General features: G+C 32.4%; 2 protein-coding genes and 1 long non-coding RNA gene across 7 annotated transcripts; all 3 read right to left on the reverse strand.

Annotated features, from left to right (window-relative positions):
* Nucleotides 1–39,237: 39,237 nt before the first annotated feature.
* LOC115874746 lies at nucleotides 39,238–39,980 on the reverse strand. The gene is made up of 3 exons (XR_004048885.1): nucleotides 39,780–39,980; nucleotides 39,580–39,726; nucleotides 39,238–39,441 (listed from the first exon to the last, which is right to left on the reverse strand). It is a non-coding gene; the product is annotated as an uncharacterized LOC115874746 (long non-coding RNA).
* A 494-nt stretch (nucleotides 39,981–40,474) lies between these two features.
* LOC115874745 lies at nucleotides 40,475–45,482 on the reverse strand. The gene is made up of 11 exons (XM_030890020.1): nucleotides 45,195–45,482; nucleotides 44,585–44,924; nucleotides 44,268–44,465; nucleotides 43,596–43,736; nucleotides 42,891–43,083; nucleotides 41,830–42,453; nucleotides 41,480–41,697; nucleotides 41,267–41,414; nucleotides 40,914–41,131; nucleotides 40,702–40,848; nucleotides 40,475–40,566 (listed from the first exon to the last, which is right to left on the reverse strand). The coding sequence occupies exons 1-7, from the start codon at nucleotides 45,395–45,397 to the stop codon at nucleotides 41,480–41,482; spliced, it is 1,917 nt and encodes a 638-aa protein (XP_030745880.1). The 5' UTR covers nucleotides 45,398–45,482; the 3' UTR covers nucleotides 40,475–40,566; nucleotides 40,702–40,848; nucleotides 40,914–41,131; nucleotides 41,267–41,414.
* A 19,120-nt stretch (nucleotides 45,483–64,602) lies between these two features.
* On the reverse strand, nucleotides 64,603–70,406 carry LOC115874747 (extensin-like). 5 transcript variants are annotated; one of them, XM_030890023.1, is made up of 17 exons: nucleotides 67,291–67,429; nucleotides 67,153–67,227; nucleotides 67,016–67,090; nucleotides 66,878–66,952; nucleotides 66,741–66,815; nucleotides 66,604–66,678; nucleotides 66,468–66,542; nucleotides 66,331–66,405; nucleotides 66,191–66,268; nucleotides 66,050–66,127; nucleotides 65,912–65,986; nucleotides 65,772–65,849; nucleotides 65,634–65,708; nucleotides 65,497–65,571; nucleotides 65,357–65,434; nucleotides 65,219–65,293; nucleotides 64,604–65,156 (listed from the first exon to the last, which is right to left on the reverse strand). In XM_030890023.1, the coding sequence occupies exons 1-17, from the start codon at nucleotides 67,330–67,332 to the stop codon at nucleotides 65,109–65,111; spliced, it is 1,227 nt and encodes a 408-aa protein (XP_030745883.1). In that variant the 5' UTR covers nucleotides 67,333–67,429; the 3' UTR covers nucleotides 64,604–65,108. The 5 variants fall into 5 exon arrangements, with proteins under 5 accessions (XP_030745884.1, XP_030745885.1, XP_030745883.1 ...); XM_030890024.1 differs by lacking the exon at nucleotides 67,153–67,227 and having other exon boundaries at nucleotides 64,603–65,156; XM_030890025.1 differs by lacking the exon at nucleotides 65,497–65,571 and having other exon boundaries at nucleotides 64,603–65,156.
* Between the last annotated feature and the right edge of the window lie 1,683 nt (nucleotides 70,407–72,089).

Consider the following 72,089-nt stretch of genomic DNA (forward strand, 5'->3'; position numbering starts at 1 on the left):
TCGAGAATACGTTCTTTATAAATTATTTTATTTACCAAGATACATAATATACAGCTTTATTTAACTTCTATACAGGGTGAGTTTCCTACGATGTTCTCTATGGGCATCTCGGAAACTACTGGATATAGAGTCGGTTAAATGGGGAAAGAATTGCAGTTTTGTGGGGTCATAAAAATGCGCTTGTCTGATTTTTGAAAAAGTTCATGGCTTACTAGATATTTAAAAAAAAACAAATTTTGGCTATTTTAGAAATTGTCCCTAATCCCATTATAATCTATTTTAGACAAAAAGTGTTCAGATAAAAGTTGTAGATAATCACATTCCTAATGAGTTGTGACAAAGCCTGTCATTTTTGACTTATGACACAAACATATGTTTTTTTTAAATGGAAACCATAGTTGGCCATGACTTCATAAAAAGCGCCATTTTTTAAGCTTTTCAGCGATATAAGCTATAATATGTTTCTTTCACAAAATTACTGAGTTATAACCAATTATTATCTTTCTTGATTAATTTCACTTAGTTATCCATGGAAACAAGTTGAATAGTCGTTGCTCTCAGAAATGTGAAATTGTCACATCCGATCTTTGTAAATTATAATAAACAAAAGTTGTAAATAAAAAATTGATTCAAATTTTCTTGGCTATACAGTTTCGAGGATACGTTAACCGGTGAAAGTTTTTTAGAGAACGGTTTTCAATAGCGTTCTAATTTTGTTTTGATTAATAACTTATAAAAAGACAAAATATATTATTAAACGGCTCTTTACAATTTGCATTACACAAACTAAAACTTAAAAAAATAATATCACTATAAATTATTTTAGAAAATTTTCAAAAAATCCGCAATTGTTTTGAGTACATAAATGCATCTTTTTAAAACTGAATTTCGAGCTATTCTCACAGAACGACCGGTCGACTTAATTAAACTTCTCCTGTTTCGCCTCTTCGAGTGCTTCTCTCAATTCATAAGTTCTTTTGTAAACTTTGTTGTTAACCATACCGCATAAAAAAAATCTAAAATGGATAGGTCAAGTGACCGAGGAGACCGATGCAATTGGCCCACCTCTTTCTATCCTTGAGTCTGCATAATTATGATATAAATAATTTTTAACATTTCTTTCCTTGTGTGTGGGGGGTTAGTGAGTCATAATGAAAGTCATGTTGGAACCACTCTATTAATGCGCGAGTGTCTAAATTTAACTTTTCTAACATGTCTTGAAAACCGTTCTCTAGAAAACGTAAGTAACGTTCACCGGTAACGGCCAACGTATCTTCGAAACTGTATGGCCAAGAAAAGTTGAACCAATAAGCCTACACGCTTTTCTTCATTTGAAAACTTTTATTTACAATTTTTGTTTATTTTAATTTACAAAGATTGGATGTGACAATTACATATTTCTGAGAGCAATGACGATTGAACTTGTTTCCATGGCTATATAACTAAGTGAAATTAGTCAAGAAAGATAAGAATTGGCTATAACTCAGTAATTTTGCGAAAGAAACATATTATAGCTTATATCGCTGAAAAGCTTAAAAATGGCGCTTTTTATGAAGTCATGGCGAACTATGGTTTCCATTTAAAAAAACATATGTTTGTGTCATATGTCAAAAATGACAGGCTTTAGAAAAAGTCGGAGAACACAATCTCATTAGGCATGTGACAACTTTTATCTGAAAACTTTTTGTCTAAAATAGATTATAATGGAATTAGGGACAATTTTTAAAATAGCCAAAATTTGTTTTTTTCGAAATATCTAGTAAGCCATGAACTTTTTCAAAAATCTAAAAGGCGCATACTTATGACCCCACAAAACTGCAATTCTTTCCCCATTTAACCGACTCTCTATCTCCAGTAGTTTCCGAGATACCCATAGAGAACATCGTAGGAAACTCACCCTGTATATAATTATTTTATTTTTTTGGAAGATTTTCTTTCCCACTAGTCAGTCGATACTACTGTCTGCTTACAATTATTTTCTATATAATGTACTTGTACCGAACCAAACCAAATAACTATTTTATTTTGTCGGACAGATGGTAAAATAGAAGCGAAGTAAAATCAAGAGACTATAAAACAATATATCAATAATAAAGTACCTCGGGATAAAAGTAAGTACCTCTTTTTAAGCGATTCATATTTCTAATTCCCCATAAATATAACAGACCTTAATATGATCTCAGCCCCGACTGTTTCTAAAGAAAATCCGAACCCTTTGGAGCCGAGAAATTTCCCGGAGAGTCTTAGGCACGGAAAACCATCTCGCAGCTGTCAGAGATCGGCTTTTGAATGGCTAAACATTCGGTCGAAGGGGTAATTTGTTGCTGCGGAAAGTTTCCTTGGCGTCGGGCCAGACTGTGACGGGATATGAGAGACGGTGACCGGCACTTATTCCGCGTCTTATTGAACGTAAATTCCCTTTTTTATCGGCGCAGGAACGACCAGCGATTAGTCGTGGCTTAGTAGGTTAATGACGACAAAGATTTAATTAGATGGGGTAGGAACCATGACGTCTTTTGTGTCTCTATTTCCAGGAAATTTGTCTTTGTTAAAGTTTTCTTTATTTATAGCTAGTAGACTGCAAAATACAACACTACTCTGCCACAATATACCAAAATACTTAGCTTTAAATTCGCGTTTCGCTAATAATGTTAGAGTTCTATAATAGAAAATAATTTCTATACCTTTGCCTACCAATTAAATTTTAGTTACGTAATTCAGGGCGCAATTTTTAAATTCATTGTTGCCAACCATGGACATATTCGGCGTTGAGTTGACTAACTGGAATTTAAATTTCCCGTTGGGGATTCAGGTGGTAATCATCAAGTTAAATGTCAATTCTGAAAAAAAATTATGTTTTAAACGTGTATCTTTTTATTACCGTTGAGTATTTTACTGTACATTCTTTAATTTTTGTTAAATTAACAAAATGTATATCACAGCCACCTAGATTTTTTTAAAATAATGAATGTCTACTGACGCAAAATCATAAAAATTTAAATATCTAGGAAAATCTTTGTCTGAGGAATAGGCAACCTTAATAATATTTTGAAGATATATAAATTCCCCATTGAACACCGGAGTAATATACTGGGTGTTCCATTTAAAATAAAGGAGTAACTTGCTTTTAAAAGTGACTAATTTTCCATATTAATTTTGTCTCACCCTGTATAACTTTTCGGGTCAAATTTCAGTTTGGTTTAACATACAATGGTTACTGTAATTAAATATCAGCCTGTACAAGATCAGTTAAAATTTAGTTAATAATTGTTAACGAAATTTAAAATTTACTCTTCATTTTCACAAAATGTGAAAGTATATATGTCAAAATACTTAGATTTTAGGTTGTGCTTCTTTAATTAAACTCACCTTTATTTTTTTCCTAGAATCCGAAATTCAATTAATATATAGAGTGTTCCATTACAATAAACACAACTTTGATATGTAACTTTTTTTGGGGACATCCTGCATAATTCTATATATTTTTATAAAATGCTTTCAGTTAACCTACATATATGCTGCCAAAATTTCATTTCGACATAAACTACCGTTCTCCTTGGAGCTTCCGCGGCGTATGAGAAGCGCCACCCTGTACATCTAACGACGTTCTTCTTAAAAAAATACTAAAAATAATTGCTATATTATAAACATAAACCATTGACGTTGTCAAAATGACATTATATGAAATCCTTAAAAACTTCAAATTAACGATTACCTGATAACAGTTATTTAATGACGTAAAACCAAAAAGGTTCAAACCTTTGGTTCAAACTAGCAGTATATGATTATTTCTTATTATGTTAAGTTATATAGGTTCGGTTAGACTCTCGGTTCACATTTATTAATGCCTAACAAAAAAAATTATTGAGTATTTTATAGTATACTTCCATTATATTAACATACAGACCACAAGTTGCACATTCTCTCCACCCTATACTAAAATCGACTTCCTCTTAACAACGAAATGCTACTGTAGGGTTGTTAACCTCTGGTACCATTTTTAGACCTGAATAGACCTGATGGTACACACCAGCTGGTAGTTTGTCGACTCCAGGTGTGGAAGTCAGAGATGCCTCCCCTCATAAACAAGTGATCTTAGAGTTTAAGTAGTTAATATCTTTGTTGCACAACAACAGATTATGAAAATTGGGCGGTATTTTGATAGCTATTGTTTAATGTATTTTATAGTGTGGCGCCGTTCAAACGATACGGAATCTAAAACGAAAACGATATTTTTTATCGAAATAGGCTTTTGGAACATATATTATTATTTGGATTATTTGGATTATATTATATTTAAATGGAATTGGTTCCCAACTAGCATTTATAGTGGCAGATACGTAACTGCTACTATCAAAGCCACTACAAAGTGGGCGGTGACCATCGGCGTCTATACGTCGTATATTCGTAGCTGCTAAGTAACTGCGGCCAAAATGGGGAAAGATTTTGAGTAGCCGGGTAGTTTTTGCAGTAGCCTACTGGTGAATGCGACTTATCTGTTACGAAGCTGGCTAGTCGCGGGTTCGTGGCAGCCAAGTGTTATCCATCGACATTTGGAACTTTCGTTAAACTGTTAAACTTATTTATTCGCAGCGACCTCTTTGTGCAATTTCACATTTCATAAAAATAAATGTTATGATGGAAAATAATTATGGAAGCCATTATTATTTTTCGTCATTAACCGTGCGATTTTAACGCCTTTTTTAGGTAAATTCCTGAACGCAATCGACTTTACCGAATAAAATAGCGCCTCATAAAACTGGGGTTAAACTTTAAAATATTAGTCCACCCTCAGAAATAACAAAATAACTAATGATAAAAGCTTTAATCTAGGCATATTTAGCTTGAAAACGTATAATGTTTGAGCCATTTGGCTGTTCGTCTATAAAGTCATGAAAAAAATATGGTCGTTTAATCCGAAAAATACTTTATAGTTCTATATGCTACCAAAAAGTACCGGGAACAATAACATATTAGGCCAACCATACCCTTTTGGACCTTTAAAATTTTAGGATTGATAAAGTGACAATTGTAGCTACCCAAAGGCGACTTTATAGAAACAATAACTTTTTTGGAATTATATGGTCAACGATTCTTTAGAACCATAAAGTGACTTTTTCCAAGAACGTTTCCTGTGCTACCAAATTGCCACTTAATTAGAGTGTATATTCCTATTTGGTGACGCGAAGACGCAAATATGCCAATTCAATACAGGATAAGACGGCATTAAATGTTTAAAAATCTTTTTATTGTTTATTTTTATTTTAGCTTAGGCATTTTACAAAATTTTAATAAAGCTTAAAAGCAAATAAAAGAAAACACTAAAACAGAGCAGCACACGATGTAATCCGAGATAATTACATTTATTAGGGTATATTAAGTTATGGTTACTATAAAGTAGCCGTTTTTGATCCCCGTGATTTTTTAGTGGCAATGGATAGTGAACTAGGCTACACTACTTTATAGTGAACTAGGAAGGTAGCAGTAACCACACATTTTGTGACTTTCAAAGCTACTATAAATTATTAGAAGTAACTATATGTCGTTGCCCCGTAACTTAAATTATTACTATAAAGTAACAAAACTTAATGGAGGCATTATGGTAGCACTTGTTAGTAACCCGTACTTTGAAAAGTTACTATAAAGTTTTTGGTCTTTTATGGTATCATGTTCGAAGATTCGAGTAGTTCCAGCCACTTCTTTAAATTACATGTTTGCGACTTGCAATCGGGGTGTTTATTTTCCAATTTTATGGTAGGTAGGCACTAACCGGTCACTCTCGAAATATACTTCAACGTGAATATTCCTTATAGAGTAACATTTTAAGTGGCAAAGTGGGACCTAGGAACTATACTTTAGGGGCAGTGACATTTTAAAAAGGACTGGGAACTATATTTGCTAGTTAGGTCAGGACATGTGGCTAGAATGTAGAATATTTAGGAGGGGAGTTAATCACCGCGACCTTACAGATCTATAGTGTGTTTCCCTTTCTTGAGTTATAACGAGATATAAGTCATCATACAGTTTCAAGGCTTTAACAAAAGCAATTATCTGAGACGGCTCCACAGAGGCCAGTTCGCCATCCTCGACATCAGCCGTACCAAAGTTGGTCGTCATCTTGGCGCACTCAGTGATGCTAGGATAACACATGTGGCTAGGATAACAGATGGACGGTGGATCAAGAGACTTGTAGAATGGAGACCAAGACACGATGCCTATAGCAGAATACGACCTCCTAGTCGACGGACAGGTGATATTAAGTGAGTGGCTGGAAACTGGATTCAAGTGGTACAAAATAGAAAGTAATGACTGGAGTTAAGGGAGGCTTTGGTTCAGCAGTGGACGGAATAAGCTAAATGATGATGATAATGATATTATATTTAAAAATGCTTGCGTATTATCTAATTAAAAGGTATAATGCAAAATAAAATGTTAACACTTTTATTCGAAGTTACATTTGTGCCAGTGCGAAAGGAAAATAAAATAATTTCGCCCGAGATAAAATAATAATTTGCTTCGAAGATCTTTTCGTAACAACATCGCAGAGAGAAAAAAAGAACGAAAAAGACTTCAAACAGTTGGAAAAGCCAAAAACTCGCTGGATTCCCGACGAGAAGTTATGAATAAAAAATGGAGGAAAAAAGAGAAATCGTCGGAGCATCGCGATGCGCGCTGCGGCGCTCCATTTTCCGATAACTCCGATTTTTATGAGCTTGTTCTAGTTAGAAATTTATTCTCTCTATTTAGCTTTAGGTTCCGACACCTTGGACTACTTTTCGTTTCGTTAATAATTTAAAAACTTGAAGGTTAGTAATTTTTGTTAATTCCTCCTATTATTAAGTGATTACTTTAAATTTTATCTTTTATATTGTATTTTAATTTCCAATGTCTTCATTATATAAACTATGTATGTATTGTAGATTATAAAGGAGGGGGGGGAGTTAATCTCTCTTCTCTCTCTCTGCGATCTTATAGATCTATTGTGTCCCCTTTTCTTGAGTTATAACTCATCATAGAGTCTCAGGGCTTTGATAAAAGCTAGTATCTGAGACGGTTTTACAGAGGCTAGTTCTCCATTTCCTATATCAGTCGTGCCATAGTTTATGAAGCGAATGGTTCTCGTATAGACCCACTCGGTGATGAGATGGTGTTCTGGTGATCCCCCATTTTCTATCTATCCCCTATCAACTATCTAAATAGATTTACTCATATCTTAGGATTATGTAATGTGATTTGAAAGGAAGCCAAAAATGCAATAATATACAGGGTGTTCCGTTTAAAAAAAATCATCCAGATGCACTCACACTTTTTGAGCCACCTTATAAAAGTTAAAATAATTTCCGGAAATACATCCTGGTACATACTTTAGGTTTGCACTTAAACAAAATTCTCAAGTTTTCTATTCTAGGAGCTACAGATGCCCTACGCACTATTGCCGGACCCTGTATAAAACTTCAAAACACATGAACATTTTCGTGCCGATAAATGTATATTAATTATCAAATTGTTTCCATGTAGGTATACCAATATTATTAATAGTAATATTTTAAGAACGAAAAAATATCTCGCTTACAATAATTAAGAAACATTGCATAAGTAAATATTATAAAAATATAGGTATAATGGTAGGTTTAGCTCTTCTTGTTTATGTAATCAAAACTATAATATCGCAGTGCGGACTTGAAACTTCAATTCCATCCGGCCGAAACCCATCATCATCCCCTATATTTGGCGCCCTTAACCTGTCGCGCGCGCGCCTCCAAAACCCGCTTCTTGGCTTCCTCTCTCTCCCCTTTCTTCTGCAGTTGCAGTGTTGTCAACTGTTTAACCAATTTTACCTCTACGGCAAAATGATAGTTCATCTAAAGCTACACAGTAGAGAAAGCGACCCACCAATTCTGATGGACGTTGATTTGGATTGAGTTGTGTCTCTACAGACGATTTTATCCAATTAATTTCATTCACTTTTTTAATAAAAGGTCTCACTATACGAACAATCCACTATTGCTTCATGATCTTCATTCACTTTTTTAATAAAAGGTCTCACTATACGAACAATCCACTATTGCTTCATGAGCTCTATTGTGAGTCAGTAACACCAGTTAAATTTCACCAATACTTTGCATTTTGCACTGTGTTGCTTTAAAGAGTATACCATAAAGTTTGTAGTATAAGAAAAAGGTACAATCATCTGAAGTGTCTTTACCATATTTCAATACTTTTAAACTTACCAACATTTCTTCTTCTTGGAGTGCCATGATCTGTATAGAGCTTCTCGCATGCATTTGCCACATATAAGCTATACCAATTAAACTTTTAGTTACGTAATCGAGGGCACGATCTTTAAATTCATTGTTGCCAACGGTGGACATTTTCGGCGCCGTGCTGACTAACTGGAATTTAAATTTCGCGCTGGGAATTCAGGTGGTAGCTCTGGTGTAAAAAATGTCAAGTTGTTTATTTGTATTATTTATCTATTTGTTTCCTGACATTGTCATTTGTTTTGGTAGTAATTCAGGTGATAGCTCTGCTGTAAAAATGGTCAAGTTGCCACATTTATTTATTTATTTCCTGACATTGTCATTCGTTGTTACACATTAGTTTTGTATTACGAGTTTTTGATTTAAATGAATTGTGTTGCGATACTTTAACCTTAAACACATTTACTAGCGGAACTTGCAGTCGAACATTGTTTTTTAGAACCTCTTTTAGTGCGAAGTGTACAAGATAACTAATACCTAGTCGTTCCAAAAAAACTCATCGCAACCTTATTAGAATATTTTGAACGGGAGAGCGGTAATAATGGCCCTTTATGTCCCTTAAGTGCTGTTAAGGAGGTGAGTTTTGTTGATGTAAATAATAACTGTTTAGATATAAATCATTTATTTTTGTTTTCTAAAATATTTTCATTAAAACAAAATATGTAAAAGTGTTAGTAGCACACCTATATTGGCTCAACATTGATTCTATATTGGTATAATATTGTATATGGGCGCAATATTGGCAATTTCTAGCCAATATTGGTAATATATATGAGTGGCACCTTTTACCTATATTTTATAAAATATTTATCCAATATTGTTCCAACAAGCGCAAAGCATATTTAGCAGTAACTGATATTTATATTTATATGTAATATTTACGCAATATTGGTAATATACAGGGTGGCCCATCGAAAACGTTCCGCAAGGCATAACGGCAAGGGTATTTTTTTTTTCAAAAAATCCAAAAACACGTCAATTTTGTTTGTGAGGGGGACAACTTTTGCTCCAAAAATGATTGCAAAATCTTTAACCCTCCAAGCGGGGGTGTCATCCCTCAAATTTTTTCAAATGGGAAGGGGGGTCATGTGATACTGCAATGAAAAGAGCTTTCTATTCATATTTTCCCGCTTTGTTTTTGAAAATCGGTCGAGTCATTGAGAAAATATGAAGGATTGAAATTTGAAAAGTTTATTTAAACATTTATCAGAGTAAATTTTCAGAGTTGTCCTCAGCCCAGTACCGACAGTTGGGCAGATTAACTACACCGTTCAAAAAGAAAGTACACTCATCCGAAAAACACACATTAATTAGGAAATTATTATCATTCGCCACTCGTTCACTCATAGTTCCACAAAATTGCAAGCGACGATCAAAATTGTCTGCGTTGAGTTCTTGTACTAACTGAATTTTGTACTGGTGGAACTTCTGTTTTTTTAATATTCTTTGGACACTTGTACGATTCACGCCGCGCCGGTACGAATACCTCCATAGCTTCATTTACTACAGGATTTTCCCTCTGCCTCTTTTTGTTCATAACGGAACCAGTTTCGCGAAATTTTGCTACTAACTCGCGAACAATTTTGCCATAAAGGTGTTTGTTAGGATAGCGTTCATTGACTATGTGCGCAACCCGATACATTCATTATTTTTAAAATAAAGTTCGATTATTTCCACTTTTTCTGCAAGTGAGTACACCATGATTGTTAAAAAGTTTAACGATATTGAGAAGAACTTCAACGCACAAGTCACAAAACAGCTATCTAGCAACTACAGCACCTGATCGTTCAACCTTGTGGCAAGTGAAAAAAAAATGCGTAAACATCTAGAAATAATAAAAAAACAGCAAATTGGTCGAAGGAATTTATCCTTATCATTTACTCTGATAAATGTTTGAATAAACTTTTCAAATTTCAATCCTTCATATTTTCTCAATGAGTCGACCGATTTTCAAAAACGAAGCGAGAAAATATAGAAAATAGAAAGCTCTTTTAATTGCGGTACCACTTGACCCCTCTTCCCATGAAATGTAGTTTATGTCGTTTTTAAGAGTAACATGTAGTTTTCCGAACCCTGTCTACAACAGCTAAAATTTGCCACTATTCTGCTGCAGTTGGCAACAACGCTTCTTCGGCAGATGTTCTCGCGCGCCCGAACTCATTTCAATAAGTATCCCCTCCCTCGCCTACCCTTTCCTGCCTCTAATGCGCCACCTCACCCCCAAGCTTCGCTGGGAACCCCCTTAGATATTTATTCCTATTCGTAGCGAGGGCGGGAGGCAAGACGAGAGGCCACTTTTGTTTATTAAATCGTAAGTTTTCAAAGTAAGGTACCTGCGTTGTGCCGGTCGTGTAAGGTTGTCGTAAAAGCTTTGTCGACGCTTTAATTTCATTATTGTAAGGAATTTGTTTCTTTAAAGGGGCCGTTTAAAGTATTAAAAGCCCTTTTTAATTATGTCCTATAAAAGGTATCAAAATTGATATTTTTTATAATAAAAATAAATATTAGGGACGTTTACACATCCGTTACGGAGCAACTTCCGTTACAGAAATATTCTATATTTGCTATCAATTAAACTTCTAAATACGTAATCACTGCATTGTTGAATAACTGGAATTTAAATTTCGCGCTGGTGATTCAGGTGGTACCTCTGCTGTAAAAAATGTCAAGTTGTCACATTTATTTATTTTGACACTCTAGTTTTGTATTATGTTTAAATGAATTGTGTTGTGATACCTTTATCGTAAAATTTCTTATTAGCAGACCTTCTTCAGCAGGTTCTTTTAGTTGGAAGTGGTACAAGGTAGCTTAATAGTCATAAAAAAACTTATCACAACTTTATTAGAATATTTTGAACGGGAAAGCGGTACTAATACTAAGTAATAATACTAAGTAATAAATAATATATATTCTGGGGATGTGCTCAGCATAACCTTTTGGCCGCAAGTAGCATGTGCAATGCACTTGGCTTAAGAATGTTCTAGGAATATTTTAAAATGTGCTAAGAATATTCTTGTTTTTATACGTATAGCATATTCTGTGAACATACTTTAAAAAATTAGGGAGGTAAATTTCGTTCAGCACTGGTAGACAGTTACGTCACATCATGACACTGACTTTCTCTAAAATATCCAAATACATGCGTAAAGAAACTGTCTACCTGTGCTGAACGAAATATACTACATTTTTCTAGGTATCCAATGGAAATTTTAAATAATAGGAAATCATATACTTACAAAAACATTTATTTGAAAAAATAAACAGCATTTAAATATTATAATGTATTCTGCTCCTCCTGATTCTCAGCCGATCTAAAAAAAAGTATACCTATACCGTCTCTTAACCTAACTATGAATAATAAAATGAAGCTAACAAACTTTAACACCTAATACTTACAAGTCATTGAATAATATTTACAAAAATTACAAATGAAACAAGGCTTAATAACCTGACACTACGAACCAAAGACTACTTTAAACCTGTTCGAAATTCAAAACACTTACGCAAGCAAGACTAATGTAACAGCAGTACAAACAGCACCCCTGTTTTTCCTTAGCTTTTAAATGTTGACTACACACAGAACACTATTATCGATATAACGTTAAACACAAACCAGGCAACAGGAACACATTTTAATACAAAAACCAATCCCGAGATCAATCCCAATCGTAAATTTATAAGCAACAAAATGCAATTAAATTCAGCCGGTTCGACGGGACGCGGTTTTTCTTTGTATCATGGCGGCGATTCGGTGGACTGCGTTGCCAGAATTATTTTATCTAAGGTACTAAACAAGATCATTACCTATGAAAAGTACTTTGTTTCATAACAACGTACTAGATAATATTTAAAAATATTAAAAACCCATGTTCCATTAACAAAAATTAACGTAAACATATCCAAAACGTAGTAAATCTAGAATAATTATACTAAACTGGCAACATTGTTTCGTATTAATCATGTTGCAGCTTCGAAGAGCCGCGGCCAGAAGGCGCTGAACTCCGCTGTTGTATATATCCAGCAAAGTATATTGAAGTATATAGCTAAATATTCTTAGCATATGATAAGAATATACTTTAAAGAATATAGGTGGCACATGTCCATTTATTCCTGAAACATGCTTAGAATATAATTATAAGGATGTAAGTTCACGCACATGCTAGGTATATGCTATAGATATGAATATGCTTTTCATTGATATGTGGGATGTTCTTTTAGTGCTGTTAAGGAGGTGAGTTTTGCTGATGTAAGTAATAACTGTTTATATATTTATAATTAATTTATTTTTGTGTACTAGAATATTTGATTAAAAGAAAATATTTTAAGTGGGCAACACTGGTCAAGCTTAATCACGTGACTAAAAGTTTATTGATATAAACTATATTTTAGCATTAATTGATGGCTTATCTACTCGTAAGAAGCACAATTTAAGTAAATATTTATTCAGCTTTTCAAATAATATTCTTTCTTGTTATTCCTTTCTGGATTAAGGAAAATACGTTTGTAAATAGATATATTTCTGATCCAGTTGCACTATTTCTGTCAAATTTGTAATAAAGTCCTAACATGTCGCGTTTTTCTCTCAACCGACCCTAAACGCCTATTGAAAAAAACGATTTTTACAAATGCTTGCCATTTAAAAAGCACTTTTTAAGACAAATTACTTATTGTACATCCTTAAACAGCCTCTACACTATGCAGAGAACTCATCGAAACATGTCAACGTCGTATTTCGACGCCCAACTTTGTCGCATTTCAATCTATTTCCAGTTGTCTTGAGCCACTTCGGTTTGCCTCGACCTACTTTCAATTCTTAAAAGCGCCTGAAAACTACTCGTGAGGAAGGCATGGGCTTTTTTGCGTTTCCTGTTGCCTCATTCAATTTTGTTTCGTTTTGAGCTTTTTCTAAAACGTGGCGGTATCTGTTCCCGAGGCAAAGGACTTTTTTTCATAAATCTCAGTGAAATAAGTAAACCTAGATGTTTCTAAAACAGTTGTTACGATGATATTTAGTTAATTACATACATCTCGTTTTATGTCGATATTCGATATTCCACAAAAATAATATTTGAAAACGCATTTATAATATGTAGAGTAGATATTTAAGAACAAAACTTTTCACTCAATTTGCAGGAATATAATTACAATATGTTTATAATTTTATCCATAAAATATACTGTTATATGTATATAATAATATAATAACATGGTTTGATATAAATCCATTCAAAAATAAGAAATAATTAGACGTTTTTTAAATAGTTTAACACCGTGGATTACAACCTAAAAACAGGAGGACCGCAAAAAGAGTTAGTCACTGCGTATTGCCCAGCAGTTTTAAAATTGGGTTGATTATTTTTTTTAACCTGTTATATTTTTATATATTTTATTATTGCAACTTCATAATTAAAGACTTTAATAAAAAAGAGAAAAAACTTTATTGTGTTAGTAAAATGTTAATTGAAGTTACTTCTTACATCCCCTTCTATTGGCGCTACGCTACGCCGCACAGTGGTCTAAATGGCAAAATTACGGGGACACTCAATTTTGTTTTTGAAATAAAGGAAATAATTGTTATGTATAATGTGTTTATGTAAAATTACATTACACTCATCAAAAAGATTTTTTACATTTTTACCTTCCTATTTTATATACAGGGTGTTCAATTAGTGCGATAAAGTCTAGTATCTCGTTTGCTATTTAGAATTTTAAAATAATGCTAATACAAAAGTTATAAGTGATAATGAATTGCTTCTTGTTAAAATATTTTTAATTATACGGGGTGTGTCAGAAAAGTGCTAAAGGCCAAACTTCATTTTTTTTAAAGAAAACACCCTATATATTTTTTAAGATTTCAATTCCTAGTACTTTTTCCAGCTTTTTGATATAGGGGTGAATGGTTTATACCATGTGTATCAAAAGTTACAGCCATTTTTATTTTTGAAGCTCTATACCATTTACAGTACCTAAAATATTGTTTTTCATTTGATGTTGGCGAGTAGCGGAGTAGTAGGCTTTGGAAACAGTTGAATGTCAGAGTTTGTTGATTTCGGCCGAGAGAAGACATTGTTTTTTGTCAAGCTAGTTAGAATTATATTTTAAAATATCAATTTCTGTTAAATATATTAATCTCCCGATTACATCAGAAGTGGCGATGAGTTTAATCCAGCGTTCTTAGGCCGTACAGGCGGATTTCTGACTTACTGACGACTATTGACTTGACCTTGACCTCTTTGACCTTTGACCATATCGTTTCTTAAATGCGTCGGTTTCGAGAAGGTTTCGAGGATCTTTTCGGTCGTCTCAGATACGGATACCCGTTGGCGTCGGATTTCGGATACCGTCGTCGGATCGGCGAAGCGCGAAAAGAAAACCGGAGGGATCATTCTGCTAGCTCTAGTGCTCGAAAATATTAGCGGAAAAAAATGCAGTGCTGGAAAGAAGCATCATATCACCCCTACAAGTAACAGACTCCAGAAGATAACAGGAAAAAGTAGTGAGCCAACACATTATCTGAATAAATCTCTCCTAAAAGGTATTTAAAAATGGCTAGAAAAAAAATCGAGATAAATACTAAGGTAACTACAAGATAAATTCTAAGGTAGTATTTTTATACAGTAAAAATTGTTGTCATGGAGACAGATTTGAGTTTTTTAAAGTAATTGTTCGGATTTTCGGATTTTTCGATTTCGGTGATATGAATCGCCTCGTGGTTCTTGAGAGGTCTCGAAGAGAGGGCGCTACCGTAGTCGGTTGATAAGGTTCGATTTCGCTTGAAGCACAAACAGACAGTTTTTCACGTAAAAAGTAAAAATTTTATTGTTAAAATTAAAAGTTAAATAAATATCTATCTATGGCCCTCTTGAGGAATAAAATTTCTAGTTATGTGTTATTTAGTATATTACTTATGTTTGAGTATGTGTTATTTTATTCTCATTAAACTTCTTGATCAAGCCGAAACGTGGAACGGTGGTTTTCAAACATGATTTTTATTTTTGTGCTTTGAAATATTTTGTTGAGCTTTTTAATTAAAAATATTAAACATAAGTCGAACAGTAATTTAATAATTTCATTGTTTATTATGTAATAAAAAAATATATCAAGTATATACAGGTATATTCAAGACATTTTATGTGGAAAGGTAAAAAGTTTTTCAGTTATTCAGAAGTACCTACTATAGATTACATAAATATAAAATTTATATTTTTCATATATACATTTTTTTAATTATACCCTATTTTACTTATTACTTATTTTATTACTTTAAGTTAGTTATAGATGTCATTAATATTTCAGCCATATTTTTAATTTTTCTTACATTTTACTGAAACTTTCAACTTTAGGTATCTAGTCTAGTATTGCGAATATACTAGGTATTACATGAATGTACTTGGTAATTATCTTTAGTGATTAGAAATACAAGAGAGAAATAGTAGATATGTAAAATTTAAAGTTGAATATTTATGAAATCAAACGTTTATTAAGGCATAATATTAATTTATTATAGATACCTCATAATCCTTCTAGTATAAAATTTATTTTAAGATGCTGTTTTTGACGTAGTCTTCAAGAAGTTATTTTGTTTTGTACATATTCATGTAGTTGAATAAATACATGGTTGTAGAAAAGTTAAGTAGGTTCCGAACTGTAGGTTTTGCAAATTCACTTGAGAATTATATCAAAATTTCACATAATTTATAAGTATTACATTAGTTTTTCAATTATTATAATATAATTTTAACCACCTCATTATATTTCAGAGTTTTTCAGTTTAATTCAGGTATTTCACTAGTATTTCAAGAACTTTATTCCTTGTATACGCCATATTTAATAGCAAATAACCCTTCAAATAGTGTTGTAATAAATTAACACATTGTGAATGTTAAAAAAGTTGTTGTGTAAAATTTTGTAGAAGATGAGAACGAAGCGTTTATTAAAGTACACAGGGCTACTTTTAATAAAGGTGTAATTTATTTTAATTAGAAATACATGTACATGTTCAGATAGGTAAAATTCTAGGCGACAGAGTACTATTATATAGTAATTTTCACAACACGCTGTAGTATATCTTGCAAACAATCTAACATATATTTTATTTCAGCTTTTAAAAATGTCCTTTAAATGATTCTGATTATGTTTCTCCTTTTAGTGTGTTGTAATAATGGTAACAATTAGCTGATAAAGTTTTGTCAATTGGTTTTGTATCAATTGTCTAGTATCAGCAGCAAACAATCTAACATATATTTTATTTCAGCTTTTAAAAATGTCCTTTAAATGATTCTGATTATATTTCTCCTTTTAGTGTGTTGTAATAATGGTAACAATTAGCTGATAAAGTTTTGTCAATTGGTTTTGTATCAATTGTCTAGTATCAGCAGCAAACAATCTAACATATATTTTATTTTAGCTTTTAAAAATGTCCTTTAAACGATTCTGATTATGTTTCTCCTTTTAGTGTGTTGTAATAATGGTAACAATTAGCTGATAAGGTTTTGTCAATTGGTTTTGTATCAATTGTCTAGTATCAGCAGCAAACAATCTAACATAATATATTTTTATTTCAGTATTTAAAAATGTACTTTAAACGATTCTGATTATTTTTGTCCTTTTAGTGTGATGTAACAATGGTAGCAATTAGCTGATAAAGAGATGGCTCAGCAGCAAAAAAACTAATAAATATTTTTATTTCAGCATTTAAAAATGCCATTTTAAAAGGTTCTCATTATTTATGTCCTTTTAGTGTGATTCAGAGGAGTGAGGACACTCAAAAGTCAGGAATGGCCGAATGTTATCGACGCCTATGATCCTTATGATAGGCAGTCATTTTCACGCCGTGCCTGCACCCCGTGTCCTCTGATGTTGGCGAGTAGCGGAGTAGTAGGCGTTGGAAACAGTTGAATGTCAGAGTTTGTTGATTTCGGCCGAGAGAAGACATTGTTTTTTGTCAAGCTAGTTAGAATTATATTTTAAAATATCAATTTCTGTTAAATATATTAATCTCCCGATTACAAATTGTAAATACTTCTTTGACAACTAATTATATCAAAATTCGTATTTTCGAAATAAGTAACTAAACTTACCTAACAAATGCGCAGACATGTCTGAATTAAAAAAACAAACCACGATATTCTAATCTCAACACGACTACCAAAACGAACTTCAAGATACTCGAGAACAAATTCTATATAAATGAACATTTATGTTTTTGTTTACTTTGTCCTCAATTTTATCGGATTCCGATCCACCAAATACAAAACTCTGAAGGCGGGTTCTCACTTGTCAGTTTCGCTGACGCAGTCTGACTGATTCAGTGATACTGAACAAACAATGAACGTCAGAACACATTTTCATGTTAAATGATCAGTACATTCGTACTTTCAGTTAAAGTGAAAACCAGTTCTACTTTTTTTCATTTTGACTGATCATTATCGAATAATGAATAGAAACTGAAGCGTGAGAACTACATTTTCGTGATTTGTGCAGTTTACAAGTTAAGTTAATTAATTCTTTTAATATAGTTTCACTAGCACCCCGTTTATTTCTTCGCAATATCCAGGACCTGACCACCTACGACGTTTTTTTTTTCTTTTCTGATTCACCAGAATATTCTGTAATTCATTTGCTAATTGTAAACAAATTTCGCGAACACCTGGTTTCAATTTTGTTTTAACCATTTTCATGTCTATACGAAATCACCACGTTAGAATGTTTGGACCAACTGAATACTGAATGTAGCAAAACATGAAACGTGTGAATACAATCGTTGTTTTCTATTTTTCATTGATAATGAATCAGTCAGACTGCGTCAGCGAAACTGACAAGTGAGAACCCGCCTTGATATACAAGTAAGATGGGACTTTATTCTATTTATAAAATTATACATACTATCAATCTTCAGTGAAGACAAACTTGCCACCTAATGTCCCCGTAATTTTAACATTTAGACCACTGTGCGCCGTTGGTAGACTGAGACATTTAAAGAACTTAAAAGATACATATAGAGCTGAAGCAATTAGAAAATTGTTAGGCCCGGTTGTACGTTGTACGTACTCGGTTCAAGGAGAGTTTAAACTTTAAGTTCTTAAACCAAGTTCAAAATTTTAATAGTTAATAAGTATTTATAATTATTTAGTGACTTCTTATCGTTGAAATTAGTTCAAAAATTAGGTATTTGACTATTTAAATTGATTGAGCCATTTTAGAGACTTAAACTAGGCTTTTAATCATCTGATACTCTTATACTACAAGAAAAATATATCTAAATAAAATTGTCGAGTGCAGCGTTGATCCGAGTTCACATGAACACGAGTTTATGGAGTGTAGAGATAAGGAGAAATATCTCTTATGGGACTTTATTTGAAAAAGTCACAAGTATTTGAAAAAGGTCACAAAAATGGGAAGAATAAGGAAATGACCACAGTGATGTAATGACGCATAAATCTAAAAAATGAAAAGTAACCATAGAATTGGAAATGAAATGAAAATTAACTATAGAATAAAAGCAACATAACTAAACATTATCCAAATAAAAGCTTTGTTTTTATTTTTTAGAACATAAAACAATTATTTTTATATATTAAACGCCCAGTCTACTGATGTTGAATAAAAATAGATAATTTATTTCATGTGACATGAAAATAAAATTAATGTTTTTTTTTGAAACCCTCGCCTTCACGTCAAATATTTATCTCCTTTGAATCATTTCCTGTTCTAAAAATTTTCGGCGCATATTTTAAATTTTAGGTTCTTGCTACAGCAGCGCCATCTCAAGTCTCCCGTTTTTTATGACCATTTTTTAAAGTATATACGCGAAGATGTTTCTTCTTACCTTTACACTCCATACTCAAGTTTAAACCATGTTTGTTCAACCGGGCCTTAGTTGTTCTGAGAAATTAATTTTGAACTTGAACTATGGATGTGAGAAAATTATTGTTACTTAAGTTCGTCAGACACCTTCAGAAACTTTCTTGTGTAATCCCCATAAAATTTGTATTCTATTGCAGTCTATCTTTGAGCGTATCCTTTAAAATTAACTGGAAAACCTGGAAATAGTAACTCCAATGTCAAAATGTGATTTTGCATTGACCCAGTTCCAAGATGTTCTGGCGGCCGCCGCGTCGAATTAGTTTGTGTCTGTTTTGTTCCTATTTTTGCACGTCCCCTTTAACTTTATTTCTTTCCGAGTTTTTTAATTAAACACGCCCGACAAAAATTATTCCCGCTCATAATTGACCCTTATTTTAATCGAACTGGGTATATTGACCATTTGTTTACAAGGCGCAACCGTTTTAAATTTTATTATTGGATTACGAAATACGGTTCGGCTTTTATTAAAATCTGTTTTTCCTTTCCATTATTTTAGAACATACATATAACAGAGCGCTTTCAGATTTTTTGGGCCACCATCATCAATTTTAGTTTTTCTTACAGGCTTACATGGTTTTTAGATTTTTATACATCTAAACTAGCGTGTACTGGCGAATTCGTTCGCGTCGAATTAATAATTTGTAATGGTGAAGAAATATATCTTGGTAATATTTGAGTGGTAGTTTCATCTCGTTGGAATTTGACTTTCGAAAAAGCTGTTTAAGCAGAATCCTGGTTAATCAATTACCGAGGGGTGAACACTTAGGGGATTTATGGTGTACACATGAGAGGATTTCCAGGGGATGTACCGAGGATGTAGTGGATGTACCGAGGATGTAGTGGATGTACCGAGGATGTACTAGAGGATGTAGGGGATGTACCGAGGATGTAGGGGATGTACCGAGGATGTACTAGAGGATGTAGGGGATGTACCGAGGATTTACCGGGGATGTATTTCGAATTATTTGGGGCGTAATTTGCCGAATGCGATGTTTCAAGTCATCCAAATTTGTGGGTTCTCTTTTGAATACATTTTCCATAAGGTATCTTCTTCGGTATCCTCTTAAAAAAGGTTTTTTTCTAATATTTTTTTCACTTTTTAATTTTTAAATGAGAATAACTCCAAAAAGCTTGGATTTGGGTATAGCACTTACATGGAAAATATTCAGAATTTTAAGGGCAATTCAAAAATGCAGAAAAATAATAATTATGTTGCCACGAGGGTTGCCATTAAAAGAAATTGTTTTGGACAAAGCATTTTTGAGACACCCTGTATAATATTCATTTTTGGCATAATCTGCCCCGGAAAAATTAAAATAATTGATGTGGCCGAGCGATTTCCAAAAAATGTGGTTCTCGAGATGTTGATATTTATTCAATATTTTACAACCACCCTGTACGAAATCAAATAAGATCGAATATCGATATTGTGAATATAGATAGATATAGATATTTCCGATATGAAGTATTCATAAAGAGATATAGCGGTATCTGTTATATCGATAGCTATATCGATATTTATGGACCAATATATCGTTACTTGGTTTTCACGTATGTGAATTAGCTTGTGCACATCCGTTTTTCTCAATGAATTTATTAAATAAAGTTTGCACAAGCCGATTTTCACAAGCCGATTTGCACAAATTTCATGGGAGTGAAAATGGACCTTTATTTAATATATCGATAAAAATATCGATACTCAAGGCTTTGTGGCTCACCCCTACTCATAACCTCAAAATATCTCGCAAAATGTATGTATAAGTCAGATATATAGACTTTAATCCATATCTCTAGTATAAGTTTATGCAAAACTGTGTTTGGCATGTGTGTTCATATCTTATTGCATAGTGCCGTAAGCGTTATGAATTAAAGGGAAGTGTGTGTAAATAATTATTATTGTACCCTCTATACGTCAAAAACGAAGTTCATAAATGCGAATGCCTTTAGCGTTGCCTATTTTTAGGTCTGTTTTATAAAGTAGATCCTCGGTAGCTACTAGATCTCATTTTTATTTGGGGTTCAAAACACGAGATTGATAACTTTGCACATAATATAGGGCTTTACGCATGACTAAGTTATTTTTTCCGCCGACATAAACTGCATAAACCGAGGCATAAACTGCTGTTATACAGGGTAAGTCTTAAATAAGTGCAAATATTTTCAGGGGTGGTATATTTTGACCCCAGGAACACGTCTATGATGTTTTTTTGCAAATAAAATATGTTAAAAATCGTGCATGTTCTTTTAAATTTCCCTGTATATTTTTCGAAAACTTTTTAGAACTGCCTGTTCACCGCTAATTTTCCCACGTTATAAATTCTTAATCTCTGATATTACCATAGTTACAGCTTTACTCTATGGTTACGGCACTAAAAGGGATGCAAATACAGAAAAAATTCAGGTGGCTATCAAAATTAAAAAAAAATCATTTTTTTTTAAATTTTCAAACTTAAATAACTCGGTTATTTTGGACTTATTTGAAAAATGGTAAAGAAAAAATATGTTTCTTTTATCGAGATCTACCAGCCCTGAAAATATTTGCACCTATTTAAGACTCACCCTGTATAATAAAAGTAACGGCGAATTGTAGGCACAATAATAGCCGAGATTGTTACAGCTCTGGCAAGATTTGATATGTGTTGGCGCGCCTTAGTTCGATTCTCGATGACCCCATATAATTTTTTTAAATGGTTTTGATTTTTTTTTGTCCTTTTAAATTCAACAAAAATATTAGGTGTCAACTATATTACTAGCCAATAAATTGTAGAGGTTTGAGAAATTTTGTGTAGTTATACATATAATAAAGCTCGTAATAAAGTGGGAGATCGCTCTAACATAAATAACAATTCCGGTTTCGTCGTAAGTAAAGTAACCTTAATTTTGTTATTTTAAAAAAAAACACCCTGTAAATTTTTATATCCCTCTAGTAAATGTAAGTCGAAATGGTGCTTCATCTTTTTTTTATATATTTAATAGTTTCGGAGATAGTATCGTTCAAAATTTTAACTTTCTTTTTACCATTCAAATAAAATTTAAAAAAAATATATACAGTGTGTCCAAGATAAGTATATCTCGGAAAGTATTTTAGATACGTAAAACGGTTCATCACGAAAATTATTCTAAATGTATTGCGTACACATGAGAGGATTTCCAGGGGATGTACCGTGGATGTACTAGAGGATGTAGGGGATGTACCGGGGATGTACCGAGGATGTAGTGGATGTACCGAGGATGTAGAGGATGTACTAGGGGATGTACGAGGATGTAGGGGATGTAGGGGATGTACCGAGGATGTACTGGAGGATGTAGGGGATGTACTAAGGATAGAGGATGTAGGTGTACACTTTTTGCCCTATGTGTTTACCCCTCGTCAATTACCCAATTTTTTGGAACACCTTGTCTGATTTTTTAAAAAATTGCAAAATATGTAAAAAACAAAATAAATTATGCGTGTCCAAACGTTTTCCCGAAAGACTAATGGTTTTTTAAATAACAAATATTGTAATATTTGAGGGGTGTTTTCACCGTCTTGGAATTTGAGATTCGAGAAACCTCTCCTTATCGAACCTTTACACCCCACAGTCAATCCGTTTACCAAAAATCAGCTTTAAACGTCAAGCAGTTTAAGCAGAATCGTGATTACTCAATGGTCATATTTTATGAAACACCCTGTATAAATTTTTAAAAAAATCTTAAAATATGTAAAACAACAAAATAAAATACACGTGTTTAAGAGTTTTTCCGAAAAACTCACCGGTTTTTAAATAAAAAATATTGTAATATTTGAGTGGCGGTTTCACCCCCTGGAACTGGAATTTCGAAAAATCCCCTCTTATCGAACCTCTACAACCTAGAATCAACCTGTATGCCAAAATTGAGCTCCTTACGTTGAGTGGTTTGAGCAGGATCGTGATTAATCAGTGAGTCAGTCACTTAAGGATTTTATATATTAGTATAGATATAATGTAATAATAAATTCATTACAATTCTAAAAAACAGCCTCTATTCACTATCCGCGAAATGTTTCACGAAATATTTCCAGAAATATTTTAAGTAAGAATCTATGCAAAGATATAGGGCATTCTCTCTAAATATCAAAATTCCATTCTAGAAACATAAAACGAGATTAAATTCTATTAGTATTTCTAATCAAACAGTAAGAAAGTAGATTTAATGGAAGGCTACAAAATAGTATCTTCTAAGTAGGGCAAAGCAAATAGTTCTTTTGACAGGAGAATTACAATCTTCAGGCTCTGCTGTTAATTCGACGAAAGGAAAAATGGGAAAACTGAAGACAGAGCTGGAAAATTAAGTGAAATTTACGTGGAGATGGTGTATACGAATCTTTCGAGAGGAATTCTTTCGGGAATGGAGAGTGATTTTTGTTTCTTGGTGAAAATGGGACACGGCACGATTTACTACATCCCAAGCTGACAGCTTTAGTGTGTGAACGTTGTTTTTGCTGTTATTTATCGATTTTAACTGTTATTCTTTTATGTTTTTGGCGTGTTTTTCCCTTAACTGCCCGTATTTTTTTTCAATGGAAAATATTTATAGGAAACATAATATTTCAGCCAAACTTTCTTTTAGATGATATATGCTGTGTTATATTTTTTTTATAGAATCAATATTGAACCATGAATAGAAAAATGAAAAATTAACATATATGACGCTTCTTTATACAGGATAGTGTCTATCATACTACGCAGAGGCTCCAAGGAGAATATAAGATACAGGGTGGCCCATCGAAAACGTTCTGCAAGGCATAACGACCAGGGTATTTTTTTTTCAGAAAATTCAAAAACACGTCAATTTTGTTTGTGAGGGGGGCAACTTTTGCCCCAAAAATGATTGCAAAATCTTCAACCCTTTAAGCGGGGGCGTCATCCCCCATTTTTTTTCAAATGGGAAGGGGGGTCAAGTGGTACCGCAACGAAAAGGGCTTTCTATTATCTATACTTTCCGGCTTCGTTTTTGAAAATCGGTCGAGTTATTGAGAAAATATGAAGGATTGAAATTTGAAAAGTTTATTTAAACATTTATCAGAGTAAATGAGAAGGATAAATTTCTTCGACCAATTTGCTGTTTTTTCTTATTATTTCTAGATGTTTACGCATTTTTTCACTTGTCACAAGGTTGAACGATCAGGTGCGGTAGTTGCTAGATAGCTGTTCTGTGACTTATGCGTTGAAGTTCGTCTCAATATCGTTAAATTTTTTAACAATATTATGGTGTACTCACTTGCAGAAAAAGTGGAAATAATCGAATTTATTTTAAAAATAATGAATGTGGCAATCGGGTTGCGCAGATATTCAATGAACGCCATCCTGACAACCACCTTTATGGCAAAATTGTTCGCGAGTTAGTAGCAAAGTGTCCAAAGGATATTAAAAAAACGGAAGTTCCACCCGTACAAAATTCAATTGGTACAAGAACTCAACGAAGACGATTTTGATCGTCGCTTGCAATTTTGTGAAACTATGAGTGAACGAGTGGCGAATGATAATAATTTTCTATTTAATATGTATATTTTGGATGAGTGTATTAACTACACCGTACTTGAACGGTGTAGTTAATCGGCACAACTGGTCGGTACTGGGCTGAAGACAACCTCAGGGTTTTTCACGAGGTGCACACACAAAACCTTCATAAATTGAACGGTTGGGCTGGTATTTTTGGAAATTCTATTGTGAGTCAGTTTAACGATATTGAGAAGAACTTCAACGCACAAGTCACAGAACAGCTATCTAGCAACTACCGCACCTGATCGTTCAACCTTGTGGCAAGTGAAAAATGCGTAAACATCTAGAAATAATAAGAAAAAACCTCAAATTGGTCGAAAGAATTTATCCTTATCCTTTACTCTGATAAATGTTTCCATAAACTTTTCAAATTTCAATCCTTCATATTTTCTCAATGACACGACGGATTTTCAAAAACGAGGCGGGGAAATATAAAGAATAGAAAGGTCTTTTCATTGCGGTGCCACTTGACCCCCCTTCCCATTTGAAAAAAGTTGGGGGATGACACCCCCCCTTAGAGGGTTGAAGATTTCGCTATCATTTTTGGGGCAAAAGTTGTCCCCCTTACAAACAAAATTGATGTGTTTTTGGATTTTTTGAAAAAAAGAATACCCTAGCCGTTATGCCTTGCGGAACGTTTTCGATGGGCCACCCTGTATAGGTTAATTGAAAGCATTTTATAAAAATCCACCAGAAAAAGTTACACATTAAAATTATGTTTTTTGTAACTATATATTAATTGGTTTCCAGATTCTAGGAAAAAATAAAGATGAGTTTTATTAAAGAATCATATGCCTAAACCGTAAGGATTTTGACATATTTCACATTTTGTGAAAAAATGAAGAGTAAATTTTAAATTTCAATAACAGCTACTTAAATCTTAATTTACCCTGTATAAATGTAATAAATATCCAATGTATGTTAAGCCAAATTAAAATTTGACCCGAGTTATACAGGATGCGACAAAATTAATATGGAACATTGGTCACTTTTAAAATCAAGTTACTCCTTTATTTTATAAGAAACATCCCTATATTACTCCGGTGTTTAATGGGGAATTCACATATGTTCAAAATATTATTAGGGTTGCCTACCAAATGAATGACAAAAATTGTGACAAAAATTAGCTAAATGAAATCAAATGCTCAAAATGCTTCCTTTCCTGTTAACTGCATAAAATGATTCTCTTTTCAAAAGATCTTTTCATTTTAAAAGGTATATGGGGAGTTCTATTTCGAAAAGCAACTACAATTATTTCTCTCGTGTTTGTCGACAATACTTGGTTAAATTTTGTAAACACTCTTTAATATATCCCCATAAGAAAAACAGACTAGTTAAAATCAGGAGCACCTAAGTATTCTATTAATTGGTGAATACTCACTGAATTCACCAACTAATAGAATTATATGAATTCTCTCTGAAGTAGGATAAAGGTACCCACACACATTCCGAAAATCCTCAAAGGAAAAACTTCACAGTCCTGACCTCAAGGATTGTAATAATTGGCGTGAATCCACCCACCTCCATACACGCGGAGGAAATCCTTCAGTTCAGTTCAGTTCGTATAGTATCAATATGGCGACATCAGACGATTATCTTGCTATTCTCTGTTGTGTATTAGTCCTAAAACGCCGCGAAAATAGTATAAAAAAGCGTATTAATAGAAAATTATGGTGCAAAAAATGGCTAAAAAGAAGGGGGCATTTTTCCCATATAAATCTCCTTTCAGAATTGAAAATTTGCCCAAAAAATTGGCACAACTATCTGAGGAGGGATGAAGATACATATTTGAATCTTCTAACTCTGGTAGCACCCCTCATTCATCGTAAATAGCTATGAACTCTTCTAGAAATTCGCGAGACATAATAATATACTGGGTGTTTATAATAAAAGAGTAACTTGCTTTTAGAGGTGACCAATGTTCAATATTAATTTCGTCTCGCCTTGTATAATCTTTTTGGGTCAAGATCTAATTTGATTTAAAGTACAATAGTTAATTTAACTACGTATTAGGCTATCCTGGGTAAATTCCAATTTAGGTGGCTTTTATTTGTAATTTAAAAATTGTTCTTTATTTTTAGAAAATGTTAAATATGTCAAATACCTTACATTTTAGTTGTATACTCCTCTATTGAAATTCACCTGTATTTTTCTCCAGAATCCGAAAATCAATTAATATACAGGGTGTCCCAGAAATAAGTGCAAGTATTTTAAGGGGTGGTAGATCTCGATAAAATAAACATATTTTTCCAATACCGTTTTTCAAATAAGTCCAAAATAACAGAGTTATTTTACTTTGAAAATTTCCAAAAAAAAATATTTTTTGTTAAAATTTTGAGAACCACTGGATCTTTTCTGGATTTTCTTTCTTGTAAATTTAATCTACTACCTATGTTGCCATATTATCAAGAAATTATGTTTCTTAACTAAAAACTAAAAAAAAAATCCAAAAAATTTTTCAAAAAAATCCGAATTTCCAAAAAAAATTTTCGCGGAAAAAACCTCATAGGCGTGTTTCTGGGGTTGAACTATACTACCAGTTAAAATACTTGACTTATGGGACACCTTGTATAGGCTGTTGCATTATAAAAAAACACAATTTTGATATGTAACTTTTTTTGTGGACACCCTGTAGGACTCTGACTCTAGGATATATTTTTAAAAAGTGCTCTGAATTAACCTACATAAGCTTACAACGTTTCATTTCAAGACAAACTGGAATTATACCCTGTATAAACATATAATAACTACACACATTTGAGATTAATAAAATATTTTTCAACTTTTTTATAACCTTTATCGATTCCCCGTCTAAAAATTTCTGCACTTATTCTGTACTGAGTAATCAATTACAAAATATATTATGTATTATACAAAGAACTGTATCCCTATTATTAATACGATTAATGTATATTAAGTATAGATAATTATATTATTTATTTTTAACAAAATTAAAGTATGTAAACGTAAATACTTACAAAGTACATACGTAATTTTGATGAAAGCCACTATGTCATAAAAAACCTCGATGTTTGACGCACACTATCGAAAGTATCCGTTTGGCAAAGAAAACCTTCAGATATTTGACCTCGGAAGCATTTTGCTGCAAGGTGTATGTTTTTTTGGCAGGCAACACGCTGCAGTCAAAATTAGTTATTATTAAATCATTATACATATACATATATGCAAAAGAGAGAGAAAGTACAGAATTCCAACTCGCAATTTAAAAAATATACAAAGTCATATTCTGTTATTTAATTTTAAACATAATCCGTTGCAGTGGGGAAGCTTAAATTCTAGGAGAACAACAAAACTCGTTGCTCTCAATAGTGTTTATAAAAAATTATACAGGGTCCGGCAATAGTGCGTCGGGCATCTGTAGCTCCTAGAATAAAAAACTTGAGAATTTTGTTTAAGTGCAAACCTAAAGTATGTACCAGGATGTAATATTGTAACTTCTATAGGGTGGCTCAAAAAAGTGTGAGTGGATCTGTATTATTATTTTTAAATGGAACACCCTGTATATTATTGCATTTTTGGCTTCCTTTCATATCACTTTACATAATCCTAAGATATGAGTAAATCTACTCGTATTTCGATAGTTTCAGAGATATTAAAAAATAAATCAAAAATATATATTTTTCAACCCTTCTTAAAAAAATATTAAAAATACCAGAACTGTTCTGAAATCAAAACTATATTAGATATTTACTTTAGATGATCTGTTCTTACTTTGCTACAAATATGGTAATCGTAAATCATACAGCATGTTCAATATTTAAGCCAAACTTTTAAAAATATAAAATAATTTTTCTTCGTTTTTTTTAAATGGAACACCCTGTATATTATTTTTTTATTAGATGCAGAATTAAAAAATGAACATTTTTTGTATTTAAGGTATTCCAAAATTTTTAATAGTTTTCCGGATACACGCAGTATTATTTCATTTGGCGCTTTCAATGGTAAAATACGAGAGAAAAATCATTGGGTGGCTTTGATACAAATTTACTGTGGAAAATGCCATCTGAAATACAAAACCGGGAATATCTGCGAAACAAAAAAATGTCCATTTTTTAATTCTTCATCTATTGAAAAAATAATATACAGGGTGTTCCATTAAAAAAAAACGAAGTAAAAATATTTTATATTTTAGAAAGTTTGGCGTAGAATTTTAGAACATCCTGTATGATTTACTATTTCCATATTTATAGCAAAGTAAGTACAGACTACCTAAAGTAAATATCTAATATAGTTTTGATTTCCGGACAGTTTTTGTAGTATTAATATTTTTTTAAGAAAGGCTGAAAAATATATAATTTTTATTTATTTATTAATATCTCTGAAATTATCGAAATATATTTATTCATGTCTTAGGATTAAGTAAAGTGACCTGAAAAGAAGTTAAAAATGCAATAATATACATGGTGTTCCATTTAAAAAAATCATCCCGATCCAATCACACTTTTTTGAGCCACCCTATAGAAGTTAAAATATTTTCCTGAAATACATCCTAATATATACTTTAGGTTTGCACTTAAACAAAATTCCCAAGTTTGTTATTCTAGGAGCTACAGATGCCCGACGCACTATTGCCAGACCCAGTATTTAATTTCAATTTCTTCAATAGTAATTTATTTATTATTGCTAAATAACAACCTGGCATATATTTTTTAAAATATACATAAGCATTTCTCATATAACCCGGACGGATATGGAGCATATTTATGTAGGTTTATTTGGACTACGGTGTATTAAAAAAATGCACAGAGCGTACAAAAATACTGTTTATTTTTATTTGCTTTACTATGCGATGATTGTAATTTGGAAGAGAGTAATAAAGTTTTGCAAAATATAACTTCGATACATAAAAATGAATAAGTTGAAGAGACCCGATACCTGTTGCTAAAATATTGTTACGTATTAGATAGGGTGAAATATCGTTGATGAAATTAATGGAGGAAAATCATTCCATATCTCACCCCTTTGCGATATAAAAACCGGCGGATATAAAGCAACATACTTGCCGACTGTTGCCCCAAACATATTGACTGGACTGGATATTAGGAATGGTAATGATATATCGATATTTTATATTTAAGGATACATCGCTTATAAATTATAGATATTCATATATGAAGTAACTATATCAATACGTTTTCCCGACATATCCATCATACTCATTAATTTAAAATGAATGTGCAATTAGTATTTTTTGTGGTTTTACAGTAATATTGGATGCAATATTCTACAAGCAGAGGTTTAGGCTAATCAGGAAGCGGCCAGTTGTATACGAGGTAAAATCGATGGTAGACCAGTAAGAGATATCGTGATATACTCTAACAGCTTAGGCGCTTTAAGAAGCATCACCATGCAATGAGTGAGATCGAAAACTGCGATTGACTGCTGAGAAACACTGTCCCGGCTGCGTCAAAGCGGGACCACCCTGTGCTCGGTGCCAGGCTACAGAAATGTGGTGGGCAACTAAGAAGCGGACAGACTCGCCAAAGAGGAGCTAGGGGAGAGGCCGTGGCAGATTTCCCACCACTTGTGATGATCAACACAGAAGGAAGCTATGAACCACCATCAAAGCCAAGCAGCAACAAGAGATGTCGCAACACGTGAAAACTGCGCTACAGCTTGAAGATTGTGGCCAGTTGAAGATAGCCAAAAGTCAAGACAACTACTAGAACATAAAAAGAACCTAGTACGCATAATAGTAGGTGTCGTCACTGCAAACTGCCCCACGGAGGTAGCTCGCGTGAGATGGAAGATTTCCAACGAAAACTACTGCAGAGAATGCGGAGAGGATACCATGGAACACCTGCTGTGCCACTGTCCGGCGCTGGAAAACCGACGCTTTAAAACTTTAGGGCACTGTTTTTTGGAGGGACTAGAGGAAGCAGCAGAAGCCAACATCAACGACATCGGGGACTTTGCAGAGAGCTGGAATTGCATTAACGAAGAAATAATGAGATGAAGGTTTGGTACAATAAAACAGGGGTATCGCAATGGGCACCAGGCCTCCGCATGAGTGATCAAACAGGATCCCAAACCCCAGCAACCTAAACTAACCTATAGTATATATAGCAAAGGAATAGGGATGAAAAATAAAACCACTAAGAGTGCACATATCCGAGAGGCATAAAAAGGCAAAGGTGCCATAATTTGCTATGGAACAATGGAAGTAAAACTAGTATAATAATTGGTTTTCAACAGAACAACAATAAGATTTGTGAGCGCAAATGAAAATAGAATAATATGAAGATAGAATAATAAAAGAATCGTATTGCTTCAAGTTACACTAGAATAAGCCTAACCAACTCTAGAATCAGCCTAATTAACGGTAGAATAACATGTATGATGATGATAATATATTCAGCGATGTATCATTTTGATATATGATTTAATACAGGGTTGTCCGAACTGTATTCCGGAAACTTCGCCAGCATATTCTACAAATAAAAATAACTAAAAAAGTTCGTATAAATGTATGTCAAAAAATGCTTAGTTTCGGAGATACAGGGTGTAGAAATTTCATTTTAATTTCGATTTTTTCCAAATAATTTCTGAAGTAATGTCAATATTTGGATGAAAATTGGTGTCTGGGAGTTTTTTGACATGAGAAATTTGATTTTCATGTCAATATGATTCCTATTTGTAGAGGGCACCTACAGGTATTTTAGCTGTTTTGTAGAGTTTTTACGTAAAAAATCAGTTTTGGTAAAAATCGCTATGAGTAACCGTTCTCAAGATATTTAGAACTAAAATAGTCAATACATATCATTATTGACAAAAATAAACATGTTGAGTAGATAGTTATTTGACTGAAATGATAAATTTGGTATCTTTCTATTTTTTATATTAATCATAACTTTTTCTTCGAAAAAATGATAATAGAACAGTTTCTATTGACCTTTTGGCACAAAAACATCAAATTTATGATTTCAGACAAATAACTATTTAGTCAACATATTTAATTTATGTCAGTGATGACGGGTGTTGACAATTTAGATTTCAAATATCTCAAGAACCATTACTCGTAGCGATTTTTACAAGATACCTATTTTACGTAAAAAAACGTCGTAAATGTATTTTTTTTACTCAGTAGTTTTATACAGGTACGGACGAAAAGTTATTACCCTTCAAACCAGTTAAAAAATATGTAGCTGGCGCCGCCTATAAGTAGGAGTCATAGTGACATCAAAATCAAATTTCTCATATCAAGAAACTCCCAGACACCAATATTCATCGAAATATTGACGTTGCTTCAGAAATTATTTGGAAAAACCCGAAATAAAAATGGAACTTCTACACCTTGTATGTCCGAAACGAAGCATTTTAGGACATACATTTATAGAAACTTTTTAACTTATTTTTATCTGCAGAATATGCTGTCGAAGTTTCCGGATTACAGTTCGGGACACCCTGTGTATCGATATATTTACTCTTTGTGCCATCCCTACTGGAGATTATTGAACCCTAATAACAGATATCTCTAGCGACCCTTTTAGTTGTGGCGCATACACATAACACACACATTCAGAGACCGAGGCGCAGACACCGGCACACACACGTGTTTACATGTTGAAATATGAGTCGACGGTTATGAACTTATTATGGACATAAGAGGAGCGTTCGGCAGCTCCTTCAGTAAATTTAAAGCCTAGTTTTCAAGCATCTGGATATCGCACGATTTCTGCCAAAAATATCTACATAGATTTTAAAAAGTTTTTTTTCCGTAGCAACTGTTAAAATTGCGTTATATCTATCAAAAATAGTAGATAAAATAGCACTTTAACCGCAAGGGTAAATTAAATGATACTTTAACAGCGAGGATAGGTTAAACACTTTATTTCTTCTCGCACGTTTTTTAAGTGCTTCCATTTTTGAAAATGTTTGTATTCCTTTTCATAAGTTATTTGGGATTTAAATGGAAGTAGTTTGAATATGGCGCCTCAACCTGAATATCTGTTGGTAATTTACTTATTTCGTCTTGTTACCAATACCTATATCGAATTTTCATCTTGTAGTTTTATTATTCCTTTTGAATACAATATTTTTTTTAGTTTAACTGTACTGGTACTTTATAATAATTAATAATGCATGTTCCTTTCTATTAATGAATTTTTCTTTTATTTATATTGTTCCGATACTTAATTGTGAGAGAATGAAACAATTACAAACATCTGTCATGAATAACAAAAACAAAATTACAGTATAACCAAGGTAGTACCAACACCGTGCAGCTAAAGCAATTCGAGCTTGTCAAAAAGGTGAAATTAGAGAATGAAAGAATTTACTTTGTGTCGTAAGAGCCTCAGAGTGACAAGAAAATCGGTAAAATGATTCGTTGCGGTGGTTACATTGGATGCGATTTGATTTTATACGGATCACTTTATAATATACTGTCATTAATCGCTGACGAGTATTTGATACGCATCAGAATACGGTTACGCTAAGCTTTTTCTTTCAGGAGCTTTTCTGTGACTGAAAAGCCCGATACGTGATGTTATCTCTCTTCCGCACTCTGGACATTCAAAAATCTCATTATTTTGTAGCCTCTTTACTTTTTGGTTGTCGTTGTTAACTGAGTATAGAAGTCTTCTCCATTGCATTCTATTGTGTGCTGCTTCCTCCAACTGATTTTGCATGCTTATCCCCTTTAAGTTTTCATGGAAAATATGAAAATATCCTTGTACCTTTTGAGTTGTTCACCCGGTTTCCTCTTACCGTCTACAAGCTTACCTTACGTTAAGAAGATATTTAGGCAGGCGGTTTTCCTGCTTCCCGCTTATAGGAACAGCCCATCTTAAGCGGGATTTATTAATCATGACTTCAGAGCTCTCGCAGTTAGCTTTTTCAAGGACCGATACGTTTGCGACTTGCGACATGGTGGTACTATTTGATTCTCAACAGTTGTCTAAGGTGTCTCTGTTGCAATTTTTTTAATGCCATATAACCTAGTGCGGATTATTATTGCTCGGTATACGACAAGTTTTGTTTTTGTACTCAAGTCATGATTGTAGAAAACGCTTTGTTTTAATTTCCAGAATGCTCTTGAGGCGCTGCTAATTCTGTGCTAGTAGGTATGGGGGCACTTTGGCCAGACAGTCACTTCCGGTCCAGACACCGAATTCCAAGAATTCTGGCGCCAGACGTATGACGTCATCAACCGCAACGTCTGGCGTATGACGTTACCACCAGCCACATCCGGTCCAGACACCGAATTCCAGGAATTCTGGCGCCAGACGTATGACGCCACCAACCGTGACGCATGAGTCATCACCTCTGAACCTTAATAAGTCAATTTATACGCATGACGTCATCCGCCTAACGTCATACAGTTTAATTTATTTTTAATAAAAAAGTTCGGTGTAGGGTTTGAACCACGGACCTGTCGATCGCCAAGCTAACGCCTTAATCAACATGACCACAAACGCATTTAAAATTAATTGTAGGTATGCCTATATGAGGGCCCCAATTTAAAGTTGTCTCAAAGGTATAGATCACGTAATGAACGACGTTCGTACACAAGTCAAATACCATATACGAGCGCTATTCACCAAATGCCATATACCTGGTGGGGGCCCCCCAAATTTATTATTATTAGCACCATTGATTTATCAAAAATAAAATAATAGCGTAGATTAAAAATATTATTTACTTACCACAATAGCTATTCCGTCTACATCAGCTTTGTTTAGGAGGAGGAGGATACGGCGGCAGCAGCGGCGGCGGCGGTGCACGGTAAGTACCTATAGATATTAACAATAAGAACTAATAAGCGCAAAGTAATTAGATGCAATTCAAAAGGAAAAAGTTTAGGTAAACAAAGTTGACTTCGGCAAACATCGGTTGTTATCGTAAGCGCGCTGGGGTGTGGCACTGTCCTTTGTCGCGCGCGCGCAAGCCCTACTAATTAATAGTTTATAGGATAGTTTAGCAAAAATGGTAATAAAATATATACGTATAGCTCAATGATTTATTATAAAAACATAACGATTAATTAATTTAAGAGTATTGGGAATCAAAACAAAGATTAAATGTCAAACGCCAACTATGTCATAAGTGGTACGCCAAAACCGAACATCGCGCAAGCTCCAAAGTAAACAGAAAAAAATTAAAAATATGTACATATTATAATGCAAAACATAACGATTGTGAGGGGTATTGAAATTAATTTAAGAGCATTAAACCAAAAGACATTTCTTTACTAAAAGATTAAAAGTATTAAGTCAAACGTCAATTAGGTGTAAGCGCAAGCTCCAACAGAAATTTTTAAAAATACAAGGACAATAGCCCATCGTTTAACTTCGGTAAACAGCGGCTGTCAAACGTCAAAATTACGCGCCAAAATCAATAGGGTGTGGCAGAACTATCTAAATTTTCACACAAGTCCGAAACAAACAGAAAAAAATTAAAATCTAACGCAAAACATAACGATTAATTTAAGAGTATTAAATTAAAACAAAGATCAAACGTCAAACACTGGCGCTAAAATTACTAGGTGTGGCGCGCAAGCTCCAAAATAAATAGAAAAATCTAATGCAAAACATAGTGATTAATTAATTAATTTAAAAGTATTAAGTCAAATGCCAACTAGGTGTAAGCGCAGACTCCAAATAAACAGAAAAATTTAAAAAATATGTACAAGTACTTAACGCTATAAGAATAAAAATTTAGAGATGAGACTAAAAAGCAGACAGTTCTGAGAATCTATCAACAAAAATAATTTAAAAAAGTATTAAGTCAAACGTCAACTATGTCAACTAGGTGTGGCTCTAGGCACAAGCTCCAACAGAAAAATTTTAAAAAATATAATATACGAGGAGATGGCTTTTTTTGACACACATTCAAGTTGGCACACAATGCAAGCGACATTCACCCGAGCGAAAAACGATCCTATCCGACTCAGACCGATCTCCAATCCACGTTTTATTAGGAATGGGCGTTTATATCGATAAAAATTTGACTAATAAAAGCAGAATGCAGAATGAAATGTATTTTGGCCATTTTTTAACTAACGTGCCTGATTAGTTTTTCAATTTTGATGATATCCAATGATACCTAAACATGCAAATCACCTAAAAATAGCCATAGCGCCATATCTGTAGTACTTCTTTTAACTGAAATGTTAGGTTCAATTTTTGAATAATTACGAATTAAATAAAAGACATGCACTTTTACAGTGAATGCGTTATCAGTATTATTGTTCACAATTTGGTGTAAATTTTTGTGAATTTGAAATAATAGGTAGGTATATGTGTAAATATAATATATAACAAATAATAAATTTGGATTAATTTGTTATTTCGTTATAACATCCATATCCATATTTTACTCGGAGGTAGTCGGTGTATTTTATGGAATAATAATTGTTATTTAAAAATGTAAAAATTTCAATGTCTGATTTAATCTTCTCTCTCTCTCTCTCTGCTCTCTGTCTTTATTCCTACAAGAATGTAGTGGTCAGGTGATGTGTGAGGTTTGTCTCCATAATTCCCGGTCTTGTGCTTCACGTACAAGCGTGTGCAGCGGCTTGCTCTTTGATAGCTGGTCTATCCATCGGGAGGGCGAGCGGCATCTTGGTCTTTTTTCTGGAACCTTACACTGTATAATGAGTTTTTCCATACAGTCAGATTTAATCTTCTAAGGTACCTATATATATATATATATATATATAATATTATATATATATATATATATATATATATATATATATATATATATATATATATATATATATATATATATATATATATATATATATATATATATATATATATATATATATATATATATATATATATATATATATATATATATATATATATATATATATATATATATATATATATATATATATATATATATATATATATATATATATATATATATATATATATATATATATATATATATATATATATATATATATATATATCTATATATATATATATATATATATATATATATATATATATATATATATAATATAAGCTAATTTTTATTTCTTTCTCTCAGTCTCTTCCGGAAGTGTTGCTGAAGAACCGTCTTCTAACAGGCACACGTCATACTATGAAAGGATCTAGCTTTCTACTTCTTTAGGGACCACTTGGAGACTTAGCTAGTTTTCTTTAGAAGCTAATTTGATACTAGACAAAGATGTGTCAAATGAAATGCTGGTTTATAAACTTATCGACAGCCTATATAGTTTTTGACGTACCTCGAAATTTTAACAGCTTAAAAGTTCTATTTTTAAGCTGTTAAATTTTTTTACAAATTAAGTTTTAGAAAAAATGGTTGGAGTTGGTTAGGCTTTTTTTATTCCCAATTTCAAGTATGAGTGTTTTAACATCCTGTACCTTAATATTCAAAATCAAAGCACGCATCCTCTATACATAAAAGTTAAAATAAAACACTAATTTTAATGAAAATAAATATATTACATTATATAAGAATATTCGGACAATTCGAACTATAATACAAATTGCTAAAATATTTAATATTGCAATATGAAAAAATAACATAAATAACATAAATCATTTTTATCACTCAATGAGACAAGATTATACAGGATGAGTCTTAAATAAGTGCAAATATTTTCAGTGCTAGTATAGATCTCTATAAAAGAACCATATTTTCTCTTCACCGATTTTCAATTAAGTCCAAAATAATTGAGTTATTTTACTGTGAAGATTAAAAAAAAAGAATGATTTTATGCTTGAATTTTTAGTAGGTGTAGGTACTGGATATTTTCTGAGTTTTATTTCTGATTATTTTATCTACTACCTAATAGCCAATATTATCAAGATATTACGTTTTTTAACTAAAAATTCCAAAAAATTAAAAATTTTTCAAAAAAAGTCCCTCGTAGACGCGTTTCTCGAGTCGAAATATACTACCTCTAAAATATTTGCACTTATTTAAGACTCACCTTGTATATAAGTATTTTTGTTATTTTTTACAATAACTGAGAAACGTTTTTTCAGTAAACTGGAACAGTTTTAAAATATACGATATATGAAAAAAAATCAAGCAAAAGAAAATTTTATATAACTTTGAAATGTTTTACTGCATATAGAACATAAACTAATAGAGTTATTTACAGGGAGTTAAAATTTTTGCCGCAATATGGCTAAATATCTGCGTAAACTTTCGCAACCGGCAGAAAGTAAATATAAAATTTCAATAACCAAACTAAACCAAACCAAAATTAAGATAGGTAAACTAATATATAATTATTGTATCCATCATACGATCGAAAAAAAACGGCGTCATATACGTATAATAAATATAAAATAATTTATTATAAAATCAACGTAAGCAAAACCACATACGATTATTGCTAGTTGCTTTAACCTGGATGCGTGTCTATAAAAAAGATATGATCAAATGCAAGGAATTATATGTATAGAAAATTGGTATGCCTTAACCACGTGACAATTTCTACAATAAATCTGTAACACAAATAGGTATATAGAGTTCCTTTGAAAGCGGTAGATTTCTATTGTCGATATTTATTTTAATTTTCACTGTAAAAATAAAATAAATAAAGACATTGGAAGTCCAATTTGGGATTCAAATATACAGAATATTTCAATAACTGACAGAAGATTTTTTTATTGGATTTTATATTGGATGAGTATACATACTCAATGACGATAAATATATTTAATTATTTGTCAAAAATATAGAAATTTATTTAACGTTGGGTTGTAATTTTCTATCTTCCGCAATCATTCATCATCCCTGCTAACTTTAAGTAAACTAAACCTAAGGAAACAGAGAGTGCAATGCGTAGAGTATATATATATATATATATATATATATATATATATATATATATATATATATATATATATATATATATATATATATATATATATATATATATAAATATTTTCAGGGGTGGTATATTTCGACCCCAGGAACACGTTTATGAGTTTTTTTTCGCAAAAAAAAGATGTCGAAAATCGTGCATTTTCTTTTAAGTTTCCTTGTATATTTTTCGAAAACTTTTTAGAACTGCCTGTTCACCGCAAATTTTCCCACAGTATAATTTCTTAATCTCTGATATTACCATAGTTATGGCTTTACTCCAGGTTACGGCACTAAAAGGGATGCAAATACAGAAAAAATCCGGTGGCTCTCAAATTTTTTTCAAAAAAAATCAATTTTTTAAAATTTTCAAACTTAAATAACTCGGTTATTTTAGACTTATCTGAAAAATGGTAAAGAGAAAATATATGTTTCTTTTATCGATATCTACCAGCCCTGAAAATAGTTGCACTTATTTAAGACTCACCTTGTATATAATTTTGATGTCACTCAAACTATTTATACAAAAAGAAAAATCATGCAAATATAGAGTATTTCAACAAACGACAATGATTATTTTTGGCATTTTTTTCTTCAACAAACTAAAAATATTTTTAATTTTTAATCATTTGTCCAAAAATATACAAATTTCTACTAGCTTTTTAGTTACGACGTAATTTACAGTTTTCCGCATTCATTGAAATTCTCGTAGAATTTTAAATATACTAAATTTACACATATACTAAATTTAAGATACAAAGATACAGAGGGATAGGTTCACCGTGCAGTTCTGCTGTACATATTCAACACTTAGCAGCTTGGACATTAAGTAAGGTAGCTGTACAAGTCATGCAGAATGCATGCCCACATATACCATAACATATTGCACCTTATTCATATAGCAAACTAGGGAACTCATTGCAGACGTAGAAAGATCGTCGAATAAAGTGGTCGGAATCGTTGGTCCCCAACCTTGAAAAAGCCATAATATTATAACTTATAATATTAATAATAATATATGAAATAAATGTTATGAAAATTTATTTAGAAATTTTGCCTTTCAGCTGTGTGGGTAATAACCTACGACTGTACTGTTAATAATATACTTACGACGTTCGACGATCCGATCCAAATCATCCTCATTGCCTAACTCAGCAAATAATATTCTATTTTTTTCTGGAATTGGGGGAAATTGAAAAGCCGGAGGAGTGCTATTCTGAACAATTTGAGGTGGTGATGGAGGCCGAACATCGTAACCTACGACGTTTCACAATCATTGAAACTGTCGTAAAATTTTAAATATACTAAACCTAAAGGTACAGAGGGAGAGATTCACCGTGCAGTTCTGCTCTACACATTGCACACTAAGCAACTTGGACATTGAAGAAGGTAGCTGTACAAGTCGTGCAGAATGCATGTCCACATTCCATAACATATTGCACCTTGTTCAAATAGCAAACTAGGCAGCGCAGTGGAGGTGACATAGAAAGATCGTCAAATACAGTACCCGGAATCGTTGGTTCTCAACCTTTAAAAAACTATAATATTATAACTTATAGTATTAATAATAATATATCAAATAAATGTTACGAAAATTTATTTAGAAATTTTGCCTTTCAGCTGTGTGGGTAATAACCTACGACTGTACTGTTAATAATATACTTACGACGTTCGACGATCCGATCCAAATCATCTTCATTGCCTAACTCAGCAAATAATATTCTATTTTTTTCTGGAATTGGGGGAAATTGAAAAGCCGGAGGAGTGCTATTCTGAACAATTTGAGGTGGTGATGGAGGCCGAACATCGTAACCTACGACGTAATTTACAGTTTTTCACAATCATTGAAACTTTCGTAAAATTTTTAAATATACTAAACCTAAAGATACAGAGGGAGAGGTTCACCGTGCAGTTCTGCTCTACACATTGCACACTTAGCAACTTGGACATTGAATAAGGTAGCTGTACAAATCGTGCAGAATGCATGCCCACATTGCATAACATATTGCACCTTATTCAAATAGCAAACTAGGCAGCGGAGTGCAGGTGACATAGAAAGATCGTCGAATACAGTGACCGGCATCGTTGGTTCCCAACCTTTAAAAAACAATAATATTATAACTTATAATATTAATAATATATGAAATAAATGTTACGAAAATTTATTTAGAAATTTTGCCTTTCAGCTGTGTGGGTAATAACCTACGACTGTACTGTTAATAATATACTTACGACGTTCGACGATCCGATCCAAATCATCTTCATTGCCTAACTCAGCAAATAATATTCTATTTTTTTCTGGAATTGGGGGAAATTGAAAAGCCGGAGGAGTGCTATTCTGAACAATTTGAGGTGGTGATGGAGGCCGAACATCGTAACCTACGACGTAATTTACAGTTTTTCACAATCATTGAAACTTTCGTAAAATTTTAAATATACTAAACCTAAAGATACAGAGGGAGAGGTTCACCGTGCAGTTCTGCTCTACACATTGCACACTTAGCAACTTGGACATTGAATAAGGTAGCTGTACAAATCGTGCAGAATGCATGCCCACATTGCATAACATATTGCACCTTATTCAAATAGCAAACTAGGCAGCGGAGTGCAGGTGACATAGAAAGATCGTCGAATACAGTGACCGGCATCGTTGGTTCCCAACCTTTAAAAAACCATAATATTATAACTTATAATATTAATAATATATCAAATAAATGTTACGAAAATTTATTTAGAAATTTTGCCTTTCAGCTGTGTGGGTAATAACCTACGACTGTACTGTTAATAATATACTTACGACATTCGACGATCCGATCCAAATCATCTTCATTGCCTAACTCAGCAAATAATATTCAATTTTTTTTCTGAAATTGGGGGAAATTGAAAAGCCGGAGGAGTGCTATTCTGAACAATTTGAGGTGGTGATGGAGGCCGAACATCGTAACCTACGACGTAATTTACAGTTTTTCACAATCATTGAAACTTTCGTAAAATTTTAAATATACTAAACCTAAAGGTACAGAAGGAGAGGTTCACCGTGCAGTTCTGCTCTACACATTGCACACTTAGCAACTTGCACATTGAATAAGGTAGCTGTACAAGTCGTGCAGAATGCATGCCCACATTGCATAACATATTGCACCTTATTCAAATAGCAAACTAGGCAGCGGAGTGCAGGTGACATAGAAAGATCGTCGAATACAGTGACCGGCATCGTTGGTTCCCAACCTTTAAAAAACCATAATATTATAACTTATAATATTAATAATAATATATCAAATAAATGTTAATATTAATAATAATATATCAAATAAATGTTACTTGTTTATACTTCATGTGGGTAATAACAAATATACTTACGATGTTCGACGATCCGATGAAAATTATCTTCATTGTCAAATGCAGCAAATAATATTCCAATTTCTTCTGGAATTGGAGGAAATTGAAAAGCGGGAGGAGGAGTGCGATTCTGAACAATCTGAGGTGGCGATGGAGGTCCAACATTTTCTAAATCTTGAGGGGGGTCTACAGGACGGTTCGGTAGTGGTAGGATAGGACTCGGTACACGTACAGGTGGATCTACATTAAAATAAACTAAAGGTGGTGGTGAAGCAGGAACATTTTGTTGAGGTTGAAAAAAAATAAGTGGAGGTGGTGAATTATTTGGCTCTAAAAGGTGGGGATTTTGCAAGATTGGGTCAAGGTTAAGTGGCTGGATAGGTTCTGGAACGGGATCTTCTATGTCGAGAACATCCTGAACATCTCCATTCCATTCGTTTATTTGTCTATCCAAACGCTCCACAAGATGGACAGAATGCCGAAGAAAATCCGCCATACTGAATCGCCCATCGTCCAATTTATCCCAGGCTAAATTCAGTCTAGCGTTAAAGAAAATATTTTTTCGGGCAATCCTGAACACTGTTGCGTTCCTCTCCAACTGCATCAATTCAATTACTGCCGTGTTCTGTATGTCGATAAGTATTTCTGAAAATTGAAATAGTTATATACAGAGTAGCTATTTTATAAAGTTTGTCGAGGCAACATCTCTAAGGATTATTTAGGGCAGTCTTAAACACTCAACCTTAATAAGATATTATTTATAGACCCTATTTAAAGTTTCTTTAGCGATTAGGCCCGGTTGTACAAACTTAAAAAAATAAAGTCGGGATCATGTGAACTTCGATAAACACTGAGCTCGGCAATTTTACTTAGGTATTGTTGTATTTGGTGTATTTTTTGTGGTGTACAAAGATTATTAAAAACCTAGTTTAAGCCTCAAAAACGGCTCTTTTTTGAACTTGGTGTAAGCCTGGACCGAGTATGTACAACCGGGTCTTAATGTGTTAAGATTAGAAAAATGTTTTATTGCCAAACAAACTTTAAAGAAAAAACACGAAAATCATGTGAACATTATTACATACGTATCAAATCCCATACACCGGGATGCCGGACTAACTTGCTATTGAGTCGCCGATGGTACGACTCCATAACATTGTTAGTCCGGTGTCGCTGCCTATAGACACTTAAATGGTCAGGAGTGATTCGTTCTATCCACTGCCTCCTTACGTACACATGCAGCTCTCTGAATATGTCATTGAGCTCTGCATTATCATCCTAATAATACAAAACAAAATAATAGTTAATATTATATTATGACTATAGCAATATACACGTACATACCAATATATACGCACAGGGTGAGTCTTAAATAAGTGCAAATATGTTTAGGGGTAGTATATTTCGACCCCAGAAAACACTATTATGAGTTTCTTTTCGCGAAAAAAAAATTTTGTAAATTGGGAATTTTTTGAAAAATGTTTTGGAAATTTTTTTAGCTTTTAGTTAAAAAACATAATTTCTTGATAATATAGCAACATAAGTAATTGATTAAATTTATAAGAAAGAAAATCCAGAAAAGATCCAGCGGTACTCAAAATTTAAGCAAAAAGAATTTTTTTGGAAAATTTCAAAGTAAAATAACTCGGTTATTTTGGATTTATTTGAAAAACGGCAAAGAGAAAATATGTTATTTTTATCATTATTTTTTTCTTTTCTACCAACCATGAAAATATTTGCACTTATTTGAGACTCACCCTGTATATTTACGAAAAAATAAAATATCCTACCTGTAAAGATTCAAATGCTCGAACAATCATATTCGGAGGTAAAAGAGGCAATGCAAAATATTTTCTTAATAATATTCTCCCATTCTCATTGTCATTAATTTGTCGGTGAACTCCCAACATCTTGGCTTTACGTAACACCGCCTGTAATACAAGGTAGGTATATTATTATTATTACATATTATTAAATTGAGATGATTATTAGTTATTATAAAGATACAATATATATGATCGAAAAAAGCATATATTGACATGATCGAAAAAACAAAATGCTCAGGAGACATTGTGCTGACCGAAAAGTAATATTTTAAGAAAATTTACTCACGAAATTATTTCACAGGATGTTTTAAAATTAGAGTAAAAAACAACCCGAATTTAAGAATTAAAGTTGATACGATATTTATATACAGATCACTAAAAAAATCATAAGATAGAGCTAAAAATACACAAACAACACTTAAAATTTGACGAAAAATTTTTCCTTTGCGTTTTTTTTGCATCTGAGTGTATAAAATTATATCGTTATATTATAAAATTAAATTATATAAAATATATATTCCTAAAATTATAAAATTTTATAAATGTCAAACAGGACATCGTTTTTTTTTCAATCATACTGGATATTATTATTATCACATTATATAAATTTAAATTTGAATACAACTCTATAGGTACCTGGCAAAAATGGAAAAAACATCCCCTGAGGGAAGCTTGTGGATAAGACGCTCTTAACGAATCTATAAGAGCAACCTCGTAGTCTGTTATGACGGTTTCGTTAACGAAATTTGGGAACGTTGTTAAAAGATATGCAAAAACAGCGTCATATAATCGTTTTGTCTTCCTTTCCATGAATATATGAACGATTGGAAAAGCCTAAAAGAAACATATTGTCAGTTAAAAAATATCACAAGTATTTATATAAAAAATATATATATAATTCAACATATTTGGCCATATATATATAATTCAACATATTTGGCCATTCTACATACATGATCCATGGAAGTTGCAAATATTGTTAAAATCTGACAAAAACTTGGCCGCCTAGGTACAACCTTAAATGTTCCATCTATAAAAACATACTGGGAAGCCCTAAAGTTTTGAATAAAATCTTGGTTTCCAAATATTATGGCCCGATGGTTATCAGATACTACCGAACCTGAAAAAAATGCTCCATTAGCGCAGTTGCTAAATCGAGGCCAATCACCAGTTTGCAAAATTATAGCTAATTCTTCCAAATTAGCTGGAATATTTGGTGTTGTTGCCTGTCTCCATCGCAGCATTGAACTACGCACAGAATTGAATGGAACAACAACTGCACCTTCTGGATTTCTAAAAAATATTCGAATTAATTATGGAGATATATCTTTTGATTCAACAACTTTGTCCAATAATTTTAAAAAAATTATAAATCAGATATAAAAATACCATAAAGAAGTACAGTAACAGTCGCCCATATTTTTTTAATCAGTCTACTCTTCTTATTAAAAACTTAATATCAGATATTGTTCTGATGCATAAATTTGTCCCTAAATGTATCAGTGTCGACACACGGCGTGATGAAAGCTTAAGAGTCAATTTTTCTATTTAATATTTTCTTACCTTATGCTCAATCTCTCATATATACTTTTTAAAGTACCCCTTTCGGTAACACATGCTTGTCTTAACTCTCTCTTAAAGTTCATTGCGTTGATATCATTCTCTTCTCTTGGATGATTATGATTACCATTAATTACCATAAACTGTTCTGCGACAACCTTTCCCGATGCTTGACATTGTAACTGTCGATAATACTTACATTTCATATATCTAAAAAATGCAATTATTTCTACAATATGATTTATATGTAATCAAATACATTTGTAATATACAGGGTCCGGCAATAGTGCATCGGGCATCTGTAGCTCCTACAATAAAAAAGTTAGGAATTTTGTTTAAGTGCAAACCTAAAGTATGTGTTAGGATGCATTTCAGGAAAATATTTTAACTTCTATAGGGTGGCTCAAAAAAGTGTGAGTGGATCGAGCATTTTTGGCTTCCTTTTTAATCACTTTACATAATCCTAAGATATTATTAAATATGTTTAGACAGTTTCAAAGATATTAATAAATAAATGAAAAAATAATTCTTTTCAGCCTTTTTTTAAAAAATGATTAAAAATACTAGATATGTCCTAAAATCAAAACTATATTAGGTATTTACTGTAGTGGGTCTGTAATTACTTTGACACAAATATCGTAATCTTAAACCGTACAGGGTGTCCAAAATTCTATGCGAAACTGTTTAAAATATAAAAAAGTTTTTCTTCGTTTTTTAAAATGGAACACCCTGTATATTATTTCTTTGTTGGATGAAGAATTAAAAAATAAACATTTTTTGTATTTAAAGTATTTCAAAATTTTTAGCGGTGTCGCAAATATTCGCGGTTTTATTGCATATGGCTCTTTCAAGGGTAAAATGCGAGAGAAAAATCATTGGATGGCTTTGATAAATTTACTGTGAAAAATGCCACATGAAATATAAAACTGCGAATATCTGCAAAACCGTTACACATTTTGAAATACTTTGAATACAAAAAGTGTTAATTTTTTAATTCTCCATCTAGCAAGTAAATAATATATAGGGTGTTCCATTTAAAAAAAATGAAGAAAAACTATTTTATATGTTAGAAAGTTTGGCATAGAGTTTTGAACACCCTGTATGTTTTGAAATTACGATATGTGTAGCAAAATAAGTACAGACCCATTACAGTAAATACCTAATACAGTTTTGATTTTAGAACATTTCTTGTATTTTTAATAATTTTTTTAAAAAAAAAGGCTGAAAAAAACAAGTTTTTTATTTATTTATTAATATCGTTGAAACCATCAAAGCATATTTAATAATATCGTAGGAATATATAAAGTGATCAAAAAGGAAGCCACAAATGCAATAATATACAGGGTGTTCCATTTAAAAAAAATTCATCCCGATCCACTCACACATTTTGGAGCCACCCTGTAGAAGTTAAAATATTTTCTTGAAATACATTCTAATACATACTTTAGGTTTGCACTCAAACAAAATTCCTAACTTTTTTATTACAAGAGCTACAGATGCCTGACGCACTATTGGCGGACCCTGTATACTTATAAGAATATACCATATATATGTATGAGGTGTGTATCAACGATAGACTAAGTTTATTATCTCGTTTGTTTTGATAACACAACAATGTGATACACAACTACCTAAACGCGCGCATAAATTTTAATTTAGGATGTTTTTTACTAGACCACTAAATGTTTCTCGCGAACGAATGGAACTTAGTTAATAAAATTATATACTTAAATAATGTGTAATATGTTGCAGAAAAATAATTAAAATAGTCAAAAATTAAAAAAAAAACATCCTGTAGCATCAAATTACTTACTATATCTTTTTCTTAATCTCTATAAAACTCACCAACCAATTTTGAGTATTTCAACTTCCGAAATAATTAAAGCTACTCAGTATTTTTCACTCATTCAAAACATTCTTTATACTCAAAATTAGTTTTGTTTTGCATCTTAACAGACCGTCTAATTATTAAATAAAATAATGCACTTCTATCGAAGATTGATAAAATATGTAAAAAGAATAAAATAAATTTTATTTAAAATTTAAGAAAGAAGAATATGAAGAATAAATAAAATTTAATTTATATTTAAGATAAGAATATTGTATGGGGTTTTGTTGACTTGGTTTAGTTTGCAGAATTCAAACTCCCCTTAGTATGGAGGCTAGCCTCCATACCCCTTAGTAATTGAATTGAATTCTGTAATATCTAAGATATATGTATATAAGATAAGTTTCAATATCCACCTTTTTACGGAAAGGGATTTAAGTAGAATCGTTATTAATGAATCAGTGCATGGAGTGGTCAGTCAGTTACGAATTTTATACAAGGTGGCTCAGGGTGTTCTGAGAAAGCTCTATATAAGATTTTTAGTTTAAGAATTTTAGTTCAATTTTTTGTAAAATATGTAGGCTAGAATAGCCATATTTTTCCCATTTTATTTTGATCAAAAATCATAGATATACAGGGTGAGTTTCAAATATATTTGGACACGATTATTGTCCTTTTTTTAAATAGAATGATGCACACATATTTTGCTTATTTTATTTACCATAAAGTTTCCATTCAAAAATAGTATTTCATAATCTACCGGGTTGTCTAAATATTTGCTACCCTATTAATTTTACAGCGAAGCCGTAAATAGATTTTTAAAGGTCAGCGTATGCCGAATACACATCCCAACATTGGAGAATTTTGAATAAGCCGATTTTAAGTAATTTAAATAAGTTAGTTTAATTTTTTTTTTATTTAAGTAATTTAACCCGATTTTAACTAAAAATGTAATAATATACAAGATGTTCCATTTAAAAAAATACAATTTTGATAATTTTTATTTATTTGGGACACTGTATATATTTTGAAAATAATTTTAAATTGTAGCTTTAGTAGTCCTCCTATTTCTAAACATCTAATTCTATTCTAAATCTAAATCATTTGGCTACAATACTCCGTATCTTATGAGATGAATAACCCTGTATATATACGTATTCAGTATACTATAACATACTTTAGAATAATTAATATTGAAAAGGAAACTAATTTAAAACATTTTAATTGAGAAAATAAGGAATTTGCTACTTTATAATTTTGTGAGAGCTTCAAATGTGCAGAAAATTTAGTATAATAATGGTCATATATCAAGAACTACTCGGTATTAGTTACGACATTATTGTATTTTTAGAATAGGAAAATTTTCCAGTATAAGAAATAATATATACTGTGTGTTCATTAAAAAATTACTAATCAAGTGTAAAAATAAACTATAAATAAAGAAACTATTTTTTTGTACTGGTATTGTGGCCAAAACTCAAAACTATCTGAGGACTTTTTATATAAAATAAGCAATATCGTATGATAATTTAATTTACGTAATAAGTAAATTGTTTTACCTTATATCATTTCTTACGTGTCTTGTCGTGTATAAATATCCATCATTGGAAATAACATATGTTCTTCTATTCTCCATCTTTTAGTTTACTTACCTAAAGGTAATTTTATTAACAAACAAACTATTAACAGTTTCAAAACACAAACTATTTCACTTACTATATGTTTATTAGAATATTAACCGGTGGATGATAAAACAATAAAATTAGTAAAACAAATTGCTCATAATATTAACCGCTTAATATTAGATCAAATATTTCTTTTTAATTGAGGAATAGGGCAAGTCGACGCCGACGGTCCACAAATCGCAATTGATCTTAATATTCTAATTTGGAAACTGAAAAAGTAACCATTTAAAAAAGTGTTAACTCAGGAGAAATGTATCCATGAATATATTTTTCATCTACCGGATCCGATTACATGTAAACATTCAGCGCTGTAAATGAATTAGGCCTCAAACAAAGACTTTAAGGAATTATTATTTTTCATAGACCAAACAAAATAAATCGAAAATATTATTCACTGAATCATCCAAATATAAGTTTAGTTTAGTTTAGTTTATTAATTCCTTTTAATATAAATACATGGTACTTAGATTATAGGATCGTCGAAAAATATATACAGAAACAACAATTTTTGACATAAAATCATACAAATACAACTATAAAACAAATATATACCGTTTTTATACACAAACAAAAACAATTCTAAAGAAAAAATATTATTATATATCTGCTGACAAGCCTGGAATTTCCGGCTTCCGGAAGAATTCGTCTAGGGTGTAGTAGCTCGTTAATATAAAAAATTTCTTTAAATTAAACTTATTTTTTTTGTTTAGGTTTAGAGAGACTCTACGAACACCCCTTCTCATTTTATTTAAACACCTTCTCCCAAATATCGATGGGTTGTGTTGCCCCATAGTAAGGCGCGTACCTATATGGGATATCAAATTCATCTTTGTAGCGGGTGTTGTGACTGTGAACTTCCCGTCGCACAGTGGGGCTCTTGCATATGTTAAAGAGCGGTCATAAGTGATTTTGGAAAAATTAAACTATATGACATACTGTTAAACTTTTTGAATAGTAGTACCATTGATTTAAAAAAAACAACAACAAATTTTTTGAATAAAATTTGTAACCATGTTTTTTTTTTAAAACCCATCACATTTAATTGTCTTTTTCGCTTAGTGATAGCAAATAAGAATCTAAATATTCCTGGAGGCTTTAAAAAACCCGAGATGATTATTATTTTTCATATTTTAAAGAAAAGGTTTTCTCTACCTTTTGGACTATTACTAAGAAAGTTCTGAGATTATTATTATGTATTAATTTTTCATGTTTTTTTAAATGTCGTTTTTATCCATATTTTTATAGTTTTCAAAATACCAAAAAAATACTATCGACGCTTATCGACGTTTCCTCTTATCGCAAATAATATTGTTTGAGGAATGTATTTGTTTATAAACAAAAAATGGTCTGCCGAATTCTGCCTATTTATGCGATATATTTATTTGAAATCGTCCGTGTTTCTCAATAGACCGCAACACAATTTTAAGGTACGTTTTTTCAGAAAAGACAATAGTCGAAAATTTTCACAGTGTGCCACAAATCAAGATATTTTTAATTGTCTCCTGATATCCTCCGACCCTTATTTGGCTGCATTTCGGCATATATGGAAGAAAAGTGAATGTTTAGAGCTGGGTGATGAAGCCAAAGAACTCGTTTTATAGAACATATTACTGAGTTGGTTGAGAATATGTTTTCTTAAATAAATATTATTTTCTACTTTTACGTTCAGAGTTGTAATGGTGGTTTACTTTTTTTGTTTTGTGAAATATATATTTTTTTAATTTTATACTTCAGGTTTATTTTAGTATTGTTTAATGTTTCTTTTAAGTATGGAAATCACTTGATTTACAAAATAAAACTTTTTTACAAACATAATTAAATTATAAACACTTCTTCGTCTGCACGGGTATAATATATTTTTTGGATCCCATTGTTAAATTAGTATCTTGTTATTTTATTTTTTCACGGGGGAACTTGAAATTTTTTATTAAGAAAGGTCTAAACAAACAGCTAGTGATACAAGAAGTGATTTTTAAAGAATTTATAAACTTATCTCTTTCACCTTTCACTTGCTCACCCAATCCAAACATTTCCTGAAACCCATCCCCCACATTCACCCTTTAAAGGAGGGGGCCTCTTAATGTAAGAAAAACATTTTTTGGAGTTCACCAGAAATCATTACTAAGCGATAAGGGTAAAACTACAGGTGTGTACCTTTACCGATATTATTAAGTGACACGCTTTACAAAAAAAATAATTTTTGCAGTCATAATTAGACCGGCGTTTTACTAAAATTCAATTAAAATTATAAAAAAATCTATAGATATTTTTCTTTTCACCATAAATAAAGCAGCTGGGCTACAAATTACTTATTAAAGTATTATTTTCTATATATTTATGACCGCTATATCCCTATACCTCGATCCACTGTGCGTCGTCGGAATAATTCTTCCTCATTCTTAATTGTAAATACAATAATTGAATATAAATACAATGAATATAAAGTCATAATATTGAGTGATTGAAAACATGGCCTGCATGAGTCTTTCTGACCCCTCCCAGCCATGATTCTTACTATTTTCTTTTGGGTCACAAAAACCGAACCCACCTTACCGGAGTGTCCCCAGTACACCAGACCATACGCCAACACAGATTGTACCAATCCATAATAAATCAGTTTTATTGTTTCGCCAGAAACTGTATGCTTCATATTTTTAATCAAAAAAGAAGCAGAACTTAACTTTGCAGTTACTGACTTGGTATAACCTCTCCATGTAAGCTTCTGGTCTAGATGTATCCCAGGAATTTATTGTAGTGGACACTCTCAAGAGACAGATTTTCGGCCTTCACTAACAAACTATAGTCGAGGGATGTATTCTTTGTAGCAAACTCTACTATATTAGACTTGGAAGTATTTAGTTTAAGTCCATTATATATTAATCTAACCTAACATAACATCAGCTCAGCATTTGCTGGACTGTCCAGTTACATTTGTCAGTTAGCTCCCTATGAGTATCTGCCTGTATTATGATGTTACAGTCATTCCCGTATAGGATTGGTTACCATACGTGGATATTTTTTGTGGTAAATCATTAATAAATACATTGAATAACGTTGGCGATAGACAAGAGCCTTGAGATGTTCCTAGGCTAATTTCTTCCATCTCAGATCTAGTACCATCTATCTCAACTAACTAAGTTCTGCTAGACAGATACGATTTTAGCCAGTTCAGAGGAGGGCCCCGAATTCCCATGCAGTTTTATGAATTAAAAATTCATGATTCACCGAGTGAAATGCATGGGTCATATAGAAAAACAAACCACAAACAAATTTTTGTTCTTCTCAGCCTTTTATAATATTTTTTGTAGCATTATTAAGTGCCGTTTCTGTGGAGAAATTGGCCCTGAATCCATTTTGATGGGGAGATAAAAGATGGTATTTTTCTAAGAACTTACAAAGCCTTTGATTAAAACAATATTCAAAAATTTTAGCAAACTGGCTCTGAAGGCAAGTTCGATTAATAAAGTGCCCGGAATACCATCGACACCGTATGATCGTTTATCGCATACTCTGTGTATAGCTTTCAAAATTTCTTTTTCAGGATTGGTTGGATTTAGAAAAAATGACCTATTTAAAGAATTATTGTTAAAAAAATTAGATTTTCCGTGTCTTGTGTGGTATTATCGACAAAAAACTTATTTAATTTATTACAAATTGTTTTTGTATCTGAAATAATAACATTCTCGGAGAGTGGGTCATATAAATGCGATAGGGATAAACTATTTCTCTACCTCCTTATCTATTCTCGTTTATGACTCTCCATGCTGTTTTATTTATATTTCTTGAGGAAGATATACGATTATCGTAAACGTCCTTTTTTCATATTTTAATTTTTGCCAGTAGAGTTTTCGTACTGCAAGGTAGCGTTCATTATACATAGCGTTATTTATATGTTTGTTTATTGAGGCCATTTCCTTTACTAATTTTGATAGTTCCTTTGTTTCCCTTGATATCCACTGATTTTTTATTGATTTTGGCCTTATTTTGACCAGTTGCAGTGGGAAAGCAAAATCAAACATATGAAAGAAATTGTTAAAAAATGATTCAAAAATCAAATTTGCAATGTAGATCCGTTATAGAAAACCAGTCAGTATTATAAATTAATTGATTAAAAGTAAAAATAGAATTCGCATTAAATTTTCTTTTCTCCAGCATAGGATAAACAAGAGGTTGTTTAACTTTTTTAAATTTTATTTTTATTTTATTTAATTAAACACATATTTAATCAATCTATTTCAACTAGCACATTCCCACTCGTATGGAAAACTGCTAAAATGCTTCCAATACCAAAAGTAGCCACTCCAAATTCCTATAATGATTTACGACCTATAAGTCTACTACCAGCTTTGTCAAAGTTATTTGAAAAAATTATTTCAAAACATAATAATATAATAATAGCTCCCGCATATAGCGTTTAACGTCTTGGGAGTAGCAAGGTACAGAGCTTGCCATACTAGAGCCGTTCGGTATACAAGGAAGGTAATGTGGCTAGCACTATGCTTCAACCGCCTATTATTACCTCAGGATTGTGAATCCCAAGTACTCATTTAAGCCTGAGTCGACCTAGGTACCCAAACTATTTTTATTTTAATAAAAATAGTCGGCTGATGCAATGCCGGGTGTGGGATTCGAACCCACTACCTTGAGATTGGTAGACGAGAGCCTGTACCTCTACGCCACCGGGCACCGGTGTATTTCAAGACAAATTTAATAAAATTAATTTATTATAAATTAATTTTTTTAAAAACAAATTTATGTTTTTCTCCAGACATATAATGTTCTACCATCTATTCAATCCGGTTTTCGACTAAGCTACGGAACTACAAAAGCACTTCTTAAGGTTGTTGACGATATTGCATATGCTATGGATAGGTCGATGTGCACAATTTTAGTTCTACTTGATCAAAGCAAGGCCTTTCATCTGGTTAACTTCGAGTTAATGCTGGCTAAGCTTAACTTTATTGGATTTGATGGTGCTGCTCTGGCCTGGTTTAAGGATTACCTATACGGGAGGTGTCAACGTGTTAAAGTAAATAATTCAGCTTTAAAAGAAACTTTTAGCCGTGTTCCTCAGGGTAGTATCCTCGGTCCTCTGTTGTTTTTGTTGTACACATTTGACCTGCCTAGAGAAATAAGTAACTGTCAAATGCATATGTATGCGGATGACGTCGAAATATATTTAAGCACGCACATTGTCCAGGCTAAGCATACTGTAAACATGGTTAATAACGATCTACTTTCTTTTGATTCGTGGTGTAAAAATCACGGGTTAGTGGTCAACTTTAGCAAAACAGTTGCTCTTTGCATTGGTGGTTTAACTAATAGAACACTAATTTCAAATAACCATAAGTTAAGTATTAAAGATCGCGCACACTATACCTACACGGACCAGTACGGACCAGCACAGCACAAACCTGCATCCTGCATGACGTCGCACACTTTACCGCCACAGACCAGCAACATAAGCGAGACTTTCGAAAAAAGTACAGTTGTCAAGGTTCAACTACTAGAGCGTGCAACATAGAAGTATTGAAAATGAGTAGTTCAGAGGAAGAAATTATTATTTTAGCCATGTTGTGTGAAAAAGACGAGGAAGCTAAGAAAAAAAGAAGATTTGTTTCCTGAATTAAAAAGATTCGAAGAAAAGTTTTTCCAATATTTTCGAATGTCACAAATCAAATTTGATTAGTTATTTTTTGCTATCTCCTCCCATATTGCATCTTTTCTTTCTTGGTCTCTATAAAATGCGTGGCTCGTATCCCACAGCTCTGGATACTTTTGTACCAGTAAAATAAGCTTTTCTTCATTCATATTTAAAACGATTTGAAGGTTCGAACAAAAATAAACGAAATCTAACCTACATCATGCGACTTGAGCCAGCTAGCGTACTCGAAATACTGACAAACCCTTCAATATTTGCATGTTTGTGGAGGTGTGCTGGTTCGCCGGTGCGCACATTAGGTCGGACCAGCACGACCAGGCATAAATATTGCTGGTCATATTTGTCCCTGACCGACACCACCTGTTTTGACGGTCGTGGCCTGTGGCGGTACGTGCTGGTGCTGGTCTAGTGGCTCTACTCTATTAAATAACACGGTCACCTTCACCGGTAGATTCTACTGGTCTGGTCCGTGCCGGTCCGTGTAGGTATAGTGTGCGCGATCTTTTAATGGTAGCACTATTGAATGGGTTGAATCGACAAGGAATTTGGGAGTTTATTTCGATAGCAGTCTTAACTTTCAAAAACATTGTACTGAAGTGTATAAAAGATCTATGTATAGATTAAAAGGTCTCTATAGCCTGAAAAAGTCATATACAATCCTAGATACCATACGGTCGAATAAAAAAAACGACGTCAGTAATGGAAATGAAAATCGCTGTTATTTTGTATGTAAAATTATATGGAGAATGTTATCGATCGTCATTTCCAAGCCAACTGCATGCCGTTTTTTTCAATCAACGCACATTTTGAAAATAATTTTGTCAACATACAGGATGATTCAACATATTTTCAAACCAAAGTTTTATATTTTTAAACGGAATACTATATATTTTGGCTCAACTTTCTTTTAGCTAAAATCTGTTATATAAAAACTGACTTTATATATGCGTTATAGAAGGCGTTAGGAGTATAAATATACAAAAATTTTCCTGCGGAAATGTGTCACACTCATTTTTCGGACTTTAGTATAGCCGAAATCTGTTACATCAAAACTAGTCTTCGTGGTGTGTTTTAGACATTTTTCTAAACATAAAAAAACAAAAAAGTGTCTGCGGAATTTTTAATTTTTATTTTACATAAAAAAATTGGCGCCGGAGGCATAGCCGCCCATACTAAAATATGTTAATATTTCGAAAACTGCGACTTTGACTGATTTTGATGTTATTACAAATTTTGTTGCAAATATTATTTCTAATCTTAATTTGAAAACCGCGTTTCGCTAGCTACTGTAATTTTGGAGTTAACCCCCTCCCATACCCCCTTACCAACCCCCCACCACCACCAAAAACTAATGGCTAGATTCTCGGGTGCCTCAGTATTTTTATGCCAAATTTGGTTAAAATCGGTTCAGCGGTTTTTGAGTTATCGTGTTACAGACCGACAGACAGACGGACAGACAGACGGACAGACAGACAGACAGACACCATGAAAATATTTTGTATTTAGGTCATTTATGACCCAAATAACTCATTTTGAGTAAAATTAAAAAAACTTTTTTTTTGCCGATCTTAATAGCCTACCATACCTATTGGTATGGTCGACTAAAAATGCTTTGACTTTAGAATAGCCGAAATCAGTTACATGAAAAATGGACTTATATTAGTTTTATACGAGCCTTTACGAGCAAAGAAATGCAAAAAAGTTCCTGCGGAAATGTGTCAATGTCATTTTGTGCACTTTGAGTTTCATACATTTTTCAGTTTAGAAGCTTACGGGACCCTGGAGCGAATAGGGGTGCTGGGTGGGGTAAAACATCTTTCGGAGCAATAACAATTCTTGTAGAATAGATAATATAGGTTCTTGTAAACCATAAGTACCTCGGAATGTTGCACTTATTCTTGTTTTTTATTAAAACTTTACGTAAATAGGGCTGATTCAAAACAAAAAATAATTAGATCATGCAGTTCTCTTTTATATTTTAATAATTAACTGTGATTTTGCAAAAATATTAGATTGGTTAGCATTTGATTTGCTTTGGTTAGCTTTTCTCTGTGGAGGGTATTAAGCTGTGGTTTTTATATTTTAATAATTAACTGTGATTTTGTAAAAATATTATTAGATTTATTATTAGATTGGTTAGCATTTTAGACACTTTTAAATGTTTTTTTTTTCGTTCAAAAGTGCTTCATCCAAGGATTTCTTTCTTTTAAACTGTTCTATAAGCATAGAACTTTCTGCCAAAAAAAATTAGCTAAATTCGTAGGTACTTATACTTTACAAGAGCCGATAATATAATAAGGAACAAATGGAAAATGAAAATCAAGCATTTCCGCAGGAAATTTTTTATTTTCCTGAGTTTGTAAACGCTTTTAAAAGGCAAAAATATATTTATTTTTTATATAACTGATTTCAGCTATTCTAAAGTCTAATAAATTTTCTTAGAAAATGGAAACAGCTTATTTCCGCAGGAAAATTTTTGTGTTTATATGTTCAGAAAAATATTAAAAATTAAATGCAAAATGTTTTTTTTATAGCAGATTTCAGTTATTCTAAAGTGCGAAATTTGGAAATTACGCATTTTAGCAGGAAAATTTGTGTTTTCCGTGGTTCACAGTAGCTTTTTAAATACAATTTTTTTTTTCTAATAACTGATTTCAGCTAAACGAAAGTTGACCCTATATTTTTTAGCTCGGTAGATTTACCACAAAATTTCCGTTCCAAAAATATCAAATGTAATATTCTGTACCGAGTGGTTTTAGAAATATAACCGTTTTTATAAATAGTTTCATAAATTTACTCTGCTTATTTAAAGATCTCTTAAAATTCCAAATTCAAAGAATTTTAATTTTTTAACAGTAAGTACCGTATAATAGTATCTTTTTCAAGTCGTCAAATTCAGTTGACCAAAGCTTGCAATCTTGTTTGATAGTTAATGAGAAAATTGTATTGCTATATAAATCAATGTGGGCTATCTGTCACATAATATTGACTATTACGTCTATTTACTAATCCATTACTTTTAAAGGTAGCTTCATCGGAAAATAAGATTTTAGTTAAATATTGTATTAATACAATTTTCTCATTAAATATCGATTTTAGGTATAGGAAGTGCTTATAATAAAACAAAAAGATTAAACAAAACCATGTTCGAATATGATACAAAATGCAGGGTGTTGCATTTAAAATAGTGATAAAAAATACAACATTTAGTTTGGACTCGCCCTGTATATATCAAATAAAGATTGTAATTGATGGTGGACCGAATTTTGAAGAGGACACTATTATAGTACTTTCTATTAAAAAAAAATAAAATTCATGGAATTTAGAATTTTAAGAGGGATATTTCAAAAACCACTCGGTATAGTATACGACATTTTGATATTTTTGGAACAGAAATTTAGTTGCAAATCCTGATAATAAAATAATAAAATTAGTAAAGCAAATTGCTGATAATAACCGCTTAATATTAGATAAAATATTTCTTCTTAAATATTGAGGAATAGCGCATAATAAGTATTTTAATTTCTAATCCGAAAAAGTAACCGTTTAAAAAAGTGTTATCTCGGGAGAAATGAATATACATCAATATATTTTTCATCTACCGGATCGGATTACACAACGTAAACATCCAGCGCTACAAATCAATTAGGTCTCACCAAGGTCTCACATAAAGACTTTAAAAATTATTTCTTATAAATCAAACAAAATAACTCGATATTATTCACTGAATCACATAATGAATTTTAACTTAGTTATTTTAAATGAACTATTAACGAAATATAATTTAAAATAGAGTGTTTCCTAATATTTGGCCATCGCTATGGTGTTTTCGCTTATAATAATGTTACGGATTCCGTGGGTCCACTATTTAAACTCACGATAAAATACTTAACGAATTTATTTGTTTCACTCTGTACACACAACTTATACTATTTACAACACAACTTATGCAACTACTATTACTCTAACGGTATTTCGCGGTATTTTCAAACTTCAGACTTAGACTTCAAACTTCAAACTTTTAAACTTTTAAACTTTTAAACTTTTAAACTTTTAAACTTTTAAACTTTTAAACTTTTAAACTTTTAAACTTTTAAACTTTTAAACTTTTAAACTTTTAAACTTTTAAACTTTTAAACTTTTAAACTTTTAAACTTTTAAACTTTTAAACTTTTTAAACTTTAAACTTTAAACTTTAAACTTTTAAACTTTAAACTTTTAGCTTTTTAAACTTTTAAACTTTTAAACTTTTAAACTTTTAAACTTGTCCAACTGTCAAAGCGCGGGCCATATATACCCCCTGGCGGTTGTTTCTAGATTTTTCTAAAGAATTCTATAATTTTCTTTACTTTCTGGCGAATGCGCCAGGTTCCTCAAGGCACGTTGCGGTTATGCAACCAGTAATACACCTTGACCTTAACAATAATAATGAATACAACCTATAAGAAGAATACGAGAAACCACTAAATATATGCCTTTATTGTCAAAAATTTTTTCAATTTGTAGACAAAGGTAAACTAACAAACAAAGTAGAAAAAAAAACAAGGTACACAAACAAACAAACAAAAGATAATATTATATAAATAATATTGTCAGTCTTATTGTTAAAATAAACATTTATAAATGTTTACAATGTCAAAGAACAAAAAATTTAAAATAATATTCAAAAATATTTAGCCAGTTTATAGCAAAATATCAATGACCTCTAAATAAATTAATTTCGATGTCATTAGTAAATATAGCAATAGCAAACATTAGACCAGTGGTTTCAAGATCAAATTCGATTTTCAATTCAAATATAATTCATTTACGGCGTAGAAAGCCTTGTATAGTAAATAAGAGTTCAATGCTTTGCGAAATGAAAAAAATGATGTTATGGATTTGATTTCAAATGGCAGGTGATTGTGCATTTTTTTCGAGTTGTATAATATTGAACTTTTAACTAACTCTCAGCGTGGGGTAGGTAGATAAAGATCTTGCTCCGCGTTCCTGAGTGGATAAGTGTGAGCTGGCCTTTCTTGAGAAGCTGATACATGTTTACTTATTAGGCAAACGGATTCAAATATAAATAAGGAAGGAAGAGTCAATATTTTTAATTCTCTAAAAAAGCTCCGGCAATGAATTCTGCTGTTTAGTCCCAGTGAATATCGAACAGCTCTCTTCTGGAGCTTGAAAATGCGGTCAAATTGAGCCGCACAACACGTACCCCAGAATGGAAGGGCATACCTGAGATGCGACTCAAAAAGTGCATAATAAACAGTTCTAGCCACTGACAAGTTAAGCTCCTTAGAAACAGACCTTAATGCAAAACAGGCAGAGCTCAATTTTTTCGACAAAGCTTCGATATGTATGTCCCATTTCAGAGAATTGTCCACAACAAGCCCTAAAAATTTTACAGATTTTACGACGTCAATGGTGGTGTTGTTAAGTACAAAAGGCTGCAACGAGTTTTTATACGACGAAGCTTTAGTTTTAGAAATGTTGAGACTCAGGAGGTTCGAATCGCACCAAGATTGAGCGTTGAATTCTCTACAAGAATATGTTTCGACCCAGTATGAAAACTCCTAGAGTTGAGTTAAAAGTTGGGAAAAAATCCCATATTAATCAAATGGAAAATGGAAATTTTCGATGCTGCATCTCTTAATATTAATATTAAGAACTCAAACTTTCACGGTATTTTTTTCGTCATTTCAGCATTTTTCGATTAAGAGAAAAAAAATAGTAATTGATTTTTTTTAAACAGTCTAAATGTGTATTGTAATCTTTGACAAAAAACATGATTTTTAATAATAATTTATTAAAGATAAATAAGAAGAATAATAAGAATACCAAATCTTTGGTATATCAGAAAAATCCTTGTTTATGATGGCGTCTCATACGTCACAGGCTCCAAGGAGAACGATAGTTTGTATTGAAATTACACACAATAGATCTGTAAGGTCGCGGTGATTAACTCCCCTTCTAAACATTTTACATTGTATTGAAATTAATTATTTTGTGAGCATATGTAGGTTAATTTAGAGCATTTTTAAAAATATATAGATTTTTATATTCTATAATATATATAAATTTATTTTCGGATTTTATGAAAAAAAATAAATGTGAATTTTATGAGATAAGCATATAACTAAAATTGAGGTTAAAAAAGGTTTATGACATATTCAACATTTCCTAAAAATGAACAAAAATTTTTAAATTTCAATAAAATCCAACTAACTTAGAATTTACCCGGAATAGCAATGTGTAGTTAAAATAAGCAATCTACTTTAAATCAAAATAAAACATGACCATAAGTTATTTAGAGAACAGAGCGCCACCTGTATATACCTACAGAATAAGAATATTAATTATTAGCATTCAATATATCCTAAGTTTGTTTTTAATATTTCAAATATTAATTTATAAACGACTTGCCATGCCGCATGCAAATTGACAAAATGGTGACGGAATATATAAATAATTCTCCATAAAGAAATAGTCATGGTGTAAACAGAGCATATTATGACCTTTTTTTAGCCTGCATCTTTAAAATGATTATTCATATGATTATTACCAGTTTTCATATAAATATCCAATGATTAATCCGTTGATTTATCCATTCACTATCTTGCCACAAGACATTACATTTTATTCTAACAGTTAAAGAAGAATTTTAAAGAAGATCGTTAAAAGGAAAATTCAAAATAATCTATATAGTATCTTATTCTTTTACTAAATGCCAAGAGTTGAATTTTGAAAAAAAAAAACAGAAGATATAGGTACATGGTTGAATAATTTTAGAATTATTTATATCTTCGTTAGCGAAGAGCATTTAATCTAAGTTTTGAGTGATTTTTTTCATATATACCTATACGTTAATTTACTTATACATTTTGCCTCATCATTTTACCCCATAAATGGCGTAATTTTAAAAAACAACAAAAAACGTGTTTGATTAAATCAAATCGAAAACTATCCACATTAATACCAAGTTTAAACTTGATGGCGTTAACGCCATCATATTCTACAAAACAATATCCACAATAAACTTTATCACCCCCATATTTCGTAGCCTATTTACGAAGGATTGAGAGTAGAACTTTGTAAAATCCATTCATAAATGATGTCTAATATAGTCCCTTCAGCGACTAAGGGAAGATGCAGGGATCCTCCCGTTGCATTGGACAGCCCATAGTTTTGCACCCTTTTTTCTCAAGTAGCTCAAATTTTGAAAAATGTTGAAATATATGAACCTATTCATTTTACGTTTTACCTTATTCATTTTTTTCAAGTTTCAATTTTTCGAATATAATTATTATTCCACTTTAAAACATATATACTAAAAAGTAAAAAAAAAATATTTGATATTATTTAGTGTTGCAAAACTTTCACAAATTAGAACCAGCAAAAAAGTTCTTATATCGTATTACAAATTATAGGTCGATCGATTCGGTCTGCAACAACGATTAAACGACCCATCACTAAACTGCCGGATACATCTCAACTGCTCAGGGTGCAGCCACACTATCCTAAAAACGGCGTATCGGCGTAACGGCGTAACGACCTTGAATCGATTTCCGGTATTTTTATTGGCTGAAATTTTTGACAGATGAATTTGACAGATAACATTTCTGACAGATGAATGTTTCAGCCAATAGAATTACTGGAAATCTATTCAAGGTCATTACGCCGTTACGCCGATACGCCGTTTTTAGGATAGTGTGGCTGCACCCTCAGTCGGGTCAGTTACGAATTCGGACGACTACACTTTCGGGTCAACTGGGGAGTCGGGCGACGAGGTGGCGGTATTCGTCCTACGGGGTATTTGGGGAGAACCACATCTGTCGAGGTGGCGGTATTCGTCCTACGGGGTATTTGTCCGGGATGGCTTCAGTCACCCGAAAGTGCAGTCGCCCGACTCCCCAGTTGACCCGAAAGTGTAGTCGTCCGAATTCGTAACTGACCCGACTGAGCCGTTCTCGGTGGGCTTCGGCGCTAGGGATACGTAAAGAAAATTTTATCGGAATAGATTGGGAACGTATACGTGAGAAAAGTTTTATTCGTAATACTAGCTGGTTGTGCGATTTCATTTGAAGTTGGTTATGTTAATGGTTTGGTCTGGTCAGACTGGTTAGTCCATTTTGTTAGATCATAATAAATTTTATCTATGTATTTATATGAGCGAAATACCACTCACTAACTGACTAGCTACGAAATCTCCGAAACTATACGTCCGATTGACTTGAAAATTTGCGTAAATTAATACCGTATGATCGAAAAAAAACGGCGTCCAGTTGTCTGGGAAATGACGACCGACGACATTTCCCATATAAAATGACAGCGATCTTCATTTCATAGCCATCGTTGACGCCGTTTTTTCTGGATCATACGGTACATTATTGATGTTGTGATCAATTAACTTTATTTCTTATTTGAATATAGCTTGCAGGTATACTTGTATATGAATTATTATGCAACTTTTATTACTTTGACAAAAATAGGAAAAACCATAAAAAATAAGTTCCATAAATATAAATTAAACATATCGTCCTATTAGCGCCAAAAAAAAACACTTAAAAATTAATGGAAAGGCACCAATCAATCTTTACCTACTTTAAGTTCGGTATTTCGTTCAATAATATCCAGTATTTTTAAAATTAAATATTTGAAAAAAAACGTTTCCGGACATGTTTATATACCTAGATATTTAATAATAAAAATTGGTGACGAATCACCTCCTGAAGGTGAAGGTTGGTTACATACCATTGCGATAAAAAAAGTAGTACAACAAAATATGATTTAATCTGCTGGTCTATAATAAAATATTAAAAATTGCCCATTTTTAAAAGATAGGTAAATTTTTTATACTTTTATCTCGCCACGTATACCTACCAATTATTACCAAATTCATGGTAACGCCTAAAAATTTAGGTGGTTTACGTTTAAGAATTAGGCCTCGCCGCGCGCCATTTACCTTTAAGTTAGGGTACAAATATGCAACTGTTAAAGGCGCACTTGATTTTATCAAGTATTGTTCCTACCAGCGGGGGCTAAAGTTTCATTGGGGTCTGTGTGGCACAACCACGACAAGAATGTTTCATTATTATAGGATGGTGGGTAGTCTAAAAAGTGTGCCTTACTGGGACGCTAATTTTGGGGAAGTATTAATTGAGTGGTTTGATGAACTTAAAGAGGCTTAAGTGTGATGAATACCATCGAGACATTGATTTTTCTCCGAAGCGAGTAACCATAACTCCGATTCTGAATCTCTTACTTATAGAAGAGAGAAAATTGAATAATCAATACCAGAAAAGAAAGAGTTGTGGTATATGGCAACCATATGTCAATGAAGAAATGACAAAAAACAAAAATCTCATGAATCAAATGTGCACGATCTATGTGCGGCAAATGCAGATCCTATATTAGCATGAACTGTATTTGAAAAAGTTATGTACATTCAAGGTTTGCAGTTTTGCTGAAAACAATTTATGTTTATTACTTTAGCTTAACATTTCAGTTGTTTGTACTTTTAATAATACGGTAAAATCATAAAATATATATGTTTTTAATTTCTATGGGTTTCTTAGCCAAGTTATACCTATTTCTGTTATCAAAAATTCCTAAAAAATGCGTTTTACTTTATGTTTGTGTCCGTTCTTATTAATTTGTTGAAAATTAATGAAATTGTTTGTTCACAAGTTTGAATATATTGTAAACAGTGTTAAAATCACAAGCTTTTTATAAAATCTCTTCATCATGTATATTTTAAACTGAAAAAAAATTGGGGTCCGTCGGACCCCAGCACGCCATAAGCGTTACCACCACGCCATCGCGCCAGTTGAGGGTTAATTAACACCCATTAGCGTAACTAGCAATTTATCCTATCCAGGGGTGGGCATGGGGGGGCCTAGGGCTTTTTTAAAAATGAAAAATAATTTTAAAAAACACATTTTTTGAATAAAACGTTTACATGAATTTCTCTATCAATAAATTTCATAGACTTGGATATCAAACCGTGTTTCCGTAGATTACTGAAATACCTACAAATTTTCTAAAAAAATAGAAAAACACATTTTTTGAAGACAACAAAATAATATTAACTAAACAAAACTAGAATACGTCATTTTTACAGTATCGCAAGCAAATAAAAATTAATACGTAGCCAAGAGTCATAATTCAGGATTTCTCTGGGGGGTGCCCAGCACTTCCTGGGGGGGGCCGGCACCCCCGGTCCCCCCTGTGGTTACGCCAATGTTAACACCCGGTATATTGAAGTTCTTCGGCATCATAGCCTTCTAAATATACTTTGTGATCGAATTTTCAAAAATGTTAAGTAATTTTCGTAGTAAGTTATCGTGTAGTATTAAAAATAGAAATAATGGGACAAAGGAAAAAAAACACAAATAATAAAATAAATAATACCATTATCCTTTATTATTACACAATCCTAATGGACATAATAAATACGAAGATTTTTAGGATTTCTGAAAAAAAATAGGTTTTGGTTGACCCACATCATGTTTAAACATGTTTCCAAAATGAAAGCTCCATCTTGCCTAATAAGAGGAAAAAACTTGCTCCCATTCAAATAAAAAAAGGTTACGGACCCTTGTAGAAAAAAAACTTTCTGTTCTACAACAACTTTTAATACTCTACAATGCTCTAATTCGTACATCTCTGAAGTGTTTCTCTCACGTGTGGAGCTCCGCCCCAAGCAAAAAATAAGTGTATTTACTTTTAACCAGATGGATAGAAGTTCCACGTTAAGTAAAAAAACGATGTCGTGTGCCAAGGGTTAAAGTGAGGGGCAACTAGAAATAGAAAATGTAAAATAAAATTTTATTCTCTAAATAATTTAAAAAAGTGTATTTACCTTTAACCAGAGGGATAGAAGTTCCACGTTAAGTAAAAAACAATGTCGTGTGCCATGGGCTAAAGTGAGGGGCAACTAGAAAGAGAAAATGTAAAATAAAATTTTATTCTCTAAATAATCTAAAAAAAGTGTATTTACCTTTAACCAGAGGGATAGAAGTTCCACGTTAAGTAAAAAAAAACAATGTCGTGTGCCATGGGTCAAAGTGAGGGGCAACTAGAAAGAGAAAATGTAAAATAAAAATTTTATTCTCTAAATAATTTAAAAAGTGTATTTACCTTTAACCAGAGGGATAGAAGTTCCACGTTAAGTAAAAAACAATGTCGTGTGCCATGGGCTAAAGTGAGGGGCAACTAGAAAGAGAAAATATAAAATAAAATTTTATTCTCTAAATAATTTAAAAAAGTGTATTTACCTTTAACCAGAGGGATAGAAGTTCCACGTTAAGTAAAAAACAATGTCGTGTGCCATGGGCTAAAGTGAGGGGCAACTAGAAAGAGAAAATGTAAAATAAAATTTTATTCTCTAAATAATCTAAAAAAAGTGTATTTATCTTTAACCAGAGGGATAGAAGTTCCACGTTAAGTAAAAAAAAACAATGTCGTGTGCCATGGGTCAAAGTGAGGGGCAACTAGAAAGAGAAAATGTAAAATAAAATTTTATTCTCTAAATAATTTAAAAAAGTGTATTTACCTTTAACCAGAGGGATAGAAGTTCCACGTTAAGTAAAAAACAATGTCGTGTGCCATGGGCTAAAGTGAGGGGCAACTAGAAAGAGAAAATGTAAAATAAAATTTTATTCTCTAAATAATCTAAAAAAAGTGTATTTACCTTTAACCAGAGGGATAGAAGTTCCACGTTAAGTAAAAAAAAACAATGTCGTGTGCCATGGGTCAAAGTGAGGGGCAACTAGAAAGAGAAAATGTAAAATAAAATTTTATTCTCTAAATAATCTAAAAAAAGTGTATTTACCTTTAACCAGAGGGATAGAAGTTCCACGTTAAGTAAAAAAAACAATGTCGTGTGGCCATGGGCTAAAGTGAGGGGCAACTAGAAAGAGAAAAAGTAAAATAAAATTTTATTCTCTAAATAATTTAAAAAAGTGTATTTACCTTTAACCAGAGGGATAGAAGTTCCACGTTAAGTAAAAAACAATGTCGTGTGCCATGGGCTAAAGTGAGGGGCAACTAGAAAGAGAAAATGTAAAATAAAATTTTATTCTCTAAATAATTTAAAAAAGTGTATTTACCTTTAACCAGAGGGATAGAAGTTCCACGTTAAGTAAAAAACAATGTCGTGTGCCATGGGCTAAAGTGAGGGGCAACTAGAAAGAGAAAATGTAAAATAAAATTTTATTCTCTAAATAATTTAAAAAGTGTATTTACCTTTAACCAGAGGGATAGAAGTTCCACGTTAAGTAAAAAATAATGTCGTGTGCCATGGGCTAAAGTGAGGGGCAACTAGAAAGAGAAAAAGTAAAATAAAATTTTATTCTCTAAATAATTTAAAAAAGTGTATTTACCTTTAACCAGAGGGATAGAAGTTCCACGTTAAGTAAAAAATAATGTCGTGTGCCATGGGCTAAAGTGAGGGGCAACTAGAAAGAGAAAAAGTAAAATAAAATTTTATTCTCTAAATAATTTAAAAAAGTGTATTTACCTTTAACCAGAGGGATATAAGTTCCACATTAAGTAAAAAACAATGTCGTGTGCCATGGGCTAAAGTGAGGGGCAACTAGAAAGAGAAAATGTAAAATAAAATTTTATTCTCTAAATAATTTAAAAAAAGTGTATTTACCTTTAACCAGAGGGATAGAAGTTCCACGTTAAGTAAAAAATAATGTCGTGTGCCATGGGCTAAAGTGAGGGGCAACTAGAAAGAGAAAAAGTAAAATAAAATTTTATTCTCTAAATAATTTAAAAAAGTGTATTTACCTTTAACCAGAGGGATAGAAGTTCCACGTTAAGTAAAAAACAATGTCGTGTGCCATGGGCTAAAATGAGGGGCAACTAGAAAGAGAAAATGTAAAATAAAATTTTATTCTCTAAATAATCTACAAAAAGTGTATTTACCTTTAACCAGATTAAACTAAAAATATAATTGTGTTGGCGCATTGTTTATTGATTTGCGGCAAAAAGCACATAATGGATTAACCAGGTCCAGTATTCTTTCTGCACACGAAACACAAACCATGTGACCACATTCAAATGTAACCTGCTTTCTGTTTATGTAGCACACGTTACACCTCATGGATAAGTGCAATGTACCATCATAAGGTGTGTCTTGCACTGATGGGGTCCAAGCTGTAAGAAAAAATTTGGTTATTTATTGAATCGTAAAATTAGAAACTATCCACTTGCCTACTCTGGGAATAGGATTTTCGTATACATTATCCTCATCCTCCGATTCGATCAAATAATCGGGTGTCGGGGGAAGTGGGATATTTGGTAGAGGGGAAGGAGGATTGGTTGGGGAAGGGGAATGAATCGGGGTATCAGGAAATTCAACCATTTCTGGTTCAGGTAAGTGGGGCGAACTTGGACGTGAGTTAGGAGAATTACCAGGAGAGGATAAAATAGAGGAAGAAGAGTTATCAGGTGAATAATGAGGTCGGAAAAATGAGGTAGAAGGTAAAGGAAAAGAGTTGGGGGGTAAGTAAGACGAAGATGGAATTGGAGAAAAAGAGTTAGAAGGTAAATGAGGGGGTAGGTACGAAGAGCTAAACGTCATTAAAGGAGAATTAGGTGTTAAGTTCGAACAAGATGGAATTGGAGACGGTGAGTTATTTGGTACGGTAGAGTGGGTAGGAGGAGGAGGGGTAGGGGGTTCAAAAACAGGCTCCTGAACAACTGCCACAGAATAATTTACAGGGGGATGAAAATAATAAAGTGGTGGAGGTTCATTAGAAGCAGGAGCTGGAGCAAGAGCAGGGGCAGGAGCTGAAGCTGGAGCAAGAGCAGTGGCAGGAGCTGGATTTTCGCAGGGTGGTGGGAAATATACAAGGGGGGGTGGTTCGTTTAGGGCAGGTGCCGGGGCAAGAGCACCTGCAGGGGCAGGGACAGCAGCAAGGGCAAGTGGCAATGGCACTGGTTGAGGCTGCACCGGAAAATTTGCCAAATTAATGAGGTCCCTCTCTTCACCTTCATCTGGCAAATTATCGTTCCACGCATGAAGTTGCTGGTCGAGACCTTCAACAAAATGTACCGACTGACGCAGAAAATCCTCGACAGTAAATCTACCGTCCGAGAGTTTGTCCCAGGCTTGATTCAGTCTCAAGTCAAAGACCCTGTTTTTGGTGCATACTCGAAATACCCTTCTTTGTTGTTCTAGCTGCTTAAACTCTAGAACTGCGATATTTTGAATATCTATAAGTGTTTCTGAAACGAGTTTATATTAGGTATGTTATAAGGTTATTAAAAATTATAAATAGTTACCCATAAGATCCCATACACCTGGATGCTGGACAAGTTTGCTGTTAAGTCGTCGATGATATGACTCCATAACGTTATTAGTCCGGTGTGTACATTTAAATACACTGAAGTGTTCTGGGGTAACCCTATTTATCCACTGCCTCCTCAGATATTCAAAAAGTGGCCTGAATATCGCACCTAGTTCTATATCCCTTTGAGTTATAAAAAAAATAATAAATTGTGCTCGTTGTAAAAGTAATTAAAAATTATTACCTGCAATGTTTCGAGTGTATTAATTATCATGCCAGGAGGAAGCAGAGCCAATGAATAGACCTTCTTTAAAAGAATTCTTCCATTGGGATTTGCCTCAATAGCCCTACAAATTCCTAATTGCTTAGCCTTTCGTAGGACCGCCTGAAAAAAATGTAATATACTCGTATATGGCATAAGTACAAGGAGATCCGCTATATTTTATTCTGTTATGGGATGTAAAAATTTTTTATTACCTGGCAATAATGGAAAAAACAACCATGTAACATTGTATTAGGGTAGGTATTTCTCAAAGACTCAACCAGTGTAACCTCGTAGTCTGTAACAATATTTCCATTTAAAAAATTTGGAAAATGTTGCTGTATGTACGCAAATACTGCATCGTACAATGATTTCATCCGACTTTCCATGAAAACATGGATTACCGGAAAAGCCTGAAAGCAATTAACAATAATAATTAATACGATGTAATTCTTAATACCCATAATAAAAGGTATGCATTCGTTCCATTATAACATTAATTATTATAATTATTCATATTTTATTATCAATAAAAACTTACGTGTTCCATTGCCGATGCAAATATAGTAAGTATTTGTGCAAAATGCGGCATCCTCGGGACAGCCCTAAAGGTGCCATCCATAAATGAATGGCGTGATCCTGCGAACTCTCCCACAAATTGAGGGTTTCCAAAGATAATCGCATGGCTGTTATTAACAGAGACAATCCCTGCATAAAAAGGCCCCTCGCAGCAAGTAGAAAATCTAGGAAACTCCCCGGATGCGCATATTTCAGCAAACGTTTCCAAATTTTGGGGAATATTAGGAGTGTTTGTTCTCCTCCACCTAAGCATGGCACTTCTAATTGAATTGTACGGCACATGTATTGCAGCATCAGGATATCTGAAACGTAAATATGAATGATATCATAATGAGTAAAGTAATGCTTTTTGACCAAATAAAATAATTTTGTACACATTGTTTCTGGTAACTATGTGATTTCCCTCGAAAGATGATAAAATTCCATATAATTAAACACCATTTATCACCTTAAAGGTGCCTACCAAGAGTCCTAACCGAAGTTGAAACTAAACAAAGTTTTAAAAATTTATGTTTTTTTAGGATAATAGAAATGGGCATAAATAATACAAAATATTACGGCATTAAATTTATCTACAGAGTAATATTAGGAATTTACCCACAAACTTTTTTGTATTAAAAAACTTAGGTACTAAAAGTAATTAAACTGTTCAATTTGAGACATTTTTGTTCGTTTTTATTTGATTTATATATTTGTACCATATACCTAATTGTTTAGAAGTTACTTTGACATGTCTTCTAAAATACTCTTTTTTGTAATTTCTGTTAATGTCATACAAAAAAAGTAAGGACAAACATAAAGTAATAATTTTGACTCAAAAATATTGTACCTACCTAATTTATTTTATTCTAAATCATAAAGATCTCCCCTCCAAAGGATTACATAGTTTTCGAAAACATCCTGTATTTAAGTGATATCTGCTAAGAAAATAGTAAAAAAATAAACTTATTTACCTCACTGCCACCCTCTCATAAATATTTTTTAAACTGCCCCTTTCCTTTATAGAGGCTTCCCTTAAAGCGTTCTTAACCAATATACCCTGATGCTTGCCCCTCGGTACAGGGTGGTTGTGGACGCCTTTAATCGGCGTAAAATGCCCCTCAGCCTCTATTTTGCCCGTCGCCTTACAATCCAATGTTTTGGAAAAAGTACAAACCAAATATCTAAAACCCAGTAATTAAATAAATAAACTAGATGATATTGTTTTATAAACATAGCGGAGGAAATTAAAAAAAAGTTTTGTAATATTTTTATATTAAATTACGATAGATACTGACCTGGAAAGGTTTATTTTTTATGAATAATAAACTTGAAAAAGGCTATTGTTACCAAATAAAATAAAATAAAATTCACACTTTGTTTTTATTATTGTTAGGAGGGGCGTCAAAAAAGTTAAAGTTATAAAGCCTAACAGAGACGCTAGTGCGCCTTTTTCCTATTTATTTTATACCTTATTGATGAAATAATTCGTAGGAAACTGTAACACTTTTAATCGTTTTTTTTTAATTTTTATACATATTTATTTTTACTTTTTACATATTTATTATTGATTAATACAATTTTTAGTAATGTGTTTATTCATTTTTTTTAAATTATTTATACGCGCATTCAAAATGTCAGCTAAATCGGAAAAAAGTTTAAAATTTAAAATAATATAGTGTCTAATGTTGTATAATGAATGGTACGGAACCCTTCGTGCGCGAGTCCGACTCGCACTTGACCAATTTTTTAGATGAACATGCCGTGGTAAGGGTCTGCATGTACCCTATGCTTTCGACATCCCTCTTAATGTTAACCTAATTTAGGGTATTTATGTAAACTTTGTTGTAAATTCAATCTTGTTTAAAATTTAAGCATTAAAAATCTGCTTACCTTACATCCCCTTTTAACTTATTTAAGTGGTAGGTGTACCCCTCATGGCAAACGACCCGTTGAAATCTTGAACGATCCATTTTTATTTTAATACTCTAAATAATTTATCGGCAAAATGTAACACAAAGAGCACACTAATCGCAAGAAAAAAACACTAAAAAATACGTCTTCAGACTTTCTTCTTGCTAGTTAATTTTCACACAGATAGTGGCGGTCGTGAATTTAATTCTTATTGGTGATTTCAGTATCAATAAATAAGCATTCAAATATCCCGAATGTAAAATATTATTAGCTAAGGTTCGTGTCAGCGAATCTAAGATGTAAATTGTCGATATAGGAATCAGCATTATTTTGTTTTGCTTATGAAAGTTTTTCAGATACCATTTAGCTGTTTGTACCTTTATTCGGCGTAGTTAAGTTTGTTTATGTTAAAGGGTATTATGTTTATGCTAACGGTATTATGAACCTTGGCAGATGAAATTTATAATTAAAATTTAAACACAAAATGGATCTAAAATAATTAAAAGACATAATTTTTTCATTTTTTATAAGAAATAACGAAAATAGTCTATAAATACCAATTGGGCAGTAGCTGACAGTTCAGACTTGACCAAAACTGTAAATTGAAGTAAAAATCAGTGAATTTTTAAAATTTGGTGATTTATTCTTATTGATTTTTTTCTGAAACCTAAAACTTATTTATTCACTTAATATTTTGC

This window comes from Sitophilus oryzae, unplaced genomic scaffold (genome assembly GCF_002938485.1).
Source record: "Sitophilus oryzae breed Bouriz unplaced genomic scaffold, Soryzae_2.0 scaffold_1297_pilon_pilon, whole genome shotgun sequence".
Taxonomy (NCBI): domain Eukaryota; kingdom Metazoa; phylum Arthropoda; class Insecta; order Coleoptera; family Curculionidae; genus Sitophilus; species Sitophilus oryzae.

Excerpts from the sequence above, each read along its gene's own strand:
- LOC115874745 (XM_030890020.1), bottom strand. The coding sequence starts at position 45,397 with ATGAAATGTAAGTATTATCGACAGTTACAATGTCAAGCATCGGGAAAG. Across the intron at positions 44,925-45,194 it reads TATGAGAGATTGAGCATAAG|AAATCCAGAAGGTGCAGTTG; the intron begins GTAAGAAAATAT and ends AATATTTTTTAG. Across the intron at positions 42,454-42,890 it reads CGGTGTATGGGATTTGATAC|AAATACTTATCGACATACAG; the intron begins GTATGTAATAAT and ends TTCAATTTTCAG.
- LOC115874747 (XM_030890022.1), bottom strand. The coding sequence starts at position 68,719 with ATGGAGTCATATCATCGACGACTTAACAGCAAACTTGTCCAGCATCCA. Across the intron at positions 68,596-68,652 it reads AGGTGTATGGGATCTTATGG|AAACACTTATAGATATTCAA; the intron begins GTAACTATTTAT and ends AACTCGTTTCAG. Across the intron at positions 67,522-67,578 it reads AAATCCTATTCCCAGAGTAG|CTTGGACCCCATCAGTGCAA; the intron begins GCAAGTGGATAG and ends TTTTTCTTACAG.